The sequence below is a fragment of the Anoplopoma fimbria genome, chromosome 22, assembly GCF_027596085.1.
Source record: "Anoplopoma fimbria isolate UVic2021 breed Golden Eagle Sablefish chromosome 22, Afim_UVic_2022, whole genome shotgun sequence".
NCBI lineage: Eukaryota > Metazoa > Chordata > Actinopteri > Perciformes > Anoplopomatidae > Anoplopoma > Anoplopoma fimbria.
Window position 1 is genome coordinate 10,995,301 of NC_072470.1, and position 72,089 is coordinate 11,067,389.

General features: G+C 41.6%; 1 protein-coding gene across 1 annotated transcript; it reads right to left on the reverse strand.

Moving 5' to 3' along the window:
- Positions 1-11,307: 11,307 nt before the first annotated feature.
- LOC129111781 (E3 ubiquitin-protein ligase Midline-1-like) lies at positions 11,308-46,915 on the reverse strand. The gene is made up of 10 exons (XM_054623872.1): positions 46,827-46,915; positions 34,116-34,909; positions 25,021-25,116; positions 20,773-20,880; positions 19,050-19,198; positions 18,442-18,569; positions 17,234-17,377; positions 14,001-14,162; positions 13,593-13,800; positions 11,308-13,509 (listed from the first exon to the last, which is right to left on the reverse strand). The coding sequence occupies exons 2-10, from the start codon at positions 34,839-34,841 to the stop codon at positions 13,161-13,163; spliced, it is 2,070 nt and encodes a 689-aa protein (XP_054479847.1). The 5' UTR covers positions 34,842-34,909; positions 46,827-46,915; the 3' UTR covers positions 11,308-13,160.
- Between the last annotated feature and the right edge of the window lie 25,174 nt (positions 46,916-72,089).

The window sequence follows — 72,089 nt, forward strand, 5'->3', positions numbered from 1 at the left end:
GGATTGCATCATAAAGAATTGATTGTGTGCAAAGCTAACATCAACGGGTGGAAGGAAAAGTAGCCTGAGGGGGAAATAAAGTAGCCTAAACAAAGAGTTATGTCTTATCTGCTGTGTCATTTATTCCCAGCATAAATAACACACCTGCTAGTACTTAGAGTCAGAGCTACTGTAAGCTCAGTTAATTTTGGGGCTATTCAGTATTTCAATAACTGTCCAAACACAAACAATGGCCATTGTTTGGCTTTTGTGAGTTTTAATGGTACATGTAATAGCTCTTTTGTGTATATTTGTCAGGTGAGCGGAACCACTTTCAGCAGACAGACGTGACGAGGGTTTACTCTAACAGCCAGGTACACACTCGTACTCAAGTTTGTGTGGCTTTGAGCAAGGAGAAAGAAAAATTCTGGGCCACTCGACAACAACACAACAGCCATGAGACTACAAATAATCACAGCTATCTTCCAAGGGGGTTTTCGGCCTCCTGAATCCCATCTAATGATGTCCCAGACCTTGAGGGTTTCAGTATTGAGAGCTGAATGCAGACTTGTTCATGTTGACTGGTTGGAAAAGCCTCTCAGAGCAAGAAAAATGTCTCTCAAAACCGCCTGGATATGCTGCATGTAAACACAATTAGCACCAGAATGTTCCTGTAATAAGCCTGTCAACCACATTGAATTTAGCTGAGTCATAGATGATGGATTTGGGTGGAGTTTGTGTTGGTTGTGTGTCTGTGTACCCGCTCTCGGTGCATGTAATAAACAGCTGTGACGTCTTTGGAGTTACTTCTGTGCAAGTCAGCAAGATGAAGGAGACAGCATATCACCTTGGATCTGCACACACACACACAAAACACACACACAAAGGTACACATACAAGGATACGCGCACATTAGGCAAAGCGAAATCAGGCAAAGCGAAATCAAACTCTCGCTCAGACCGGATATGAACATGATTCAAGGAGTCACCCGGGAGTGTCATTTCTAAGTATCGCCAGTGGGACTCGCCTCAGGTAATCCATAAGCAATTATTCTGGGGAGACAACAGACAGGCCTGTCATATCCGCTCTCCTCTGTGCAAATGCACTCAGGCAAGAACAAACGCCGCCACAAGCGCGCGCACACACACACACACACACACACACACACACACCCACACCCACACGTACACATTTGCACATCCATCTACAAATACGCATCTTTCCTCTCACCTTTCCGGCCTCCCTCCTCTCCACCTCACACACACAGCTACACCTAATCTCACACATACGCTCTTTGCTCTTCTTCCTCGCACAAACTCACCAAATTCGTGTTTTCTCTCTTCTCACATTTGGTCCCTTCCGCTCGTCCTCAACCTTCTCTGATTCACACATACACTCACATGCTGTAGGAGTTGTGTTTCAGTCCTATTCAGGTCTGTCTACTCACCACATTCATTCATTCTTCTTAAACTTAAAGGGGCAATCCACCTATTTTACCCGTGAGGTTTTTATACAATCCGGAAGTCGCCTTTAATATTCCCATTAATGGTGGGCAGACTTGTGGACTCAGGTCGCATGACTTGGAATCAACTCAGACTCAAGTCACAACTTTGTTGACTTTAGACTATAATCAAAGAAGAATACATTTTGACTCGATTTGGGACTTGACTTGAGACTTCCCTGTCCTGATTTCTGAATTGACTTTTTCTAGCATTGATGTTTGACTTGAATTGGGACTTGTCAGGCTTGATTTGCGTCTTGACTTTGAACTTGTCGGTCTTGTCTTGGTACTTGCCTGTCTTGATTTTGGGACTTGACTTGGGACTTGTTAGTCTCAACTTTGGACTTGATTTAGGAGATGATTGCAAAGACTTGAGACTATCTCGTGGCTTACATAAAAATGCCTCAGCCCCACATCTACTGGGGTTGTTTTCTGCTTCTCCCTTTTAATTTTAGTAGTGGAGAAGTATGTGGAAGCTTATCAGATAGTCTTCTTGTTTAAAAGTGTTTTACACATGCAAAGTAAAACCTAAAACACCTTTCATTGGCATGCATTTGTTCTTGTCAGGCTAAGATATTCAGATACAGATTACAGCATAATACCACGTGTAAATGGAGTCAATATTTTTTGTATGAGGTCAAACGTCTAATTATCATATTTGAGGAAGATTTTGCACTGATTGGATGATTAGCAATTAGTCAGTCCCATGGCCTAAAGATAAACCTACTACAAAACAAATATATTTTTTATGCTAGTTAACTGTAATCTGAAATATTACTCCTACACTGAAGACCAAACTAAATCTGCTCACGTCTCATAAATGCTATCACTCGAAAGGTCTAAAACTCAATTTGTTTCCCACAAGTACAAAAGTGCAAGAACACACAAACGCATACACACAAAGACCTACAGACATGTTTGTTCTTCAACCTTGTCGGGTCAGAGATTCTCTGTTGTACTTTACTCATAAAAATGAAAAGCGATGTGTTGCTGAATACAAGCGACGGCGCTCCCCCTGAATTCTTAAAACGGAGATGAAACAAGTCCTTAAATGACCTGCGTTGCACACTGCCCCACGAGCACACCTTTAGAAAAAACGTCCTACTCTTAGTTTGGACTTAACCAAGGGGGAAATGAGCAGAAGTGGCTCAAACACCTAGCTAACACCCTGCCCGTGTCCGCTACCTTTTAATTCATGCCTTTATCGTTTCTCGTCGCTTGGTTGCTCCCCTCTCTTGTCTCCCTTATATATATATTTTTTTCCAATTACTTGAGTGCACAAAAGCCCTTGCCCATTTGGAGTGCAATGAATTATCGTCTCTTAATTAGGCGGCGAGGCAGTAAAAGCATGTCCGTCCAAGTTTGTTTCAACCCGACTGAAGATTTTATGATTGAGAGGTGCAAACTAATTGGATTCCTGACTGGCTGTCTGGATAAAATTGCTTGACTATCAAAGAGGGATGGAGCGAGTGATTGAGAAGGTCGGGTGGAGAAAAATGCAGAGTGGGAGTGAGTTTTAAGAGGAGAAAAGCAGGAACGGGACAAGTGCTGAGAAATACAGAAAGAGGGAGATGGAAGTCAAGAGAGATACAGGTACACATGACAATACATCCTAGCTGAACTTTCCAAAAACCCCATCATTAGTAAAGTGATCTTTCATGCCTTTGGGTTTTAATTGCACCCCGGGCCTCTTCTGATCAATACTCTAAATTGTTCATCACAAAAGCCTCTGGTGCCTCGTCTGGTGCAACAGATTAGAAAAGGCTGGAGCATACATAACAAGTGTCTGATTAACATCAAATGCAATAAAGGAGAAATGAGTGGTCTCATTCCCCCCCCCCAAAAAAAACAACAACAATGCTATCTGAAGTTTCTAAATAGGTTTTGGCAAGAAGAGGGTATGGTTCAGCGTTATTTGGGAGGTAGCGAGAGTCCTGATAAGAAGCAGCGCCAGACCTCATTCTCATTAACAAGCCCATATCTGTCTGCTCTCCTTTCAGGGGATGGTGAGCTCAGCTTGTGTGGGAGAAAGGATAAGCCACGGTTGTTTTTTTACGCTATGGCGTTGCTATGAAGTCACGAGCTTCATACCTGAGAGAGAGAGAGAGAGAGATGAATTTTGTTGAATTGCTTTTATCAGTAGCGAGGCTTACTTGTGCTGGGAGCCAGGATGATTGTGCAACAATGGAATACCTGCTTCCTCCAAATCCCCCAGCAGCTAGCCTGCGATTAGCACCGACTGTGTGAGGGCTAATTGCAGGCTAAAGCAGTGGGCTACTCTCTTTTTAGCTCTCTAACCCAACACCCTGAGAATAAAGCCAGGCAGCAAGCCCTGGAGGACTTTTCCTGAGTTCAGCAGTAGGTATGACTGTCCAGACAGCCTTTGGACCTCTGTGGCCACTCCACCTCCTCACAGGGGAAGGCCCCAACTAGCAGCCATACAGCTCGAAGCAGCCTCCCAGATTTACTTATAAGCCAAGCGAAGAGGGCCACTTGGGATCGAGACCGTGCCCTGAAGCGCCAGCAACCTGGCCTCCACGGATGTCATCCAAGATCCTGGATTCTTTCTGGCAGCGAGGCTCCGCTGCTGTGGTGGTCATCATCAAGACGCTCGAGTATATGGTTTTAACAGTTGGGCAATAACATACGAGTTTGACAGCAAACAGAAGACCATAACGTCGTCCTTTAACTGTGAGACGCTGCAGCCGCTCTATTCCACCTCTCTGCTCCTCATTGACCTGAAACCCTTTAGCCACATTAGCTAATAACTTTCCTATAATTATGGTAATTTCTTTCTCTCAAACTAGCAATTATCTTGTCCAAGTGGGAGTTAGATTTATCAAATAGCGCCCATAAAGTATGCGATGTTTAATATTACTATGATTGTGATAAATGTTGCCCTTTGGATAAGAGACAGAGAACGGTATCTCTGTATGGGGGTATGGATTCAGTGCCTTGCTCATGAACACCTCAGTAGGGCAGAATGCTTGGATTTTGTATAATGCACAAATGTGTATGCTACATATGCTTGCAGTTTGTACCAGAAGTACACGCTGCATTCTTAGAAAACTACCCTTTAGGAATAAAAATAAATAAATACACCCAAAACCTGATTGCATATTGATCTTTTCAAAACACTCATGAAACATTATGGCTGCAGTCGATCCTCGAGACTTATTCTGGCACATTTTTTCTTGGCCCATACTAAAATGGACACAACTACGGCCTCTATAACTGCAATGGCTTGTGACTAACGGTCTCCCAACCAAATTGAGGATTTAATAGATAGTGACTTAAAGGAGTCAGAGAATGATTGATGGAAGTTCAAATGAGAGCCTGACACTTGCGCATAATGACTGCCCGCATTTCATTCATGGAATTTTCCCATTTCAGTGTAATAAAGTGGAAATCTGTTGACGAGGTATAAGGTATGTGATAAATGGAGATGATTTTTTGTTTTCTAAAGGCAGACTAGAGGCCTCAGCAATATTGAAATACATGAATAGCATGGATAACAATGGATAACAATCAATGGATTTGTCTCCTTGGAAATGCCTTGTTTCTTTGAAACAAGCACACACACGCCAGCTCCATGCAGAGAGAAGTTCAATAGTCATTCTATTGCCAATTACTGTCCATTATTCAATGACATTTCTATGGGGCGCTTGTGTGCTTTTTTTTTTTTTCCTGAATCCAAACAGTGACATCTGCTGGACATTTAGAGGACTGATTTCTAGACTAGACAGACAAGTTTTTGCATAATCCACCACAAATATGCATGGAGAGTTGGGGAGAAAGGAACTTGTTTTGACTTAAAATAAGTTGTATGATAATGAATTGTTTTAATTTTGCCACCAAATAATCACATTACCCATTACTTCTTTACAATGTGGCTTGAATGTGGTGTTTTAATGGTCAGGAGTGGAAGTAATTGATTCGATGAACTGTCTTTACTGGTACAAACCCCTTTTTTTTGTGTGATTTTTTTTTTCACATACATTGGAGGCTATTTAATTCGCTATATAAGTTAAAGATTTAAAAAAAATAAATGCTGAAATAACTGTGAGAATTGAACCTTTAAAAAAAAAAAAAAAAAAAAGCTCCCCACGGCTCCACACAGGCAACAGGTGAGGTTGCACCTTAATCAACGATTTGCTGCAACACCTGGTGAACCGCAGCCTGACGTCGCGCGTGACAACAGACTCACGCAGTGTTGACGCGTAATACCAATAAACGTTGACCTGCAGCGAGGTGTTTGTGGGGGCCTTTTCTGCTGTTTGAGACCGTCATTCTCCGTCTGCAGGGGCCTCGTTCAGATCCAAATGTTTGGGGACCTTGAGGAGCGCAGCGCGGACAGAGGAGGCCGAAAGGACCGGGTTGGGTTGGGCTGTGGATTGAGGATGGACGCTCCGGGATGCTGAGCGGACTGTGGAGGACCTTCAGACCGGTGAGTGGCCTCACTAACTTATTGTTTTAACCTCCGGGTACATAAGAGAGCGTGGGCAACCGCTGTGTTGCATCATAACAATGTAGAATGTTTTGTGCTGTCTGCTCTGATGACGTTTTATTCTCATATGACAGCTGTCATATTTCATTTATGGGGATTAATGCTGACACACTCACCACCTTCAAGAGCAGGCTTAAGACCTTCCTTTTTGATAGCGCTTATAGTTAGGGCTGGTTCAGGTTCGCCTTGGTCCAGCCCCTAGATATGCTGCTATGTGCCTAGACAGCCGGGGGACTACCTAGGATACGCTGAGCTCCTCTCTCCTCTTCTCTCCCTCCTTCTTTATGTATTAATCTCCTATTTATGCACATTACTGATTTTGCTTCTTCCCCGGAGTTCTTGTGCTTTCTCGCCTCGCAGGTTCCCAGGAATCGGGGTTATATTTGGACTGTCATCGTGCCACCTACTGAGGCCCTGCTGACACCCACTACTACTACCACTATCATTATTAGTCACATTACTATTATTATTGCCTGTACTATTACGCTTATTGACTTGCTTGTACCCTGGAGTCTTTGTGCTTTCTCGCTTCGCAGGCTTCTATAAATCGTGGCTGTACCTGGACCGTGGACGTGCATCCTGCTACGGCCCTGCTGACACCGACTGCTACCACCATTATTATTATTATTACTAGTCACATTACTATTACTATTACCTGTACCATTAAGCATTTTAGCTTTACTTCCACCCTGAAGCCCTTTTGCTTTCTCGTTCTGCAGGTTTCCATGAATCGTTGTGGTACCTGGACCGTAGTCGTGCCTCCTGCTGTGAGCCGACTGACACCCACTGCTACTTCGATTATTATTATTAGTCACATTACTATCCCTATTTTCATGGCTATAATTCTACTGTAATAATTGCTGCTGTTATTATAAGTAGTCTTATTATATGAATCATTTATGTCATATACATTGAATGTGTTGTATCTAAGAACTGTTATGCTGCTCATTCTGTACACATGACATCTATTGCATTCTGTCCATCCTGGGAGAAGGATCCCTCCTCTGTTAAAGGGGTTTTTTAGGGGAGTTTTTCCTGTGCCGATGTGAGGGAAGGACAGAGGATGTCGCATGTGCACAGATTGTAAAGCCCTCTGAGGCAAATTTGTAATTTGTGATTCTGGGCTATACAAAATAAACTGAATTGAATTGAAACTGAATTGTTTGCACTCGCCATGGTGTCCATATTCTCAATCATTGTTTGTTATATTTCTTTAATTGTCTGGTTTTGTCTCTTTTCTAGTTGATTCTAAAGGAAGGTGATTGTGTGTGTGTATATATATATATATTGATGATCAGTTGTATACACAAGCTGCCAGTGTTTGTCTACGGAAAAGGAATACTGTTGTCTGCTCTGCTGATGTGTTATTCTTTGTGGATTAATGCTGTTTGCACCCGCCGTGGTGTCCATATTGTTATTCATTGTTGGTCATATTTCTTTGATTGTCTTGTTTTGTCTCTTTTCTGGTTAATCCTAGAGAAATGTGATTGTAGATAATCGGCTGTATACACAGGCCGCCTATGTTTGTCTATAGAGAAGGAATCTGTTGTTGGTTTTGCCCACAAGGCTCTGTGCTGTGATGTTGTTCCCCTAGCGCATGTATGGGCTTATGTTGCCGTTTGATTAAAATGTATGTTGTAATTTAAGGTGAAATATGTGTGTAGCAGTATGTTCTCTTTAGAATATTATTCTAATGTTCTTTCCAGCCCTGCAGGTAAGCACAATAACAAACTCACTGTACATATGAGAGCGTTCAAAGCCACATTGTGTAGCAAACTGTGCATTTTCCCCCTTTTCTTATATGTGTTTGCGAGCTGCAGTCACTGTGGAGTCCATTATACTGCACATCTGCTTTGCTGATATTTTTATTCTGCTGTTGATTCCATAACAAGTGTCATATTTAATTCATGGTGCCTAATGAGGCTTGTTGCACCCGCCATGGTGTCTATTGCTCTTTTTTTATTTATTGTCAGTCAGTTTTGTTTATCACTTGTATGCGCTGGCTGCAAATATCTGTCTATAGAGGAGGGATTTCATTGTTGGTCTGGACATCAGTGTCCTGTGGTGTGATGTTGTTCCTCTAGTGGATGTGCCAGAATTTTCTCAATTAATTATTGAAAAAACTGAGTTTGATTGCCAAAAAAAAGATGCAATTGGTTTGTCCTTTTTAAAAAATGAATTGATGGTATAGTCTTAAAGGACTCGTGGGTACAACAAGACTAAGAAAAACGTCCTACCTTTTGTTTTTAGAGGACTTGATTATTGTAGTGGTGTCTTTACAGGTCTCTGTAATAAAAACAAAAAAATCAATCGGCAACTGCAGCTTATTCAGAACACTGCTTACAGGATGCATCAAATCATTTATTTCAAACCTTATTATTGGCCTACAGAGAACTGAATGGTTTGCATATTTAATTGTACATCAGTTAAATCCAACCCTCCCCTCTTTTTTCCACATTGACCCGGAGTACATATAAACTGACCTACTTAATACTTTTATTTAAGTGGTTTTGCTTGAGTATTACATTCTTGTTCTCTTTCCATTCCTGGTAATGGATGAAAATAAATTGATATGCAAAATGGACGAGTTAGACCCAGTAACTCGATATGTTGGACGTTGCTTTATTTAGTCTGTGTTGGCCCTGTGCTTCTGTACCAAAAGTCTGTCCCATTTTCCAGATCCACTCCTGAGGGAGTTTCTATTATTGCTCCTCTGCTCATGCTGCCATTGCCAATTTGCCTGATATGCCACATTGTCACCAGTTAGCTACAGATACATGCACGAGTTTATTTACCACACACACATGTGCTGTACATCAGGACTTAAGGGTCTATAGAATACATGCACAGCTCCCCCAGAAGCACAGAGGCTGTGTCTTTTGGAGTCTGTCTCTCTCTCTCTCTCTCTCTCTCTCTCTCTCTCTCTATCTCTCTCTCTGTGTTGTGGCTTGGCTGTAAAAATCCTCTGGGGACGGCAGAGCCTCCAGACTGCCCATTCAAGTGTGGTTGCAGTGGTAGCAGCGAAAACAGCAATGTACAAAAGTAGGACAATGCTTGCCTAAAGGGGAGTGAAGTGATCTTGTGAAGGAAGGTCAGTGGCTCAAATTCCAAGACCCATGGGTACAAGTTGAACGTCTAGCAGTTTCCACCTCTTGTGAAAGTATATTCAAGGTGCCCATGGCAAAATATAAGGCCTAAGCTCTCCAAGCTGCTGGACCTTCACAGTTCTCTGTGTGAATATAGTAGTGGTACATCACTACGTGAACCGAAGTTGTGTAGAAAAAAAAAACCCAACAACAACAACACACAAGCTCAGCATATCCTTTCCCAGACAAAGGTTAATGTAATAGTTGGTCCTCAACCCATTGGGGTACATTTCAGCCGAGTATCAAAATCCCGAGACGTATTAAATTACTGTATTGATTGTTTGAAATGTCACACAAAGTCTTGGATGTGGGTCAGTACGCGCATTTAACTGCTGCTGAACTTGGCTAAAAATGGATTAAGTTGGTGGAAAAAGTTATCATTTAGGGCCAGGGATTTTCTTAATTTATTTAAATACATGCAGTTGTTTGACAACCTGCAGGCATACCTCCCTTATAGCAGGCCAACAAGGGATTCATTATTTCATGTTTATGGAACGTTGTCTCAGAGGAAAGTGTTCAGAAGATAATTGCTCTCTGTGGACATCTTCATATTAAAATATGACACATTTAATGCTCGGCTTACCTTTTGGAGAACAGATGGCCTTATATTGTGACTCAGGATTTTAGACATTTCATATGCAATGAGTGTAATTGTGACGTGGATGTAACACTGTGCAACTGGTTCTCATGACACATTCTAGCAATGATAGTCAGTCAGTCAGTCAGTAGCCAATGTTGTTGTTTTATGCCTCTAAGTTTGTATGTACAATGTAGTATTATTTCAGAAGACATATTAGTGAAGGATAGTTATTCGTAAGCAGCCAATAGTAAATACATATTGTCTCATACAGCAGAAGCTCTACAGAGCAGCACTGATGACTGTTATCAGTCCTTGTGACTACAGAGAGACACCTGCACATATTATCTCCACCATAGCTTCTGTATTACAGACTAGCACCTCCATTATTTGCAGATGGTGACCTGTACTTTGCAATATGTCCTTTTTATTGTTTGCTCAGTGGAGTTAACTGATTTTGCCCACTCGCGCCACTGAACCGAGCAAACGACACACACACAAAGCTTCAGCTAATGCTCGGTGTTCAGTGTCAAACCCCCCACTGATGCCTGGCGTCTAAGAACAATTGCTCCTGGAAAAATCAGGAAGAGCACCCGATGTCCGCGGGAAGTTTATGTGATAGCCTCAATCACCTCCCCTTCCTCAGGAAATACATAATGTCAAATGACCTACACAAGTTGAGGTCTGAACTTAGAATGACACAAGCGTCTTCCTGGATGGTCTAGATGCTGTCGGGTGCTTTGATGCCTTCTGAAGAATCCGTTTATATGGCAATTCAAGTGTGATAATGTGCTAAAAAAAATTACATTATAGGTGGCAGATCAATTGGAAAATCCTGAGCAATGACGAGATAAAAATGTATCGATAAACTACAGAAAAGCCAATAGACAATAAAACATAATGCAAGACATTTACAGCACAAAATATCATAATTTCTGCATCTGTAAAAAGATAGCCCATCAAAATGCGGCTTAAATTAACTGGTTAGTTAGCGGTTAATAAGTGTCTGGCTATCAGAAGCAAAATAAACAGAAACTAACATTCCTCGTCACAAAGATTACACAACACTTGGCCAGATAAATCAAAATAGACCTCTCCACCGCAGCTCCATTGTTGAACACCAAAGGGAGGTGGTTTCCAACCTAGGGGTCAATCCCAGAGTTGCGTGATGATTACGGAGCGGCCCCTTTCACATGTCATGCAATACATTTTTAATGTAAGATTATGGATTATAGAGGCTTTAAATGTCGGGTGACTGACATAGAGTCCGACCTGAATTTAGACTCTATAACTGGGAAGTAAATTGAGAAGAAGAGCATGTTCCCGCTGAAAGCAATGAGTGCAGAGTCTTCTTGAGGGGCACCAGTACCTTTACACTGAACAATTACTGAATTTGCAACTGCTTGAATATCCTCAATATCAGATCTTTGTTTGTTCGCCCCCAGAGAAACAAAACCAGACATGGCTCCTGGCATTTCACCCCGTCCTGCTTTTATGAGATCAACTCTTGACATTCTCACACCGCTGTTTTGCTGCACTGGATAAAGAATCGCACACTTTAATGTCAAAAGGAACAAACGTTTATTTTTGACCTTTTCATAAACTTCTCAGACGACAGTGATGCAAGCGCACATATCCTGTTTTCCATAAAAATGTCCACAGAGACGGAACAAATAACACCATGGTCATAAAATTCGAATGGAAACATTAAATTAAGCACTACATATTTGTATCGGATACAATGAAAACATACAGTTCAATTAATTGTCAAGGAAACACAGAATTAAAGAATAGATTTGTCATCATACTTTGTAAGTGTACCAGGTATTGAGACAAAACAACATTATACAACCAAATCTTTGTATTTACACTGAGGAGGGCCTTTTTGCCACTGGTAAACAATATTAGATATAGAACAATATTGAATTATAAGGATATATATTTACGCTATCCATTTGGGAGGTTTTGTTGCAAAGGTTTTGACGTTTGAGTATCAATAGCTGTATCTCATTTAAGCCGTTTTGTCCCTTTTTTAAATAGCAAGCCAATGTTTGAAGAGTGATGTGCGCCCTACTGACATCATCAATGTGCAACATGTCTGCAAGAAAGTGATGCTGCATGTAGATTTGATTTTCACAAGACCCTCAGTGTAAACATGACGTGTAAAATTTAATATTTTGGAAATGGGAAGACACTCTTTGTTAAAAGTAATTTAATTAAGTATTGGCACACCAGCACAAATATGTCCCACTAGATAGCTTGTTGTATAGAAAAGTGAGAGAAAAAAATCACACTCTAATGTGCATTTTATCTCCTAGCTCCAATAATAACCAGGGGCTACAACTGTAACGCAACTCACATATAATGCATCACATGAACTCCTAATGGCTGCCAAAAAAAGTGAATTTAACACAACAAGTCAAACAGAACACAGCACTTTCCCAATACCAATGCATGTTAATTGCACCAAATACATTTTAGGCTACAAAAGCATGAATAAAGTATGAGCAATGTACAAAAACAAGGTGTACATTTAAGGGAATCCTGCATTTAATATTAGCATAATTATATATCCTCTCATCACTTTTTTTTAAAAATAATTCAGCATTTATTAACTTATGTAAAATGTATGGAAAGACATCTGAACAGACAGCAAATGCTACTTTGGTTCCATTTCAATGAACGAGGGGAAGATAAGGGGAGGTATGCGATGAATTTGCAAAATATACATCTATAATCCTGCTCCTTCCAGAAGCAGTGATTGATTAAAGTTGGGGGTGCTGTGTGTGCGTGTATGTGTGTACTTTCAGGGATTTTCAAAGTGCTATATCTGATAAGGGTGGTGTAAAAGAGAAAAGAAAATTAGAAATTGATTTGTGGCTTGTTTCCAAGTTGCCATGGTACAAATGCACCCGTCGTGGCCCAAAGTGCCTTAGAGTATGAATTTGTAGCTCAGATCTGTCCATTCGTTCTGGTTTCTTCTGGATTGACTCCAGCTTTCTGTCATCCATTTCGAAAAAGGTTTTGACCAGGAGTCAAAGACGATATGAACCAGCGCCATATCCGCTTTAAAAATCATAGTAAACAACGCAAAATCACTCGATGAGAAAACACACCAGACGTCTTTTTTCGCATATAAAAAAGCTGCACTAGGTAATTTTGCACAAATGGTAGCGAGTATTAATATCAGACATGTGGGAGTTCAGGATTTTTTCGGAGAGAGCTGCTAGCTGCTGTGGAGGAGACAGTTCATATTTCACTCTTAGTGCCAAAGGGCACATGACCAGAATCTAATTTAGGTAAAAACAAAAGATTTGTTTGAATTAATAAGTGGGGTGCACTCTATTTATCTCTATCAAATGATGATCACTTTCACAAACCTTGCCCAGTGCAGCTTTAAGATAATTAAGACACAGTTCATGCTGATTTATTCCCGTCTGTCTGTAGTCTTCAGTCGTCGGGCTCCAGCACCTCTAGATGGTCGGGGATGGGCAGACCGGTCAGAATCGTCAGACACTTGTTCCACACGTTGAACACGGGACACACGGGCTGGACGAAGGAGACTTGGAATGTGTGCAGGTGCTGGGAGCCCACGGCGTCGTAGAAGGTCACGAAGCCGGCGTCGTAGTCCAGCAGGACCCCGACGCGCCGCAGGTGGGGCGAGGGCTCGATGGCCAGCTCTTTGCTGTTGTGGCGAACCACCCAGGAGTTGTTGCAGCGGCAGAGCACCCAGGAGGCCGAGTTTTTGCCGATCCACTCGTGCTTGGGGGCCGATTTGTAGGCTATACCCACAGCGTACCTGAGGAGGAGCGGAGACTTCGGTCAACCTCGAACCTTTACCTCAAACAGACTCCCGACTAGACATTTTTCAGTTAAACTCACCATGTGCTCCCTCCAATCAAAGCCTCCCAGTAGTGACGGCCACTGTCGATGTAGACATTCCCCACCACGCCGTAGCTGCTCTGGCTGGTGAAGCGCTCCTGGCTGTGGCCCTTCTTGGACGTGGTTTCGTCCCGCTCCACCGTCAGATTGTCGTGGGACACCTTCAGCTTCTTGTGGGCAGATTTAGGGTCCAGCTTGAACGGCTGGCCTGGTGAGGAGAAAGATTTTGAAATGTATTCAGACCTATAACAGGCAACGATATTAACAGAACAGCTCATTTATTCATTTTTCATAATTGCCGACTTATAAAACCAATGAGCTACTTTTGTGTGAGTGTTTTTTAAAGATACATTTTCAGCAAAGGTTGATCCGATAGGGGTTGTTGGTTTTCAGTCGTTATGTGCTTACTGTTGGTCTTCAGAGTCCCCGGTTCACTGCTCCTGCTTCCCGCTTGGTTAATGGCCTTGACAACAAAGATATACTTGGTGCCGCTCTGCAGACCGTGCACCGTGTAGTGGTTCTGCTTGATGTTGGGAACAATCATCCAACTCTCCAATGAGTTACACAGACCTGGAGGAAGAGAGGAGAAAGGGCCACAAGATAAGGAGAAAGAGGGGGAAAATGATAGTGTTCAGTCAGTTGATTCAATGAGAAATGATATTCAAGTTTTTACTGGTTAAAGGTTCCTAAAAAAATGCATTTATAGCAAATAGCATGCGTTTTATTCATCCGAAAAACGACTGAGAAGACATAAATGTTTAACTGCAGACACTTTCAGCCAAAACAACACCCAAATAGGAAAAAAAACATGTTTACTTCAAAGTTTCCTGGGGAGTAATGAAGTCCAGTAAAGTGCTGTGAAGGATAGTGTACTCAATGATTGGTTGTGTATGAGCCTGTGGCAGTGGGAACAGGTGAGAGGGTGTGAAAAGGCACTAGAGGAAACTATTCACACCTCAGCAGCTTCACAGCTACACTATGCTCTATCTGCTGTGTGTGTGTGTGTGTGTGTGTGTGTGTGTGTGTGTGTGTGTGTGTGTGTGTGTGTGTGTGTGTGGTGTGTGTGTGTGTGTGTGTGTGTGTGTGTGTGTTTATTCAATGGCACTACAGTACTGCAGCACCTCCTCACGAGTCGTGCATGTGTGTACTTTCCTTTCATGGCATGGGTTAGTCCGCCAGAGGAACTTAACACAGGAAGGTACCACTGTAGCTGCTTTTTTTGTTGGCCACCCAGAGGTGAAAATAATCTCCCATAATGATCGCCTCGAGGTCTCCTTTGAATGTTTCAGTGTCACATAAAGTTGTGGTCACCACCTTGTCCAGAAAGCTTAAATAATGCCTTTTGTTGGTAGATACGGCAGTTTGTCTTAGTATCTAGTGAATCCTGAGCAGTATCTGCATTGTTTATGGCAATGATTTTTTGGGGTAGTAAAGTACCAGCCTAAAAAAGGAATAGAAATGACTGTACCACAATCTCTTTAATCGAGCTTAGTGAAAACATTAAACATCCCTGCATACAAACATGCATTCTCCAGTATGCGTAGCTGCCCAATTTGAAATGAAAGTAGCTGTGAACACACCGAGCACACTCTGTGAAGTCATGGCGACGTGTCCATTTCTGTCATGTACAGTCTGAACATAATGTGTGATCTATAATTACATATTCAGCATAGGGCCTGCTACTCCGGACAGCAAAACCCCTATTGGATAATTAATGGCGTCTATGCAATTTTCACACCTCCAAATCATTCCAGTCTTGGAAGCTGGTCTTGTCCTTCAGGCCACATGTGAAACACTCCTGAATAGTATTGATAGTGTGAGAAGTGGGGATTAATGAACATATTTTAATATGCATTTCATTTTATATAATCTATACGTGTGGTTATTATGACTAATGACGAAATTATAATAAGAGGATCACACTGGGGACGTGCTATTATTCCTGTATACACTTCAAGACTTAAAGTAAATCCATTCAAATCCAACACATAGTAGCAGACTAAGTCTCTCTCTCTCTTTACTATTATCTTAGCACTCATTTCCCAAAGGAAATCTAATTCAAAAGGCTACCCTGAAAATGTGTGCTTAGATTAAGCATGTTTTTTTTGGTGTGTGTGTGTGTGTCTTTTATTAAATCAACATCGTTAGACTTTCACGTCTTGATTCATCCGAATTGCTCCGGGGGGAATCTTTTGGCGTGTGACTCGGATGCCAACAGCAACACCTCTGACATTATCGGATGTGAAAACAGGAGGTGAGAAAAAATCCCCAGCGTCTCGGTGAACAGGAGCAGACAGGGATGTGAAAGAAAGAGGGGAAATAAATGTCACATTAGCTTGATGGCTGTCGGTTCTAAACATGCTTTGAACGGTAAAGTAATTTCAAAGGTGTAACCTCGGGAAGATGGGAAGAAAGATAGAAGAGAAGCAGGAATCTCTCAGCATACGGACTCCATCGTTGCTACTAGACGTAAGAACTATGTACATCCACTGAAGTCTCCTCTTTTACTGAGTGGATTCTCTGCTGCACTATTGTAAAATCTCGTTCTCCTTTCATCCGTCACAAGCTACAGTCAGTTGATGTGTGACAACATCTGAGGGTGATAGTAGCATAAAGGCCAGAGGCTTCGCTTCAGGAGGTTCCACTTCCACCGCTATCTCGGCTTTTAGAATAGCACTTCAACTCCCAGCTGCCTTAGGGAAGCCAGTGGCCACCAGTAGAGCAGCATGATGGCACTCAAGCAGGTCTTATTATTTATTATAAGTTAGTAAGTTCTCAAAATGGCTCTCCAAAACATCTTTAAAAAGTAGTTTGTCCCTGTAGCCATAAAATATCTTAATTAGTAAGGACAGCTACTCTCTGAAGCCAGGTTGTTACCTCAGCACACATCATATTATATCATTTTTTTTAAACAGTATTTCATTCCTCACAATCGAGTACTTGGTGCTCCTTTCTGATGTAGTTTCTATTGTTTAAGATGTATTTTAATGCGTCCTGTCTGGATGTAATGTGTTCCGTTTTAATTTACCCTTTTAATAGCTGATTTCGTCCATGCAAACCAATGACAAAATCTGCCTTTTGCTAGCAAAAAGTAGTCAAAGTATTTTATTTTCTATTTCTATTCTATTCAAAGCCTTCTCCAGTTGCCTGAATTGCCATTTTACTGTCACTTCACGTTCCCCTTTTCCTATCTGGGAGGGCTTGTTATTCTGTCAGTAGCGACTAGACATATCCATCCAGTCTACATCAGTTACAGTCCACAGGAAAGCTGCAGTAGTGCTTTCTGGGGGCTAATGTGTTCCACATTGATGGAGGAAATATGCTGATTTCAGTTATTTCTCGTCAATCTCATGCAGGCTGGAGGCCATTCATTCATAGTTATTTTTTTCTGTCATCATTTTTCTGGTTTTGGCACAAGAACACAAAATCACCGTTCCCAATTTTGCCCTCAAAACGCTTATTGGCTTGGTTGTTTGTTTTTGCGACAAAGAAAAGAGGAAAGACATATGGACCACACTCCTCCCACCAGGCTGCTAAAAACACAAGATGAGGGGGAAAAAAAAGATACTGCTCCAAAAACCTGAAACTACATTAATGCCCTATCTGATTTCAAGCATTCCTTTTCAGCCCCTCATACTTACTGGCAATGTTAGACTGCCCAGTGAAGATGGCGTACTGGAGCTCATAGGACACTACTGTGAACTCGTCATCAGACGTCCAGTGGACAGAGATGGTGTCGTACGAAGCCGTGCACAACTCCTCCCTTATGCAGGGAGCACTCGGAGCTGCAGAGGGCATAAAAAAAGGAAAAGTCACCCTACAGGATCTAATGCAGATAATACCAACTTAATATAATTGCAAATGTTCCAAAAATGATAACACACTGGTCATTTGTTATAGCAAACAGGAGCCCCAATTAACCCCGTACTAGTTAATTTGGCTCCATTCATGAGTGTAAAGGCTTCATTACACACAGGACTGAAGATGTTCTTTCCACTAGAGTGGTGTGTTGAGCATTAAAAGCAATGCGGAAGCGAAATAATCAAGTATTCACATGAAAAGCAGCTCACATTGACACAGCGGGTAGAGTAAATAACCCAATCCTTTTAGCTGTGACAAATGTGAGTCGTTATATAACCAGATACGCTAGATTGGCCTCTACACTCATGCATTCGTGTGATATAGTGATATAGTCTTTATGATATATTTCTCCTTTTTTTGAATTCGCAGAGCCTTTAGTTGGAAGAGAATGGACTGAGGTAAGAAACAAAGATACAAAGTCACAGCTTAAATTGATTGTACAGCCACTTCCCATCTCTTTCTGTGTCTGTCACTCTCTCCCAAGCATTCTGCCATGAGTGGCTGAACATAGTGGAGTGATTCAGACTGATTCACTTAGTGAAAAAGGCCCTCGAGCGAGGCCCTCATGCATCGCAGAGAATAAATATGAGCCAGCCATTTTCACAGACCTTCAAATCCACTAGACATGATGCCTTGTTTTTTGGTCCCCGGCGTGCTAAAAACTCACTCAGTGACATTAAGATGGGTCCCTCCAAATGGGACATCAGAAATGAATGTTGAAAATTAGTTTTGGGGTTAATGTACTGGGGACTGCTCCTTCAAATGCAGTGCTAGAGAACAGCAGTTAAAAAGGATAACAAAAATTCAAAGCTTCAATAGAATTGTATTTGAAGGCAATGTTTTTTTTATGGTCAGTGAGGAACTAAATTAAAAGGCTAGTCTGCTGTTACTGATTTTGACATATATTAGTGCTTTTAAATTTTAAAGTGGGTAAAAAGGGGCAAAAATCCATAGCTGTCCCTCTTGAGGGCAAAACAAGAGGGATTACCTGTCAGGTAATCCAGATTCTCCAACAGCTTCTTCTCTCTGGTGAAGTCCAGGGCAACAGTGTCAAAGGTGTCCGTTAGGTGTATCTCAGGGATCAGCACTTGGGTTGATGCAGTCGCCATGGAAACCCTAGATCCATCACCAATCAAAATAGAACAGGCTTTCTTACTTCATTCTTCAAGTGTTTATATTAGAACAAAGGAGCTTTATCGTCATTTATAAGCTACTCCGAGATGCTGAAACAAGGATTTTTGCCACACTAGGCTGATGGAGTAAGATAAATTATGCAGAATAAACTAACTGCTCAAGAGTTGCTAAATTAAATTAAAAATACTCAATCTGAATAGAATCAGACCCCTCCCGAGGATGCACATATTGGACACCAGGTTTTGCTCTAGATTGCCAAAGCAGTTAGTCAGAAAGCTTGAGTAAGGAGTCGAATGCAATTTGGCTAAATAAAGGATGGATTCCCTGTCTACTTGTCTGCTGTTGGGGAATTCTGAGTTCCCATCTATGTGTGCAGTCTTTGCCCCTCTCCCTAAAGCTAGACCTTGGTTTGTCAAACTGAATAATTCCAACATGTGAGACAAGTGTGTGGGGCTTTCAGACCTCTCGTTGATGCTCTTGGCGGTCTGCAGGAAGCGAGCGTGGTCGGTTTCCTTAAGCGTCTGATCGGCCTGCGTGATGAGGGCGGAGGACCTCTCGATGCACTGCTTGCAGTTGGAGATCTGTTGGGCGAGCTTCCGAATCCTTTGTGCCTAGGGAGGACGGCAAAGAGAAGTCTGAGAACAGGCTGGATCAAATGACCAAACCGAGGATGAAAATACCTTCATCCAGGTTAAGATGTTGCAGATTATTAGGCATTAGAACATAATCAGAGTTGACAGGAAATTACCCCAAAATATATGTTTTTGGGGCGTTGGATGTTAACTTTTCAAAGTCACTCATACGTGAAAAGGTCAAATCCAGTGCCGACTGATGCACATAGTCATGTATTTATTCATGTTTTCTTAATTAGTTTGAGCAACCAGGACTGTGAGCTATAGCAAAGGGCTTGAGCGTGTCCATCCTGTTTAGGTTTCAGGGACGGGAAGCTGATTTGTTTTGGCCTCCCTCCTCGTTTCATGTCTTATGAGGTTTTGTTTAGACGCCTTGGAATTCTTATAACTGTGAAGATGAATGAACCAGACACTTCAAGGTTAACTCTCTCTCTCTGTGTTGTAGAGAAACTATGGGTGTCATTCTGCAACTAAATTTCCTACGGAAATATATTCATTTGAAAAAGAACCTGAAAAAACGACTGCCAATACTACATTCTTCAGGGGTTTCAGTGATTCCACTGCACGCAAATCTGGGATTTGATTTCCCCTCGTTTGCCCCCCAGTTTCATTCCCTCTCTCTGCAGTATGATCAAATATGTTAAGAGACAGATTGAGGTCAGTGGCTGGATTGAGGTTAAAGGACATTTCATCAGCAGTTCGGCTTGTAAAGATCTAAAAAAAATCAAATCTCAGTCCAAAATCCATTTAAAGTTGCAAAGTACTCATTGTGTTAAAAAATAAGGACAACAAGGAACTTGTCTCAGAAAAGCCTGAAATAAAAAGAAACATCTCTTTTTCATCTCTCTGTCCTCTCTGATGCAATCCTCAAAGCTAAAAGCACACATTACATGGTGAAAAAAAAAGAAATCCCTGGTGGGATCCAAGTCTCATTAGAGGACAGCTTTTTAAAAAATCATCCGGATTTGGAGTACAAATACACGCCGCTCCCATATGTTCTGGGATCTACTTTTGGGCAGTCAGAGTGTTTTTCCCGTCTGTTCGGAATGTGTTGAAGGGGTTTTCATTTGAGCCAGCTGAATCGTTTACCGTCTGTTCGCAATATAAGGTCAAGTGGCTGTAACGAAGTATTGCATTTGACACAAAAATAGCTTGGAGTGTTCTCAATGTTTTTAATAGAGATGGAAAAAGGTAATGGCATTAGCAGTCTGTTGGAATCAAAACCTTTGGACTTGTTACATATATGTAAGAATATGTAGGTTTTTTGTTTTTTGCAGGAATAAAGGAGTTTTTTATTTCATGCATATGACTGTGGCATATGAGAAAATGAATAGCATCAAGCTGCAATACAGAGAGTACATTATGCTGTATGTGGTGGAAAAACAAAATGACAAGGTGGGGTCGTGGCCGCTTTAAAACAGGCTACACATTTTCCTTTATTCACCGTTTGCCAGTGAGAGGATGGAAGGTGAAAGATTGGTACAAAAAATGGCAAAATAAAATAAACGGTTTCTGGTGTCACCCTCCTCGCCCCCGCTGAGCGTTCGCCTCACCTTCCCCTCCTTGATCTTGCTGCCGATGATCTGCCTCCTCTGCTGAATAATGTCAATCAGGAGATCGCACTCCTCCAGGAGCTTGCCCTCTTGGCGGGACGCGTTCACCTGACAACCAATTCACAGAGAGCATTCCATAAACAAAGCGTGATAGATGGTGGGTGTATATATATATATATATATATATATATAGAGAGAGAGAGAGAGAGAGAGATACAAGTTTAGTGGCTCTGCATCATGTCAGCCGAGGGACAGGATGTCATTTTCATCCATCAGCAGGCCCTCCCGGCTGAAGCAAACACTTTGGGAAGATGAAGCATATTCAGCCATTTTGCTCAGTGACAAGTAAAATAAGCAGCGAGCTCTGTGGCTGTTAGAGAGCAGACATGACACTCGGCAGTATGCTGAAGAACCAGACTGTGTCTTAAATCAGGACTGTGTGAAATGTAATGCTCCAGAAAATTCCTACAGTAGAATTCAATGGGTTGATTTTTATAGGAATGAAAATGACGGTTTTGAGACTCTACTGTTGTCACTGTGTTGTCCCAAAATGGCAATGATTGATGATATGTGTTGGAGATCTTAATCTACTGAGGGAGAGTAGACTACAGAGTGTCCATTGTAAAGGGAATAGTGAATGTGTGAAAAAGTAAACAACTTTCCATGGTAGCCATTTTGAAGTCAGGAAATATTACTCTTTGGAAAGATGAGACTCAGCCATTTGGCATTTTTACACAATCCCCAATAAAAAGGTGGGTGGCTGTTGGCTCAAATTTTTGAGATTTTCATCACGCTGTAGAAGGTAGAGAACTAGTTAACCTACATATAGATAAAGGCCAGTGCTCAACTAGCTTTATGTGAGCCATATAGAGTTTTCTGCTGGGCTCAAAACCAAACACTGATGGCAATGAAACTTAAGAAACATGATTGAATTTAGTTGGAAGGTGTTTTTGGAGAAAGTGCCGTTGACGCCGAGAAGCAAAATGGCAGCCAGCTGAGGTGTTTGATTCACTTGGAGCCTTTACAGCCTATAAAAGTTGTTCAGCTCCAATTATGAGACTGCAGGTCCCGACATAATGTGTGCTCTCTCATTGTGGTCGTTTCCTCGTGCTCCTTTCAGCACCTTGTAAAGTGTTGTGTTGCCGCTGCGAAGCGATAGCACAGGGAGCAATGAAAGGGAAGTCTGCTGCTAGTGTTGCCAAGCCAACCAGCTAGTGCACAGTTATTCAAACACACACACATTAGCCTTTCTGTAAAAGGTCTTCCTGTTTATCCTCAACGTGGCCGACTACACAGCATCCATGTGCTTCTCTGGACCCGTGTTGCTGACAGAAATCATTTTATAATAACACCTGGATTACATCTCACAGTGTGCGAGACATGCTAAGCTGAACGCCTTAAAGCAACGCCGGTGCGTCTGCCTTTTCGACACTACTAATTGGTCCCTTCGACATCACCGTGACAGCTTCGGGGGAACTTGATGTAAAACTGCTTACTCTGTGAAAAGCTTTTATATATGTTATCTCTTTGTGTCACTTTGTGCACCAATTAGTATACTTAAACAGATCTAAATATAATGGGGATCTTGGGGGTTGAAAATTCACTGAATTAGACCACAAAGACACACATTGAAGTTTATCTCTTTTTTTGGAAGTCAGCTCTTTTTGGTCTCCCACAGATTCTGCTTATTTTGCTGGGGTTTTTTTAAAAGCACCATCGGGTTATGAATAGTTTCCAAGAGCTGCTTAACAACGTTAAAGTAGAACTGGCCGACCTTTCACAAGCGTTAATCTCAACAACTCGATGTGAATGAAGACGACGTCCTCCGATATTGCTCATCTGAGTGGGATGACCGCCCACAAGGCTGCCTGGACACACACAAGTCATCATACGCGTACCCACACACTGTGGTGGCTCTGCCTCCAAATATAAGCATTCCAGTAAGAAAACGTACACACACACACACACACACACACACACACACACACACACACACACACACACACACACACACACACACACACACACACACACACACACACACACACACACACACACACACACAGTTTGTGACCAGAGTACATCATGCTGCATGTAAAGATGAGGAGCATCTAATGACTGTGGGCAGAGCCCTCTGGAGCGTATGAGCAGTATGACAGATTGCTCCCTGGCAGGGACATTAAGTGATTCATTAGCCACACACACACACACACACACACACACACACACACACACACACACACACACACACACACACACACACACACACACACACACACACACACACACACACACACACACACACACACACACACACACACACACACACACAAAAAACGACTCAGACCTCGAGGATATCCAAACTTTCGGAAAGGCACACGTACCAAACTTTCTGCAGAGGGAGGTTAATCTAAACACAAATCTCAGAGGAATTTATCCCTCTGTTGCTTTTGCTACAGGATAAGCATTAGTTTTCCCTCACTCAGAATTTGTTCCTTTATTGCATTTCTGTAAACAAACCGATTAACTCCCTCAAATTTTTCCTCTTTGACTATTTGTGATTATATGATTAATTGGATTATATATTTTTGCAAAAGGCAATAGAACTGCGCAAATACTGGGTGGCTTTAGTTTCCAGCAATTACGGCATCTTGATTCTATTAGTTGACATCTGTGTTGCTAACTGAAAAAGAATGCTGGTATTTGAGGTAATGTGCTGCAGGGGAATTGAATTGTGGGGAAGGTTATTTTTTCATATTTCAGATTTTTTTAGGAGACCATCCATGCCTCTAAGTATGCATATATATATATACGAACACTTTACAGTTTTAAGTCATCATTTAGTCCCGGAGATGACAGAGACTCTCAGCAGCCATCTCCTGAGAAGCTGTTAAATAGATTCATCTGATGTGAAATATTCAGAAAAGCCCACTCATACATCACACTACTGCATCTGCATGTCAAACAGCTTCATTTATTGAGTTTATATTACTTCACGCATTTATTTTTTTAGCTCACGATCATCAGCTCCATCTTCTACTTGGGCAATATTGCTGTTCTCACCTAAAAACAACGTGTTATCACTGCACACTCCACAAGCTATTTTAGGGCTTCAGCGTGAGTTTCAAAACCTTTAACTTTAATGCCCCATTTATATATTCAGCATTTATTGATTTCTGAGGTTTTAATTTTTTTATTTATTTAAATGATCAAAATTCTTCAGCTTAACTAACAGAAAAAACATCCCTGGTGAAAAACAAAATATGCACACAGCACTTAAGCAAATAGAAAAATGAAATCTCCTTAATAAATCACAATCCTCTTTCCTTGCAGAATGTAAAGGCCTTTGCCAGGCAGAGAGGCTGTCCTGCATCATTTCCAAGCCAACATGTCACTGCCTTTCAACCCTGTGGCATCGCTTTATTTAAAGCTTCTTAGTGGGCCAGCGTAACGTGAACAGGCAGGCTTAGCACAGAAATGCCCTCAGTAAATACACACAGCCATGCACACACTTTATCATCCTAATAGTAAACGTATTTGACAAAACCAGACATTCTATACAAATATAGGTGGGCGTTTGCAAAATACGCGTTGTTTTAAAGACAGCATGAACAGATTCTAAAGTCCATATTTTCACATATAAGAGTAGTGCAAATTGAATTAAAAACACATGCACAGTGACTTGTAATGAGTCCTTTCTTGGCATTAGCTTTGCATGTGGAATTAATTGCAACTGTAAAGCTTAAGTTGCACCTCCATGCTCATACCTGGAAAGTTGGTTAAAGGAATACAGCAGGGCTGCAACTAACAATTTTCATATATATAAGATCATTTTCCCATTTCCGCTTGATTCATGACTAAAATGACTAATAATCACAAATGTCACCAGTTAATTTTCTGCCAATGGACTAATTGATTAATTGACACATCCTTTCAGCTCTAAAACACATTGTAAATTAATTGTAATTAGCCACTGTTTTAGTTTAGCTTCTAACCTTAGCTACATGCTAAGCTAAAGGACACTGTTCCCAGTCATGAATCATGATACAAGTCACATAGGAGATGAGTCAGTAGCTCAGTCTTCATGGTTTAAATAAATGAAAATATAAAAAGAGATTTAGTGTACAAGTATTGAGACTGATATTAAAAAGTGTTCATGCACAAACATATCAACAGAAATAATATGATTCATTTAACATTGACTAGACTGAGACGATAAATAGGTCAACTGTGGCCACCGGGACTCACCTCTACATGTTGACAAGTCTGGATCAGTTTCCCCATAAGAGACTCCAGCTCGTTGTTCCTCTTGATCAGATTGGTCAGGTTGGAGTCCAGGGCTTGCTGTAGCAAACAGATTTAAAAAAAATAAAACAGAGAGTGAGACACAAAAAAGAAATGGATGGGACATAAATGCAGAGCAACCGAGGAGGGCAGAGCCGTAAATCAAAGGAGGAAACAAATGCTACAGCTTTTACTTTCTCCTCCGGTTTCTCTGCTTACACCAGCCAAAACAAAAAGTTGCAAAAGGACCTCAGACATTACATCACAAAACAAAACAAAAAGTTTTAAAGCAGCTACATTCTAGGAAAAGAGACAAAATGAGCAAAAATGTTTGATCCCCTCAGCTTCAAGAGCAGCAAAGAGAAGCAACGTTTCCCCCTCAACTCTTCTTCTTCACGTGCATCCCCACAAGTTGCACAGTTTCCTTCTCCCATCTCCCAAGCGATGCGTTCAGTGTCCATTGTACCTCTGAGTGCGGGTGATACCCCTCATCCCTGTACTGCCTCCTCATCCTGCCCCGTCCGAACCACCGCCAACAGAGGAGCCTACTCTACTAGAGGTTGTGACTGGGACAGCCACTCCACTGAGCGCCAAGCCAAGCGCAAACCCCGGCCGAGCGGCAAATTGGGCATCAAAAGCCTTCCCTATGAGAGCAGCAGCGCTCGCAGCTAACGAACCGGCAAAACAGGTGACAGCGCGTCAGCTCTGTCCCTTAATGCTCCTCCCTCTCTTTTCTCTTCCCTCCCACTTTTTTTTTTTTCTTCCTCTTTTGCTGCTTTTCATCCGCCCGGGCACAAGCTGTCTCCTTTACTTCAAGACCTTCATATTATTGCCAAGCGGAGTGTGCTTAAGCCGCTCTGATGCCACGTCTCCACTGTCCCGTTCAAAACTGTTTTCCTGAGGAATTTAAGCTCTGACTGGGCGAACGCTGAGATTTCCTGCATGTCATGAAAAGGGGCCGTCGGAGCAACAAGGCCAGAGATAGCTTCGCTGAAAACACAGGTTTCTTGAATTTAAACATTTTAAAATCCTTTGCTTCAGTTAAAACTGCACATTTCTTGACTTGGAAATGAAAAATTAGCTCAATATGCTACATTCCAATTTCCCCCAACCACTTTTAAGCAGCAGTGTAGACACAGCCAGGTTCTGATGTTAGGTCGAGGATTAAAAAGGAGTTACCCCAGAGGGAATATTGAATAAACAACAACAGTAAACATGGGGACGGTGGGATTTATGTATGTGTGTGTGCTGGAGTGGCACTATAGGGGCTTAATGGGTGGCCTTAATACGCCGATGACACACAAAAGCATGAAGGTCTCCTCAGAGAGGAATATGGCGCTGTCGTCCCCATTAACATCCATGAAGATAAAAATAAACTAAACCTCTTATGTGACGATGAGCAGGACAAGAATCACAACAATAAGTCAGCAGCTGCGTCACGTGCCGGTCGCTGTGTGCAGAAAAATGCATACATGCATACCTAAATGCAAAGAAGAAAACATATTTACAATTCTGTCTACATACCAGATATTGTAAGCACATGTTCAAAAGCAGACTCTACATGTTCAGTACTCAAAATACGCAGAGACGTATACACAAGGGGACAAGGTTTTTAAAAAAATTAAACCTGCTGTCAGTGTGTGTGTGTGTGTGTGTGTGTGTGTGTGTGTGTGTGTGTGTGTGTGTGTGTGTGTGTGTGTGTGTGGTGACTGTTTGATTACATTTACAAATGCACAAGTAAATACACATTTACTCTTTGTGTGTTTGTAGTCAGATTCAGACATGAAGGGGTTAACCCGTCTCCACAGCGTCCACAATCACCAACTAGTATTAATCTCTTGCAGTTGAACTGTTCGCCTGCCCACTCAGAGTCTGATCGCCTGACAATCATCCTGCTTGTATAACCTCTGTATATCTTTCCATCTCTGTCTGCATATCCTCCTTTTTCTGCTGCCAGTCTGAGCCGGATTTGTACTCCAAAAAAAAAAAAACGGTGTCATTGTAAAGTTAATCTCCGCTCTGAACCAACTAGGCCCTTTTGATTTGATGAGGTTTTTAGATATACATTAAGCTACTGGATTCAGATTAATTTAAGTGTTAAGCTGTATGGATGCAGAATCATTTCACACACCAAAACAGAACAGGCAACCCTGCTGGTCAGTAAAAAGAATGCAAGGCACTTCAACATTGGCCTCACTTCTCAGACCCGGGGGTTGCTGCCTGGTTCCGTTTAAAACACAGGACAAGAACTTCACTGTGTGGATAAGAGACCAACCACCTGGCAGGGTACTCCATCTATGAGAAATACATTTTTCTGTAAATGTTTCACAAGTCATATTTTGCATAGGATCCTGTAGGATCCAATACTTAGAAATAAAAAATAAGTGTACTCCAGAGAATGTCAGTAGAATGTGACAGCAGTCTTGGTTGTGGTATCCTTTAAATAAACATATACATAAAAATGTCTCTTTCAAAAATGTATACTAAAGTGGTCTGTCTCTACTCCACACATTGACGTTCATGGTCACTTAGCAGCCGACAAAACTCCTGTGCTTAAACTGTTGGAGACGAGACGTGTAGTGAAATCGCTTGAAATGTAAGTATACGTCTAAAAATACGATTTATTTATTTAAGTGTGGTCAGCGGACAGAGGCAGAGCCAGTTCTGTGTTTTTTCAAAGGGAAGCTGGTTCCTTCCACAACATCTGCTCTTAATCACTGGGAAGCAGCTCACTCAGATCAGCCTCTTCTTATATCATCCAACAAGAATCCACTCTTTGAAACCGACGCAAAGCTTTGCATATGTTTCATCACCGGGGCGTCTCCCTGTTGGCTTAAAAATAAAAAAAAAGTTCTGTGGCTCTTGGTGTTGCTTACCATTAGTGTTCATGTGTGCAAGAGCAGATTCATGCTATGAGTGAGCTAAATCACCCTGAAGCTGTGCTGATAAGCTAAGAAGGTATGCAGGGGGATAACACACACACACACACACACACACACACACACACACACTCAACCTGAGATCGAGACAGGTAGACAAGTGAACTGAAAACTTCAGAGGAGCTACATCTTTTCGAGATTTACTGTGACACTGAGCAGGATTGTGTTCTTCGGAATCCTTCCCAAACTGCCAGAATTTCCCCTCATTCTTTTCCTTGTTGCTCGTGTATGTGCGTGTGTGTAAAAGAGAGATCAGAGAAACCTTAGTCACACAGATGGAGACAGAAACAGTGAGGCAGAAAGAACAAAGGTGGACAGTTAAAGAGCGAGGCAGAGAGGAAACGCAGACCAAATGATTCATCGTTTCTTTCTTCACTGACGTTCTTTGAAGTGATGTCCATCCATCTTTACACACATCTACGCTATCTCTTGTTGCTAAGTCATCAGGTGTTCTGTAGTTCATAGAGGCCACCGGTGTGTTTGCTCGACACCCACTTTTCTTCCACTGAGCTCCTCTTTTAAATTGGAAAAAATACATTTGTATCAGTCCTGGGGAGACAGAGATGACTCCGGCAAAAAAAAGAAATCAGCCCTGACTCGAAAGCAAAGCACAACAGAAAGAGAAAAAAAAAAAGACAACACAGCATTGTGCTGCGATAAATTGAGAAAGGATTCTGTGTGTGTGTGTGTTTGTTTGAGACTAGAAGACCCTGCGTGAAAGGAACATTCTGTGCAGACTGAGGACAGTGAGGGCTGACTCAAATAATAGGTTCAGTTGAAGAGAGAACCTGGGCTTTTTTTTGAGACAATACAACTAATGCATACTAACACTAGTTGTTTATATCCTGCAGATGGTTTCTTTGTCATTTGTCCTGTTCGAGTAATTCATTACCAGTTATTCCTGACCTCCTAAACACAGATATTTGGTAAATATAACGTTTTTCCTCACTGTAGAAGTTGGCTAAGATTGCCTGAATGATCCCTGAACAACACGCATCAAACAACGTGTTTCAAAGGATGCATGTGCTCTACACTGGTTGTAAAGTTCAAATCCACGCAGGAGAAGGCTGTATTTAGCAGAAAGCAAGAGCCTTTGAAATCGGACAGGCCTTGTCAACCTGTCACGACGTCTAGATAAGCTGACTTGGCAGGATTCAGTTCTTAAATTAGCATCATTGAAGTGGGCTATGATCTATGTGTTTATAGTAACAATTAGCCACATTGTTAAAACCTTTACCAGGTGATAATATGTCAATGCTGTGTCCCCAGCTTGTTTCTGCTGCCCCCAAGTGGACAGAAAATGAGATAGCAAGTGTAAAGGACCTTAGCTTTAATAGGGCTTTTGTAATTAGATCATTTTTATTTTATTTTGAAGAGTTTGATCTGAAATAAACTACTTTTAACTGCCCCTTCTGATTGGAAAATAATTTGCACTACATCATGCACTCGTGAGTGTGATGTCAAGATGTACAGTGCACCGTAAGTACATTTCTACATCACTGCATCAAGTTGAGAAGGTACACCACTGGAGAAGATTTTGTAGCTGCTCTTTTTTCAAGGTTGGAGTTTAACATGGGGAAAAAAAAAACATAATAGCATGGACAATATTGAGGAAGTGTATTCATGATATAAAAGATGAATGAGGACATAAAGGTAAACATTGTGCTTAATAGGCTGTGAATCAATTGGTGCTTGTCGGTTTCTGTTTTATTGTGCATGTTGGCACTTGAAAAATCTGAAAATGATGTTTGAACACTGAAGGGCAGCTGATTACACCAAATGGATGACTATATAAACACAACAAACCTATGATTTGAAACCAAAGCTGACACACGCAGAAGGACCCATGTTTTATCCTCAAGGTTGTTTATCCTCAGACCCAGAGCCAAGGACTTTGAAAGCTATTTCTAGTCGCCATCTCGTCAATTTCCTGTGACGGGGGTAATTTTATCTCCCAAAAAGGATGGGTGTTCCCTCAATAACCTCCACGGCTCTTATCAGGCACACCGCCACTGCCGCTGAAAAAAGGAAACCATTCCAATCATCTGTTATTTACTTTTTTTGCCCGGTGCAGAGTGGGGATATCTCAAATTCCAGCAGATCAGTGTATAAAAAAAGGGATATGCATGAAATGGTCTGGAAAATATGACCAAAACAGTTTTGACTTCAGAGTCTAAAATGAAAGACCGGCACCAGATCTGAGTGAAAGAGAGGGGCAACGGGAACATCTTACGCATTTCATCCATTCAGGTTACCTGACGAACAGAGGCTTTCGTGCCTGTTCTGTGCCTCCTCTTTCAAGAAGTTCCCCCAAAGTTTTCAGTCCTTATGAATTAAATATCAAATGTGTTGTTCAGCATAAATATTGCATGGCGGTTGGGTTTCTCCTGTGGTAATTAGCTTAGATCAGGGGCCTCAATTTATTCCCTACCCTGTTTCTGTCGCGTGTTCAAAACCTCAAGCGTTCGCCAAAAAGCTTCGCCTCTTAAAAGCTTCAACTCAATTCAGCCTAGCTAGCAAACTATAAGAAGTAACGCTATAATTCCAATTAAACTGACACATTTTCCTCTGTCTGAGGGGTTTTAAAAAGACTGCATCAACATGACTTGTTACATAATCATAATCGAAGATGCGATTACTGTTTCTGTCGAGACGCGTTTGCTCGTGTAGTGAGTGTGTTTACTGCGTGTTTTTACTCCGTGTGTCACAAAGCTCGCACGTACAAAAAGTAGCCCTAGTGCTAATGCAATGAGTTGAGGTTAAATTAACTCGCATGTACAGAACTTAGCTTTCTGCTCTGAAACAGGATATAGCCTGAGGCTGAGATGTATATTTTAAGCCTTACTGTTTATCGAAGATGAAGCAAAACAAGTCAGTTATTTGAAGAAAGAGCCTTGATCCTTTTAGCACAGGGCCGACAGGGTCTTAACCCAAGGTTTACATCAAGCTCACGTCATGGGCCAGCTGGCTGGGCTTTGAGGGTCGACAGGTGGTCAAATCCCCTCTAACTTCTGCCAGGAAGGAACATTTGTTTTCTCAGTGAGAAAGGAGCTGCTGCCCATGTGTCTATGCAGATTGTTGTTAGGGTTAGGGGGCAGATAGGGGGTCTCTAGGGTATGTGTGCACGCAGACATGCCTGGGTGTGCGTGTGTGCTTGTGTGTGAGAGACGTAGAGAGCGTGCTGAGAAGTTAACGAAGCAGTCATACATATTTTGTTTCTCCATCTGCTCTCATTGTCCTCACAAGGTACAAATACTTTATTTATGATCGACTTATTTTGAGGATTATACAGCCTATGAAGTAGATAATAGTATCACTTATACAGCAAGTCCTACTAAAGGAAGAAAGGGGAAAGATCATGTTCAGAAACCAAAGCTGACTGGAGGAAGGAAACGGGATACAGCCATACAAAGGAGAGGAGGAGATTAGTGACGCTTTGAGGAAATAGTTTAGTTTTCTTGCCAGTTTTGGCTAATTTGTTTAATAAAAGTAAACTGTTAATATTGAAATCGATACGATAAATCAATCTACAATCGTGTGTTCAACCACCAAATCACATGGATTCCACCACCATCAATAGCTGAGATGCTGCTACTAATGCTATCTAATGAGCTCTAGCAAGAGTTTAACTGGGTGTTCTACTCTATCAAGATTCGATTTGACTGCCACCTCATTCTGATCTGGGAAAATACAAATTTAAGTCAATAAAAATGCATACTTTCCAATCAAAAATCAATGAGTAAGCTTAATTTAGCTTTAGCTTTAACAAAAGTCAGGTCACCTGGGAGTTTTAACTTGATGTAACTTATTATTAATCTGTCTAGTTGGCCCTCTCTGAGCAGTAAGTGCATCTCTAACTTTAGATATTGGAGGATAATAAACTGGACATTCTGTCGAAGCTGTTCATCCCAAAGTTGTTTGACTTCAAAGCTTGTTCTATGTTCAGCAGCTCAAAGGAGCTACCGGGAAAGAGTGTGTTCTCAGGCAATACATTTAAATTCACACGTATACAGCGAATCACACGTGGGCCCCTCATGCAACCTTTAATGCTGAAATGGATTCTGCTTCAAGTTTTTCTTCAGTGATGGTAAATCACATGTAGCTAATACAAATATACTACACAGCAGTTATTCACGGGAGGCTACGTCAAATGCATCTAAGAGGCATTATGGTCGTACGTCTTTGCATACAGGGGCAATATTATGCAACCTGTGAGCATGTCAGAGCGAGGAGCAATCTGCTATCGCTGTGCTTTTTGTGTTACAGCAGATAATTAGCCTGTATGATAACTGCTGTGCGCGCTGACCTGTGCTGAGCTACGTCCTCTCTCCAGATGAATGGAGGGAGCCTGATAATTAGATGACGCACTGACGACCTGTAGCTTTCCTGCTAATTATTCCTCTCTGCTTGAATGTGCTGAAAACACGCAGGATGAGAAGGTACGGATACACGTCATCCGTGATGACGGCACATGACACCCATTATTGAGGGCAGAAAGGCTTGGGGAAAGAAAAAACCACTAATGGGCCCATAAAAACAGATCAATGTGTGGGCTGTTGATTTTCTTTTTTTTTTACTCATTGTTTTGTCTTTTTCTAGAGGTAGAAGGAAAGTGCAGACGCTGAAAATTAATGGTTTTAGTCATTGATTTTGGTTGTTTAGTGCTTTTCTACTCTAAAGAAGGATGTTTAAAAAGGGCATTTTACAACTTAAGGACACACTTCACTGCGTGAACTAAGTTTTATTACGACGCTGAAATTCTATGGTTGCACAGTAATGTTTCAGTAATCACAGCCTCTTTCTTCTGTGGGTACCACATCTTGGAATCAGCTGCTGTGATTCAGTTTCTTCCATGCCTCCTCTCTGAGGACGTATTACAAACTACTTCACACTTGCACATGTGTTTCAAACCTCTGGTAAAAGGAAAAACCTGTTCCTCAAAGGAGTGACACCACAGCGTTTCATTTAAAGACGCTTTGAGAGGCTGAATAAACACTTTCAGAGTGCGCGTGCAGGAGGATACTGCTGAAAAAAACGCTCCCTGGGTAAATGACGCTTTGGAAAAGTTTAATGTATTTTCTTTTACTTGTTCTTGCGTGGGATAATGAGAATGGTGGACAAATGTTTATGTTGGACCAGTTAGCTGACGTTCTTACTGAATCTTAGGTAAAGTTCTGACTTTGTTTTCATGCGAATGGTCAAGTTTGTGCAACTGCTCTATTATAGGTGTGGCACCAAGAGATGCCAGTATAAATATAATGTCTAAAACATTTAGTAGATTAGGATAATAGTTGGCAAATCGTTTAGCCGAATAATTAATTGACTAAAATTATTAAAAGGTATTGTGTAACTCCAGCAATGTTATGCATCTAGGTCAGTTTGCTAGTGAGGGCTAGCACTTCTCAGCCTGTGAAAACTGTTGACAATAGCCCAAAGTCCATACACTATATGGGGGTGCACCACTAAATGGAAAAGGGCTTTAATATTCAAAGGCAGATTGTTAGATTAAGAGATTAAAAGCATCCTGTAGACATTCAGAGTCTCATTTCTTTCTGCATGAGCTCTGATCCAACAAACACACACATCTATGCACACACACACACACACACACACACACACACACACACACACACACACACACACATTGTGCGTCTGTGGCCATTACCAGCACACTCTAATAACCATGCTCAATTAAGCACACCTACACCCGGCATGCAATTGGCGCTCGTTAACCTGCAACCTCATTGAAGACACCATGCCTTCACAGTAATGACACTTCCCATATTCACTATATCTGCACGCCTCTGAATACCCTCCCGGCACGCTGGCAGGGAGTAGCGATTATGCTAATTGCTTAATTATTCGGCGGAGATAATAAGTCAGCATGAGATGATAAAATCTCACTTGATAATCGAGTTAGATACCTGGGTAAGTATAAAAGGAGATTTCTGCGGAGCAGCATGAAATTAGAGCTTTAAATTCATTATTTTTGTTAATGGAAGGAGGGAATCTATGACCTTTTTAAAATAGAATAGCTAGAAAAATTCTGTTTTTAAGGCAAAATCACATCATGAAAGTATTGTAAATGTAAAAACATTTGCAAACAACTTCTGTGCTCACCTTGAGTTTCTCATAGCGGTCGCTCAGTGCTGCCACCTGGTGGTCTCTGTGCCTCCCCACCAGTTTGCACAGCGAGCAGATCAGCTGATCATCAGTGACACAGTACATGTTCACCTTCTCCTCCTCGTGCTCCAGGCACTGGAGCCCTCTGAGGTGGGAGTCCGGCATGGGCTCGATGAGCCGGTGGCCGGTGAACGGCTTCTTGTTCGGGTGCGTCGCCCTGAGGCACTCCTCGCAGTACGACACCTCACACGTCACACACGTTTTGACGGCGTCCTGTGGCGGGTCCTGCTCGCAGAACTGGCACTGGACCGGTTCAGGAGGCATGACTGGGCTGGACATGGCGGCGCAGAATGGGACAAGCGCCAGCCGGTTGCTCCCTTCCTCGCAGGGAGAGTTTGGCCCGCTATGGGGAGCAGGCAACGCCAGCGGAAGAGGGACCCCAGCTGAAGATGAGGCCCGCTGAACTCTATCAATAATGTTCTGCAAGGTCACGTTTCTCTTAAGTCCTTCTAGTCCACGCTCCGGACTCAGGGAAATGACATATCTACAGGTCGGGCACTGGAAGGCGCCGATGCTCTGAACAGATTCGTTGGTGGCACAGTGGGAGATGAGGATGCGATGGGCGCAGCCGAAACACAGGCTGTGAGCGCAGGGGAGCAGCAGCGGGTCTTCAAAGAGCTCCAGGCAGATTGGGCAAGTCAGCTCTGACTCCAGAGTGTCCATCCTGCTCAGAGGAGGCCAGGCGGGACCAGGCGCAGCGTCAGCGAAATCCAGAAGAGCCGCTCAGCTGTCTGCAGGCCGGAGACAGAGAGATAGATGGTGGAAAGCAGAAACAGAGGGGGAAAAAAAGAAAAGAAAGCACAGGGATTTGTGATTAAATGGTGTGAAACGGCTTACTTCACACTGCTTTCTTGGGAGGACTTGTATCTCAATGGAGCAGACCACTGAGTGGACTTAAGGAATGGCAGAGTGTTAAATGTTGGATTTTCACAGTCTTTGTGAGAGGCGAAAATGAGGGACAATTGATATCTCCAAAGGCTAGACAGACGAATACTTTGAAAAGTTCAGTACATTTTTAGCTCTGATGCATATAATTGGGTATAGAATCCAAAAACTTGAAAAGAGAAAAACATCATAAAAACCAGTTTGGACTCACACAATCCGTAGTACCAAACGTAATATAATTAATCATTTACCAATCGTAACTAATCCATTTAAGAAGCAAAAGTCAATATCTTCATAACTATGGCCTCAACCCCTTTCTGTGGAATACACAAATATACATTAGCAAATAGATAATCCATACAATTTAGTGGATTATTTTAAGTAACAGGGTCATGGTTTCTGGAAAGAGACACGGCTGTTAAGTTCTCATAATGTAACTTTTTGGCGTTCTGAGCACAAATCACGATTAAGAGTGCACCAATGGATGTCCCTCTCCTCTAGCTATGGTCAGTTCTCGCTCCCAAAAAACAAGATGGCGACACCAGAATTCCAAACTCCAGGCTTCAAAAAGGTCCTCCACAAACCAATTTAACTGATATTTAGTTGGCACTGGTAGGGCCGTGGCATGTAGTTTTGATATTGGGTGCAGCAGTGGCAGCTGTGGGCACGGCTGTAGTCAATTGTTAATATGTGCATATAGCCATTTATTCCTCCTGCAGAAGAGCTGAGTCATCATTTCCATCTTACCCCTTTGTGCTGAAAGTCACCTATGTGCTGTAGAGTTGGTGGTTGCTGTATTGTGTGCAGTTGCTTTTTAATTAGAAAATGTGATTATGCCACTGAGGGAAACATGTGACAAAGGTCTAAGACTCAGGTCTACTTAAATCAATGCCCAGTAGTCCGTAGTATCTTATAACGTAGTTTTTAAAGCCATTGTGAGGTTAGAATATGTTAAAGGGAAGCTGGATGCTGTTGAGTTAAATGTGTATTTAATTAAAAACTGCCAGAAATATTACATTTAGTGTGATGAGTACAGCAGTAAGTCGATAAATAAGGCTGGGATCTTGATTGCTTCACTTCCAATCAGTCTTATCAGTCCAAAAAGTTTACTTTGAGTTAAAAGTTCCACTCTGCTTTCAAGTTCCGTTTTTTTCTCTCATTGATAACCGTAGCCAGAGGGTTGTTAATAACGACAGTTAGTTTGTGGCAGCAAATGGGGATTTCACAACTGCTGAAAACAATCTTTGAAAAACTTTTCAAGATTAGATGAAACCTATACACCCCCTTCAGGGAAATGGGATCGCTGCACGCTGAAGAAAATAGATCACTGCGATGTAGATAACACCAGAAAAATAAATGGAATCTATTGAAGATAATACAGCACAGTTAGATTATTATTTTATTTTTTTACAATTAGTTTTTCTCAAGTGAACATGCAAATTCAGGCAAATCAATGCTATGAACAATACTCAAACTGCTTATTCTAGTAGAAAAACCTCTAGAAATGAGTATAATGAAACTGATGATTTGCATGGATTTCTGCGGCAGGAAAGGCATCCAGTCTAACCATGCAGTGAGGTATGTTCAGCAGATGTCACTGTTTACTGAGCTTAAGGCTTGTGTGCATCAGAGTGGACTACCATCCTCCTAAATCCCTCCTATTCTCTCTCTCGTCATCTTTATGCATGGCTTCCTTTCATCCTCTGTGCTGCAGATAACCAAGTCGCCTGCCATATCTCAGGCCAGATAACAGTAATTTGCAGTGCAGATGAGCTGCAGGATCATAGAATGGATAGAATGAGAGAAAAACATTTTTAGATTTATGATTTTTTTTTTTAAACTGATGCGAGCCAAGCAACTTCAGCATGATTCAGCAATCACACGCTTGAAATGAAATAGTGTGTTTGGATGGACTGTGAACACAACAAATCCTTGGAGACACACTCTTGTCCATACACATCGATTCACACTCAAATTCCCACAAACACACAGCGGTTTCTCTAAAGCACCAAAGAGCCTCCCTCATGTGTTTGTCTTTCCAGATAGTTTGTCAGCGAGGACTGAAGCTTCATGGCGGTCCAGTAAAACTTGGACTGCTGTGATGAGTTGTTTAGGGAATAGTATATCATAATGTTCTTGGCCTTCTTGGTCAATTTGCCTGTTCAGATATAGACGCCAACATCTTCCCTGTGACACCTTTGGATGTTCCTAATGTCTATGATTTTTAAACAGAAGTTTACACTTAGACTACTCGTATAGTCTTAAAGTAAGGAAACACAAAATTAAGCACAATTTAATCACTACCAAGGGCCATTTTAATCTCTAATCACATTTTTCTTTTAAACAAAATTGTATTTTAATGTCACTGAAATCAATATTTTCTCATTGTCTGTAATACCATCATCATCTTAGCATGCAAGTTTGATATATTGAGCTTCATTGATTCTTATCACACTAGATCACTAGTTTTAGAGTGTAGCATACATGCTAGCCGGCCAGCTACCTAATAGGCCAGACCAATTTCCATACATGCTGGACCACACACCAGGATGGTTCAAGCACAAGGAGAGAGTGTCTTGGACTTAAATTTGTACTTTGCATCTGCTGGTTGTGTACCATAGGTGGTGTCAAGGTTGTTTTTACTGCCCCCAAGTGGCCACAAATCTGTTAATGCAGCTTTAAAGTGGCCCTATTATGCTTTTCCACTGTTTCCCTCTTCTTTAGTGTGTTATATATATTTTTGCAGATTTACAAGGTCCGTCGAGTATAAAACCTGAAGTCCACGCCTAAAAGGAGTTACCCTCCCCCTCAGAAACACTGCTCCTGAGCTGCCTGAAACGGCTCCATTGAATTCTCTCATTCACTTCCGTAACTTTATGAGGTCATAATGTTACGGAAGTGACGGCTAGTTTGGCCCGCCCTCAAACAACAAGAGAGAGACAGAGCTGAAGCTCTAGAGGAAGAGTTTTATGAAATGTGAAACGTTGACCAATCACAACAGAGCGGGCTAGCTGACCAATCAGAGCAGACTTTGCTTTCTTGAGGGAAGAGCAAGCGCTACAACGGAGCTTTTCAGAGAGGGTGAGAAGAGGTGCTGCAGGGCAGCCAGGATGAGAAAAAACAAGGAGGATTATGAGCATTAACGCATGTAAACATGTTGTTACTGTAATTTTAGATAAAAATATGCACCCGTAAAATAGCATAATAGGGCCTGCTTAAGTTTCATGCAGCAACATGCTAAAGATTCAAATTTTACGATTGCAAAGCTAGAGACAATTGATAGTGTTATCAACACTAAAGATGATATTACCTCGTTGGATGCCTAAAAAGAAAATACACCAGTACTGGTTCATTAAGTTGCACCCTCTCAGTATATCTGAGGACTGTTTAAAATGAGCAATAAGCTTAAGTTAATGTTGGAACACCTGAATTGAATTACAACAGGTTTAATTTCCCTTCTTACTCGTTATAACATATTTTAACTTCCTGCTCCACAGTACTGTTGTTGTATACACCCTGAACAGAATCTGCTCCTATCCCGGTGTTTGCACATAAGATCTTGTTTAAATCCATTTCTATAGGAAATAAATATATAAATCTCATGCAGTAATGTACGGGGTGTGTTCTGTAACTTAAGCATTGTACAGAGTGATCGGTTCTGTGGTAATGAAGCAGATTGGAGATTTCTGCAGTCCATCCCTGTGCACAGATGTCAGCCAGGTAACACAAACACAGCAGAAAAAAAAACGAGCCCCTGACAAAGCCGGCAAAGTTTGACACTGATGGAGCTCTGACAGGTTACTGTTGACAGCAGGTGGAAACCTGCAGGCACTAAAGGATAAAGAGAATAAATCAGCCTCATTCTGACAAAGACAAACACACATACACACAAACCTAGATTTGACATACATAGTCGCACAAATCCAAACTGGCGGGCGAGACGGGGTGAAATGCCTCTCAGCACACCATAGGTGACACTGTTGAACCATGCATTGAGGTGACAGCACCAAACGGAGGATATAGGAGGGTGAGCGTCACAGAGGGACAGGAGGAAAGAGGAGCATAGAAGACTACAGTCTGGGGGGGAAGGTCGGAACAGTAATGTGAGAAGGGCATTCAGACTGGAAGAGGAAATCCAGGCAAGGTTGTTTATTTTTCCCCCACCATCACTTTGTGCCTGATGACTGTCAGAGCTGTCACTGTGGCTGAAAAGCTCGTCTCCTGTGCCAGCACCACTGAAACGTCAGTACCGATACTCTTCAGTGGGGGGCGGGCAATACAAAGCTGAGTGAGCAGAGGAAGAAACCTCCACTGTCTTATTCCTCTTCCCTGCAATACATGAGGTGTCTTACCCAATGAAAAAAACAGACTTCATGTACTATACATTCTATTTATATACTTTTGCATTATGCTATACATGGCATAATTCTTCATGAAAGTGGCCATAATTATGTACGAGAAAGTACTAATATTTTGTTCCTTACATCCTTCAATTAGTCGAGATTTTGTTCTTTATACAGCATAACAGTGAAGCTTAACTTCAGTCTTTTAGCACCATATCATGTGTGTAGCCATCAAGTGTTGCATATAAGGGGCCTTTTACACTAGTCCTGCTTCAAAAAGAGACAGCTGGAGACTATTAATAGCCTATTTTGGTCAAATTGACTTTTAAAATGTAACGGCATGAAATTAAACCGATTGCCTGGAAGGAAATAAATAAAAAAAAAGTGAAATACACAAGTTATTTAGTCTAATTGGAAACTATTCCAGCACAGTGTCATCACTCAAACCACAAGAAGCATTGACACATTTTTTTCATCCACTTTGAACAGTACATTAACTTGTCAGTAAAACTCTGCTACTGTACTGTGAATCTCTGAACATGAACTGTTATCCCTGTTTTCCTTCCCCTATACAGATAACACAATCGGACAGCAAGGAAATACTTAGGTCTGCGTTAGAGGATCTGTGGAAGAGCTTCTCCTCACTTCAGAAAGAATCACATTCCTGTATCATCTTCTTCTCCTCTTTCTATTCCTGGCAGTTTTCCTTGCTCGGCCTCTCTCCTGTTACGTCATGTAACCTGAAGTCCAAAATGCTACATTTCTATTTCGAGAGGTACAAATGTCATTGCCCTGATGCTCCTCTCGGGTGCATGGTGTTTTATTTTGCAACTGAACCTCGTCTCCGATCCATAAATGTCAGCGAATAACCTTTCGCAACGAACATTTTTTTATCTCACTTTTGATATTTTGACAGATGTCCACTGGCTCCTTGGAGTGCAAATAAGCTCTAGAACAACTAGCGAAGTACAAATGAACCCTTTTTTTTAAGCTTTTCATCTCTCTTCCTGTTTATCTTTGGGCAGACTCCCCCATTAGTCTGCGCTCTACCTCTAAATCTTTCATTGCCGTGTGGGTCAAAGGAGGCTGCGGCGTTCCCCTCCACTCACAGTTTAAGCTGTTCAAATTTTCATAAGAGCTCTTTCTATCCATTTTCTAAAAACTAAATTCGACAAGAGCACGATGCAGACAAAAACAGAGTCTGTGTTTTGGAAAGTGGAAAGGAATGCGAGTGGTTCCTGTGGTTCTCCATAATACATGGAGCCGCTCATGATGTACTGTTAATAACTGTTAATAATTGCACTTCTTCCCGGAGTTTCTTTTTATTCAGTGTTTTAACAATAAAAGCTTCTGCCTTTTTATATTTTGTTCTCTTTAAACTCTCCCTGAAGCAAGATTTTATTTCACTTTGAGCTTTTTCAGCTCAATGAGTATTTCAACTATACCATCGCTTGACAAATTGAGCTGAAAAAGTAAGATTCCACCATGGCAGTGGGGAGTAAATCCATTTCCAGATCACTCCCAGTGAATGATACAAAATTGGTCAGAAAAACATGATTATAGTAAGCAGCCGAAAGCTATTTAACTCCCCCTCCAAATAAAGACATGTGGGTGGGCGGGAGCGTTTGGTGCGTTGACGTGAGCGGCTGTGGCAGTCCACGGCAAGGAACCGAGAAGTAGGTCATCGCCATTGACCTGCCTCACACAGTCATCATACTGTGTGTGTGTGTGTGTGTGTGTGTGTGTGTGTGTGTGTGTGTGTGTGTGTGTGTGTGTGTGTGTGTGTGTGTGTGTGTGTGTGTGTGTGTGTGTGTGTGTGTGTGTGTGTGACTGTTCCAATTCTCTCTTAACTCGCAGGAGGCAGAAAATTGCAAACACACACATGGCGAAATGTTGGAATCAAGCGAAAGAGGGCAAACCATGTGAAGCTGTGGGTAAACAAGATGATATCAGCCTCTACGATGCCACATTGTCAGACCAAAAAAAACTCTGATCTGAAATATGTTCACAATAGACCTAAAACTGAACCACGACTTAAAAAATGTAGTTTGGACATTTTACCACTACAGCTAATTTACAAATATGTGGTCATCTTGAATGACTGCCGTGAAACATCACTCACTTTCACAGTCGGGACACGCACAGAAAGAACCAGCGCTCAATTATTCAATTTTTTGTGAAACAAAAATGCATAAATTATTTACTCCTTTTGTGAATTATAAAACTCAACCACCCCCTGTTTTTTTCCTTTTTTTAAAAACTTCCCTTTATTCCCATATTGAACAACATCTAAATATCATGACACCTTGTTTACCTCCAATCTGACGAAGAATTTAAAGCACCCCCCTCCCCCTAACCGATTAAGGGATTTCAGATTGAGAAGAAAAAAAACAACACAATCTGCTTTCATAGCAGCAGGGGATAGCGCGTAACGAGAGAGAGATTAACCTCTGACCTCACAGGGTTGTTCGAGAACACATTGTTTTTTTCAGGGTCAAGCTTTCCGGGTCAAGGTTGAAGCAAATTTCCTTTTTATTTATTTTTTATGAATAAAAAAATATATTTCATCACCCTCCATAAACGCTGTATGGATGCAGCAATGCTGAAAGACTGCTGATATGCTCCCACTGCCGTGTGGAGCAGAGCAAAAATATTATTCTACAGCATTTCTTTGCAAAATATTTGTCTCAGGCACTGAAGTATGTGATAAATCTCGCAGCGCAAGTGTTGGACAAATTACTTTAATGTAGTCCACAGTAGACTGGCTTGCAGGTGTAGGTGCTGAAAGTCCAATTAGGACAGAGGAAGAGAACGTATACTTTGGTGATGTGAGAGCTAAGAGCTAAAGCTAAAGAAGTCCAAACTCCACGAGTGATGGAAAAAAAGCTTAGAGCTTTTTCAGATGTCAAACTCAAAGGAGAATTAGATTTCAGAATCTTTCTCATCTCTTCACATCCCTCCTTCTCAACTCCCCTCTCCTCTCCCCTGTTCTCTGGATTGTTAGCACGTTAACAACACTAACTGTTGCCGCACACACTCGCACTCTCTCACACACACACACACACACACACACACACACACACACACACACACACACACACACACACACACACATTACGTCTTTGTCTGATTCCAGACACCCTGCCATGTTGATCCCTAATCCGCTTCATACCACACTGGCTGTGACCAATCACGGCCTTTCATGTTCCGGAGCGGTCAGTCACACCTAACAGGATTGGCTGGTCGCGTAGTCCGGGATGCCGAGGCTATTAGTGATTATGATAAAGAGTGTGTGTGTGTGTGTGTGTGTGTGCATGTGTGTGTGTGTGTGTGTGTGTGTGTGTGTGTGTGTGTGTGTGTGTGTGTGGTGGGGTCTGTCTGGATTCTTGCTTGTTTGACCCAGATTGGGTACAGTGTCGCATTTTAAATGAGATGTCATGTTTGGGGGACAGAGATTACAGAGGACAAAAACAGGCCTGGTGCTGCTGTCAAGGACATATTTGATCATGGTGAATGATCTTCACACACACACACACACAAAGTGACGAGAATATTAGAGTGCTTGTTGTAGCTTGAATAAAGCAGCATGTTGGTGGAATTCAATGCACTACAACAGTCAAAAGTGCCAGTTATTGTGTCAGATACTGAAAACCCAACACGGTGCACTTCAATGTTACTTCTTTAGAGCTACATCCAATAGGTCTTCTTTTAATATTCCGTTAGCCGTGGCTGCCTGCGATGATGGAGTGTTAACCGATGAGCACACGTGTGCAATATTTCCTTTTAGGAAGCTACAAATTCAGTTAATGCCTTCCTCCATGTTGCCTCAAAAAATATGTGCTTAGAATCCCCTGGCGGAGATGAAAGTGATTAAATAGTGGTTATTCCCCAAAGTATTAAATTATCATCACAACTTTGATTGGATGATGAAATGTTTTCTGCATTAAAGCGGCCCCAGAGAGCTGGCAGATGAGGTAAGCTAGTTTATGCATGTATGGACAGAGCAGGAGGGAGATAAATGGAAAGCAAGAATGTATTAGTAGTCATGTGATAAATGCAGATTCTCTCATTTGCAGTGAAGTGTATGCTGCAATCATTAAAGTAATATATTCTTTAAACAAGTTAAACCTTCCAGAGTAGCATGAATATTTCAACTTGTTTCCAATAGTTTTTGTCAATATTGGCTGATTATCTCGTGTGTTTGAAGAAAATAAGGCTTTGGGTCTCATTTATAGACAGGAATTACTCGATAGAATAGGTGTTTGTTTATAGTGTGATCAAGGAATTATCTTGGAGGTCAAATTCCCCTTCAAGAAAACAGTTTCTTTGCATGTGACTTCAGTTTAACCTGCGCATACCTGTAACGACCCTGCTCCACAGATCACCTTGTATGTCCCACCACCAAACATTTGGACAGCTGCAGAATATGCTTACAATTACACAGCCTTTTGATCCGTGCATTTCTGGGGTATGAACGATGACTTTTCAGAGCAAAGTGCGATGACATGATCTGTGTTTACATTGAATCCGGAGGGAAGGAATGTCAAAAAAACCAAAAAAAAAAACAGATGATATTGAATTCGAGAGGCCCCCTTGAGTGGCAGATATTCCAAAACGTTGTGATCTGACTTTTTAACATCTGCCGTCCTCCAGCACATTAACCGAAACCATCCGTGCATACCAAGTGGCCACGCCATATCTTCAAACTCACAATCTGGAGGGGAAAATAACTAAAACCGAGTCGCGTCTGACACCTGTGAAAGGTTGTTTATCAGGCGGCGCGCTCAGAGAATCCGTGATTATTTTGCTCCTAAAGGATTAAACTGGAAAAGGTTGTGTTTTTATCAGAGATTTCAGAGGAAGTGAGCTTTGCTTTGATTGGTTTTGCCGAACAAATGCAAGAAAGTCCTGGGATTGCTGCATTACTGTGGTACAGTTTGAATTATGCACTTATGCACTCAAAAAAGATACAAAAAAAAATGAATTATTTGTATTGCAAATCATATCAGAAACCAGTGTTTGAGCATGCATTTAGTAAAGCAAAATCCGCCGCTTTACTGCCTTCATCTCTAAAATTAGCATGCGGTGCAAAATGGATGACATGTTAAAATATTTATAGTTCAAACGTTAACTTTAGGGCAATACCACACTTGAAATGTGTAAAGGAGCCCGCTGTAGAGGCTCCTGACAAAGTTTGAGGAACCACTTATCCTCTCCACAGGACTGCACAAGCTGCCAAGTCTCACTGAACCGGTCGCACTCATTGTCACAAGTTTCCATGGCAACACTGCAATTCATCTTATTCGGTTGGTGATTAAAGAATGCACTGGGGTGAATAAAATGAACTGAACTAGAGTGGAAATAAAGGGGAGGATGAGTGAAAAAAATTCCAGTCTGTCTTTGTCCTTTTTTTTTTTTTTTTTTTTTTTTTTTTTGAAGGATGTTTAGATAGCAATTAGCATTCTGCCCCTCAAGCGTCTGAAGTGGGAGGCTGCTGACGCTTTGAAGACTAAATTAACCAATTAGGTGAGAGATAAGAATCTCATGAGTTATACCTCCACATGGTATCATGTAAGCTACACGCTGGTGAGATAACAGGATGTTTAGGGGCCAACGTAGGTGGCTAACGCTATCAGCAACCAGCAATTTAGTTTCTTCCTTGTGACTTAAAGCAACAACGAGAGTCCACCTTTCCCCCCTACCAAGTCTAAACAAAGTGACCGATGTGCCCCACGCAGGAAAAAGAAATGACAATACAGCCTCTGCTATATTTGTCTACGTGGTTCCCACAGTCAATCTTCAGGTCTGGAAAAAAAACAAACCCCAGGATCTGAGAGCTGAGATGATTTTCTCAAGCCCCGCCCAGGCCGACAATGCCACTAAAAGGTGCCGGGGGAAACAGGAAAAGCAACAATGCTATATTGGTCGTCATCGTGACAACTGCAAACCAAACATCAGACAAGGCCCCTTTTTTACATCCTTTTCTCTATTTGTCTGAGCAAATGTGGGATATGGCAAACTGAAAACTAAACTACTTGCAGATAAATTAAACTTTTCCTTAAACAAAGCACTATACTCGATATGATCTACACAGTCACTGTAGGTTAAATGAGATTATTTTACAAAAATGGTGCATTATTTGGACTAAAATCAAAGAAAGCTGCCAGAAAAGTCGCACATGCTTCTATTTAATGCTTCTGTTTTGCTTCAGTCAAGCATTCCTTTAACTAGCATCACAAGCTGCAGTGACAGTACAGCGCATTGTCTCGCAGGTCGAACCCTGAACCTGGATTTCCTTGATCCCTGTGACCCGCAGCAGGTGAGAAGGATCAGTAGTAGCACTGAACCCGCGGCCAACCAGCTGTCACACACACGCTTCGGCGCCCACGAGACGCACACACACACACACACATGCACAGATACTGTACGTAGTGTACTAATCACGCCTCAGCACACAGGAGATGCTGAGCGGTCGAACACAACCGGGAGGCTCATTAAAACACACAATGGCAAGAGTTGCACACGAGGAATAATTATAAAGGTGCGTTACATTCACATACACACAGAAAATTTAGGAAAATAAGTGCCATCCAGCTAAATGTGTCATCTCCCCCCTTAGCTGTTTAAATTAACGCAGTCAGACGTCCTCCCTCTTAAGTGCTAAAAAGACCATTCGGGACCTTTTTGAAGCCCCTCACATAAACACAGCACTCAAGTACACGCACATTCTAAGCATCCCTCCAGGCACTGTCTCCTGTCCTTATGTATCTTGGGCTTCAAGCAAACCAACACAGAGGCTCTTTGAATTTGGGTCATACAAAACAGACTCTCACATGCAGCCAAACCCCACCCACACATACACACACACACACATTAAATTGAGTGTGTTTTTTGGGTCAATATTCAAAAGTGTCACAGTCAATTCTTGTGAAACCTCAGATTCAAGATCAAATTCTGCATTCAAAGTTGATGTCGGCACATTTTGGGTTGGCAAAAGAAGTCAAATTTATGTTTTTGTAAAGCTTAAGTTGCTCAGAACTCCAAGACTCGTGCATAATCGTATTTCACCACATGGTCGAGACAACTTCCTTGATATAAAGGTAAATGCAGCAAGTGTTTCTACAGAAGTTACTCCTCCACTGCGATACATATGGCTCCACAGAACTCATTGGCTGAATCCCGAAGCCACCGCTCTATCATTATCATTCCAGTAATGCTGGCATTCAACGCTTCCACTCCTCATTTCCACTGAAAACACAATCTGATCCGTGATGGATGATGAAAGCATGCGGGAATCCCCCAGGGTCTCACACACTTAAGTAAACTAAGAGGAACACAAACTCCCACAGGGACAGGCCCCCTTTTGTTTTATACAGTCTGCATAAGAAAACACAACAAGCCCCCCCACTCCTCCTCTTACCTTCCACATGATTAAAATCCCATCATCCACAAACAAAGTGAAAAAAAAGAGTGGAAGAGAGAGAGGTGGGCAGGGAATGGAGGCTCTATATTTCTTGTTCTCTCTCTCTCTCTCTCTCTCTCTCTCTCTCTCTCTCTCTCTCTCTCTCCTCTGTGGGACTCCGTAACAGCAGCAGGAGCAGAGGCAGCAGCGAGCTGCGAACTTGGGAGTCAGTGAGGATGTGGATATGTCTCCGTGGCTGTGTCATCACCTCTCATGACATGTTTCCCCCCCCTGCCTGTGTAAGCCTTTCCATCCTGACCCGGCACAGAGAGAGCGAGAGAGAGAGAGAGAGCAGGGACAAACTAGTGCGCCGCCCCCCTCTCTATCTCCCCTCCTCCTTCTCCGTCCATCCCTCCCTCTCTGTTCCCCTGTATTCAAATCTGCCAGTGGGCTGCCCTGCCTCTAAGTAGGCCAATCACTGAACCACTGGGGGTGGAGTCTGGGCCCGGCTCTGTGCATGTGTGAGTTTTGCTGTCCGATGCATCATGCAGACATTCCCTCTGTTTGCATGTCTGCTTGTCCTTGCTTATATTCTCACTTGCATGCAAACTCATGTGGACAAGTGTATGTACTTAAGCAGAAAGTACAAAGCCGAGATGTGTTTAGCTTCGAGTAACAAGGCGTGACTCTGATTTTTACCGGCGTTCAATTAATAGCCGAGTTGTGATGTCCCCTAGAAGTGCATTCACATCACATTACACTATCATCACGCTCCGTCTGCCATTCACTTCAAGAGAAGACTATCTGACTGACAAATTCAAGTCCCATTTCCTCTTTCGGTGCAATCTCCTATTGTTGAACTTTTCCCGGCTGTTGAATAGCATCACCCTTGCGAGCTGTTTTCAGTTTGTAACCTCTCTGCTCAGTATGCATTACCTACATTGGAACCATGACATCCATTTTCAGGGTCGAGAATGGGGAAAATTTAGTTGAACAGAAGGCTGGTGAACAAGAGGGCTTATGTGATGACAATTATTTTTATTTTTTTTAATGCGTAAAAAAAGAAAACGTTGAGGGGTTGAGATAACCTGCACTATAATAGGCTTACATGGTAAATTTGAATAATATATATACTTTATCAATACAAAAATGTCACGTAATAACCATCACTCTGATTTTTATAGCACATGTTTCACATTCAAAGCCTACAAAGACAGTGAGGCTTTTCTGACTTATTAAAAGTTTACACGCCAACATCCAATTTCTCAATTATGACATGAATGCAGCATCACATCAATCGGACAAAAATAAAAAAACACATCAATGTAGAACCGATTGCAATTAATGGAAAACATAATTTCTGTTAGCAAAACTCAAAGCAAAAGTGTGGTGACTTATAAATAATCGTACTGATGGATTTAGTGAATGTGAAAGTATTTATTATCCTGCATGTATCAAAACATCAGATTAAAATGGAGGAAGAGTTGCGTTAACATTAACAGCAATTAAAAATTTGAGCAAATTACAAACATCTCTATTATACGTCTCTCTCAAGTGAAGGCCCGTCTGCATTTGAGGTCTGCCTTTTGTGAATTTCCTGTAACTTTCCACTTTTGCATCCACGACACGTCCTCAGTAGCAATTCAACCTCCATCATTTCTAATGTCTGCCTGCCGCCTCTCCCCCTACCTTGAAACTTCAGCGGTTTTGGCCGCTACTCATGAAAACAACCCCCCCCCCCCCCTTTTTTTATATGCGTCCCGAAAGGAAAGCAGCTTAAATTAATCCGCAGTCGGTCATTTACCCTCCCACACAAAGCACTCTGCCCCGCCAAAACTGCAGTCTCCGATTAGAAATATTCAGCAGGCATCAGCTGTCTCGTTGTAAACTATACCTCCCAGTCATGTCTGACTCACTGTGGTCGGTGCTCTTAATCTTGCCAATTGCGCATTACAGAAAGGAGCATGAAGCCAAAAAAAACAACAAAAAACATAATCAGCCCTAACCATTATTGAGACATTTACAGTCCATGTGATGTGAAAGAGCTTTGTAATCTTGCTGCTCATTGGTTGCTACCGCCCAAATAATCCCTGACATTTTGCCCCCTGTTGTTGAAAGTATGATACGTGGTTCTTACTTTGCAGACGGCTAAGGGTTTAATTCCAACTTGTATCCTGGACCGCAGGGTGCTTGAGCCAGCAATGGCCCTTTGGACTAAAATGAACTTGTACGCTTCAAATGAAACTATTTGTTTGGGTCTGATGAGTTCCAGAAAGCGTGAATGTGCAACTGAAATGCCAAGCACTGACAGACTTCTCAAGTAGATGAAGTGTTTGTGAATCCCCGTAAGGTCAGTTTAAATGTGCTATCACCGTTTTGGCTGTAACAGCTCACATGGAGGTTGTTTAGTGAATTCAAAAACCTTTCTACCTTATGTGGTACCCTAAACAAAAATATATAATGTGTATGACCATTGTTGGGTGTTCATGGCATGTTTCATCAACAACACAGCTTCTTCACGGTGCTGGATGGATTTGTGTGTCTACTAATATGTCCATGTAGAGTACTGGGATGTGTGTACACGGTGGGAATTGTGGCTGATGGTTCTGGCGGTTGGAGTGGGATCAGTCGAGGTGAGGCTGCCGCCAAAGAATGTTCTTTTGGAAAGGAACAAGGAAAGAGTTTCCATCTCGGGTCAGTTCCCGGCAAGAGCAAGATCGCTAACTTTCTGAACACTCAACTAGTCCCCTAAGACGTGAAATGTTCCCTCAACACAGCTCGAAGGAAAATATAGGCACACACACACACACACACACACACACACACACACACACACACACACACACACACACACACACACACACACACACACACACACACACATTGTGCATTGACCTCAATGTAAAACTATATTTCTTTCTCTTTTTCAATTCATACTACTCAGAATTAATGAGTCGAGTTGTGAAATTATGTCTCAGTGCTACAGTATGTGAGTCTGAAGGTCACACTTTCAAGCAAAGTGACACTTGCAATTTTCAGACAAAGAGATAAGCAGTGAGACAGATTAATACAATTTACCCAGAAGCCCTCCATAGGTCAGTCACTTTCATGCCCGGTTAAATAATAGCTAACCGCTAGCGCATGGAGGTTGTATTGAGTAACATTATGATGCATTCAAGCTCTATTCAGTAAAAATTAGTAAAGGGCGAAGGTAAATTCTAAAGTAATTATGATGCGTTCATATGTAGTCTTGTAAAATAATTTTTGGGGCGAGAAACTGTATTACCGGATTTATGATTTATCCTCGAACGGATCATCTGGGATTAACCCTTACCCTGCTAATAATATGTTGAAGTACCAGGGATTCATTGTTTTTGAGCATGGTATGTTATTGGGTAAATAGAGTCACTGGTATTGACTACTGCATCTCTGGTATGGTGACATCCCTGCTTATAACCCTGCTTACTTTCTCCCCGCCACACAACTGACCGATTGCTGCATAAGGTGGGCGTAAATGTTGGCTTCTCAGTTTCAGAAAGTTAAAGAAACTGTTGAATGCCGTCCCTGTAACAAACTCTTATGTTGGTGCCTTAAGTCAGCTTTAAATGCAAATAGTATAGTGGCCCTGATAGCAATACATCAAGTAGAAAGCATGCAAATGGACAAAACATCATCTTAGTTGCAGTGTGTAGAGCATTATGTCCCCCTTTTAAAAAGTAATTTTAGTTTTGTAATCAAAGTCTTACCTGCACGGAGATAGATGTGGAGGGTACAGGCATTTCATTGATGCCATAATGTACATAGAGATACTACCCAGTCTCTCCATAAGATATGTTGAATTATTTTCCCTTTGGAGGTTATCCAACAACACTCTTCAGAATTAAAGCACACAGATACAAAGCCTCTTCCATCATTCAAGTCTCAACGCAGCAGACCCCGTAGCTGAACTTTTGTCAAGCATCCTCTACCTCAATACCGCAAAGTCGAGTTTTTCACCTTGAACTATATGTTCCCATCTTGCCCCTGGTGATATTTTGATTGTGCTCCAAATGACATTGTGCAAGTAGAGATGGAGGGTATTGAGTTCAGAAGCCTCATTTGCCAGGCACAATGGCCAATTTAATTTTGAAGATTTCTGTGCAAAGATATTGCCAAAAAAGACATGATGCTTCACATTCAGGAATATACAGAACTGTTGTTGTAGTGTACGTTGATAAAGTGAAGTCAGCAGATAACCCAGTAACTGGAATATGTTTTTTTGTACATTTAGAAAACTTGACATGAGTTAAAGGCTGTGGTTTTGTTTTGCTCTGAGGAAACTATCCTGTGAAGGTCTTTTGTATCTAATCAAGCAAAGAGAAGATGAAGGAGGCTGAGACATAAAAGCTCAGCTGTGAAAAGCAAATCTTTAAACTTTATTGATTATTTGCTTCCATTAGCTGCTCCATTCTTTGGCAGAAAAAATAGAGAAGAAAGCTCCTCTCTTTAATTTCCAACCTTTCAATGAAAAGTGTCTGAATTTAGAAAAGCTGGTCTCCACTGAGTTTAGAGAGGTCTTATTTTTAACAACCAGGAATGAGTGGAATGCGGTGGGGTCCTGTCTCCTCTCTCGGGGTGAGACCATTACAGGGATAAAGCACGACAGGGTTACGACCAGGACCTTTGCAGAGGGCACCAACGCTGTGGGTAGTCTGGGATTTAACTCACACAGATGGACACGTGACCGCAACACTCTGATCTTCTAAATGGCTCTTAGCCAGGTAAAATGAATGCAAATGGACACATAGTCAGCATCCTTTTCATCTGTACACCCACATGTGTTGCTCACATCCATGAGCTACATCAGTTTATTATCATCCAGAGGCATCTTTATGACTTGAGATATAGCGTGTCATAAAACCTCCCCAGTCCCTGATCACTATCTTGGACTGTACATTAGATTTGCATTCAAATTGCATGACTCATGGGAAGCTGTGGAGATATTCTGTGGAGAGCTGCTCTTACAGACATTTGCTGCCGAGCGTGGTCGTGTCTTGCTTTCCTCCCACTCCATAAAATAAGTATTAGTGACCTTTTTGAAGGCATTCTGGTAGTCACAGCTAAGGCTAAACACATTTCCCCTCAAACTGACCTCTGGCCTTCTAAGTGAGTTCACATGCGGGCAGTAAAGCGCTGGCTTCAATCAGCGAGGGGGGTAGATGCACAGCTGGTACCAGCCGAGCAGAGACACGATGGCAGTTTTGGGATTAGTGCGAATTTTAGGGTTTTGTTGAGGATATTTTGTTGTCTGTGAGCTTTCTGTCTCTGTCAAATGATCTCATAGAATAAACTGATTTAATCAGAGAGAAACTAATACATAGTACAGATTTTTTTAGAGAGGAGGAGTGAAGGACGAGGAGCGATACAGACAGATTAAGAGATATGGAAGGATGGGGAGTCCAGGAGATAAGGAAGTCTGGGTGATAAACATTAAAGGTAGCTGCACTATTTCCTCTCAGATAGATATTTTTGGTATGCACTATATTGCTATAGAAATAACTATTTGTCCTTGTAGTTAGGTGAACTGGCCCTTCCCACTGAGAGACCACTGATTATGACCAACATTCACATGTTTATCAGGTGAATCAACAGACCATCTGTGTATGTGAACTGTCAAACATAGTTAGTTGTGAACATCTTCAGCCTGCTGGCTCCTTCCGACCCTGAAAACAAAGTGGATGCGATAAAAACATCATCCGGGATGATGAAGAGAGAAAGAAAGGCCACTCTTTGTCAGATTCCAGATATAGTCGAGGGCATCCAGTAGCGATTTTGCACATTATGCATGCACACAAACAAACACACACTTATATATCTATTTCCCGAATCTGACACTTTCACCAGCAGCAACGGCTCAAGGTCATTCTCTGTCACGCTGAAGAAATCTACTGCAACATCACCAAGGCGAATGCAAATAGACCCAAACACAGTCGAACACATAAAATGCCCAAAAGCGCACACAAAAATGGACACGAACAAGGACACAAGGATAAACAAAAACAGAAACACACAGATGGACAAACACGCACACACACACAAGTAACAGGCGCATATGTATGAGTGTCAGGCCGCATCATCATTAGCTGTCAGCGGGCCCAATGTGTCCTCAAACTGTACTGTCCTCGCTGCTCGCCCTCAACCCAAAGCAACACCAGCTGGCACACCATGACATTATATAGTCCCAAAGCAAATAGACTCGAAATCCTGAAAAAATCGAGCAGAAATAAATCTAAAACAAGTGCAAGTGCCAGGAGAGCTAGAGATACAATTATTATAATTACGTCTTGGATTGAAGGTGAGTCATCAGCGAATGGAACTGACTAAAGTGTAATTTGTTTTGAGCGTTAGTCACATGCTAACAAGTGGTTGTAGAAAAAAGTTTAACTCCAAAGATGAGGCGTTACAAAGCTCTGCCACTGGTTTGAAATGGTCAACACTTCCTGTCTGCAAACTTGCCGTGGTCATGGCGTATTCGGTCATGATCTGTGCACACGGTCATCACTCCTATTGGAGTTAACAGACTCAGTGTGCGAGTCCCCTAAAGGGGCGGGGCAGCAGCAAAATCCTCGTGACACAGATGCAGGAAACAACTCTTAGTGCGCCGTCTCCTTTTTGAACTGCCTCTAAGTAACATATCGTATTATATAAGAATCATTTCGTTTGGGTGCCATTACTACAGTACAGTATCAGCAGTATATTTCAAACAATATAAGTGTATTCTACTGACCAGTCTAAAGTTTATTTTACTCCAACCAATGCTCAAGCTCCTTATCAAGGCCAACAAAGATTGAAAATTCGTGACCAGATTGCTACACGCACTGAAGCGTCATAATGACACCATCTTAATGAATCACTCAGGATGTTAGTGACTCAAAAAAAATATACATATTCTTATTAAAGCTAATTTAAAAGTAAAGTGACAATCATTTGACCTGCTATTCCATTACAAATCCCAAATAATCAATATCAAGGCTTATTTCTTGGAGGTTTTAACACGAGACCATTGCACATCCACTGCATATGATAGGTCACTGAATATCATGCACAGCGTGGGGAGCATCAGCCGGCTCTCAGGCGGTCACTGGCACACACAGCTGAGTTTGTCTCCAAGCTAATGTGCTATTTCAGGCGCCGCTACATTATCTATTAACATTCTCACACGGAGTAAAGTGCAGTATAGCTGCCTTGATGTATTGAGTGAAATACGGGTGTGATGAGGCATAGAAAATCGCCTTCACTTCTCTTCCTATTGAGCCCAGGGTAAAAGCCAATCTAATTTGAATATAGATGTGGATTTCATGGGAGAAAGGAAGACCATTATGTTGTTCTCATATTCTGCTGCAAAGTACAGTGACATTCAAGCTAAATTCCTAATTATGTCCAACTTGAAATCCTCCAATTAGTGCATGAATGTATCTCTCCACAATGCTCCGCTTGTATTTTGCACTGAATCACCTCACCATTTGTCCCTGGAAAGTTGTATAACTCCTCATTCCATATTAACTGGAGGTCAGCACAAGTTCAGTTCATAAAGGACAAGAATCTTCATTGGCTAGTGAACAAGCAATGCATTTCAGTACAACTACAGTCCTAATATTAAACATCAGAGCTTTACTCTTAACTGGATCTCACGTTGAATTAAAGTCTGTGATTCTAATCCGATACACATTTGTTGAATTCAACGAACATCTCCTCACGGTCCGCTAGCCGTCCGTTCTGTGTGTGTGTGTTCTGAAGAAAAAAAAAAATCCATTGTTAATACGCAGCACTGGCTCTGTTCATGGGAAACAATGCAGCTGTGCAGAAATACTGTGTTTAATCAGAACCAATAGATTAGCAAAATGAAAATAAAAGATGTCCAGCATTCTTTTGGATTAGAATTAGAATGTCAACGTTATGTTTGAAGCTTTGAACTATTCGAAACAGCACCTACACACATTATTCCATCCAGGTTAGATGTATAGAGAGAAAGGGCAGTGGAAATCTGGCACATGCTAACATTCTAAAGTGTATTTGTTTGGGTGTTTCGTTAAAATATCAACAATCACTCTCCAGAATTGCCCACTCCACCTTTTTAATGTCGTAATTTACAAGGCCATGTAATAACCTAATGGGCAGACTGGAAGTTGCATGACATATCAGCAGCACTTGTGACCTTCCATGATTACGCTCTCCAATCCAGTGCCAATGATTCAATCAGCCGAGCCTGAAACTGCTCCAGCTGGGACACAGATTTCCCACTGTGAGCACAAAAGGGCATTGATAATACCGGAGCACTCTTTGGGTAGTGCCACTCTGTCATTTGGAGCCCTGGAGGAGGTAATAGGTAATAGGAAATACTATGCCAGGAAGTTAGTTTAAAGTCATATACTGCTGTTTTAGATGAGCCTCCCTGTGGTGAAAGAAATTGACTTTTTCCCAGGTGTGCCGAATGACGGTGTGAAGCATGAATAAGTTATAAATGAAAGTCAGGCTCTCCGACCTCCCCTGCTCTCGTCCCTGTAGTGTAGTGCAGCTCTCTGTGTGTACACTGTGTGTGTGTGTGTGTGTGTGCTTAATGTAATGCAATGATGTACTCTAGTCCACCTGGCAGTGAGAAAATATTCAGATATATGAGCCTGTCAGCACCTGTGGCAGGGAGAATGCACATACACAAACATATGGTAGTAAGTAAAACATCCTCCACGGCCATGAAATGAATCAGAGACGTTAGCCAGGGATGCAAATGACTGTGACAGGAAGCACAAAGTCAGTGAGAGGAATCGGAAGCAAGAACATTAATCAGAGGACATGCATTTTGTATGAAGGGGGGGGGGGGGGGTTGCGTACAGTGTGACTACAGTATAAGACAGCCATAAATTATAAATGGAATAAATGATGGTCTCAGTTGGATCATTAATTGTGTGAATTATTATTCAACTAAATCATCTCCTTTTAGCAGGTTCAGGGCTTCTGAGATCCAGGTGTAAGTAAAGGTGACTGTCTCACCTTTTTGAAAATCAAAACCCAAGACTGGAACCTGCGCTCACGCTGCCATTGATTTATTGGTTGGCAAGTTAGCTAGTGCAAAGAACTCTATGAGCCTCAAGCCCTTTTAATATGGTTGTTTAAATGCCAGGCACCCTGCAACCTTTTGAAGAATAGTGAATGATGTCATAAGCAAGGCTAAAAAGAGAGTCTTCACATCCAAATGTATATGTGAGCGTGCACATGGGACACGTATAAAGGTTGCAGCTTGGATTTTTTTTCCCACTCGTAACATGTTAACAGTTGCATTTCTTTCCCACACAAAGCGTAGGATGGTGTCACGGTTCAAGAGGCAGACTCAAACGTGTATCTCACTTCTAACGCAGTATTGAGACAGACAGGCACACAGACGGGTAGATGTGCCGGCCCTCTCTACACGTCCTGTTCCTCTATCGAGCTCGAGCTGTCCCCTCAGGCCGAGCCAACACCTCGTATCTATTCTTCTAACATCAGCACAGATAAATACTGCCAGCCGGAGACACACAGGGCCAGTCACACACACATAAACACACACACACGCACACACACACACACACACACACATTGACCTCAGAGGTTCAATCAATAAACCACCCGCAGCACTTTTCCAAAGCTTGGAAAGAGACATTGTGGGACTGTTTGTGTGTGTGTTTGTGTTAAGTTACTGCTCTCACAAACAAACAAGGCAATCTAACAGACCATTAGTGATATTGCACCACTCTCCCTTGGAACACACAGCTTTATATAGCTCAGCACAAGTTATCTGTTTTCACAAAGGCAATGTGGTTAAATAGAGAGTGTCTGACCCGCATAACCTTCTATTTAACACACGACAAGTTGTAGATCGTGAAGAACAATTTGTCTTTTTTAGCAAGTTGCATCCCAAATGGTCGATGCAGCATAGTTGGCGTTGCTTTCACAGCTCAAATGGATCTTAAATAGTTGATTATCCTCAAAGATACTTAGCTAAGCTTCCCCTTTGGCACTGCATTTGGGTACAATTTTCCAAAACAGTGTGGTTTCCAAGTGACTGTGATCCAGTTGACTTGACACATTCCTTCTGTGGTTTTCCCTCAAGACTATCGTGGACCAAAAGTGATCAAACCTCCAGTTAACAGATGTTTGGACCACTGAGTGAGCTGACCGCTTTGCTTTGTTCAGACAGCACGCAAATCCAATTCTTTTTAATTGGTCATAAAGGCTGGCTTGTCCACTTTTGGATTTCACAAGCCTCCACATTGGATTTGTGTTTGGACAATATAATCTTTTTGCTGTCATTACTATATTGGTTGTCTTGGTAGCAATACATTTGTACATGCTGACTGAATTTGTGTTTTCTGATTGGATGGGCCACATTGTTTGGATGTGTTGGTGATTTTATTGGTGACAGTGCTGCTGTGAAAGTTGGCATGAAACATCTTAGCTTTGTCTCCATTTCTTTGCTTGCTGGTCTTCACTTTTGTTGTCTTTATTTTTCCTTCAGTTAAGCAGTACAAGTTGGAGCACATCTTGAATTTTTGTTGTCACCCCAAAATATATAGTTGTAAAAGATGAAAGCAAACCGGTATTCTTTGAGGTTTTGGTTACAAATCATCACGCTGCACCTGGAAAAACCTGTCCCACATATAATTAGGGAGCATCTTTTCCTGGAATCACATGGCGGGGCATGATCTAATATCATGATACTGGGATAAAAGTGCTCATTTGTGCATTTGCAGTGTTGAACATGACACTCTCAGCTTTGGAAGCGGCTCTCCTGACTTTTTTCTCTGAGTTTATGAATTCTCCACCAGGACACATCGATCCACCTCTGCTTAAAGGCCAGACTCTGAGCCTCAGCTAATCAAAGAGCCAATTAAAGTAGGCACCGGTATGTGCGCCGAGCTGCAGCGTTAATCAATAGAATACTAAACTGCACAGGCACTGACTTTGTGAACTAGATGAGACAAATGGTGTCGGCTATTATGTCGTTGAGAAGGATTTGACTTTGTTCAATTACCTTCTGCTGGTCTCTTTTGTTGTATGCTCCTCTGTTGATAATCACAGATCAGGTTTTGTTGACTCCAACAGCTATGGCCATACTCCAGACATTATTGGTCATTCACTAGGTCATTGTCCTTATCTTATTCAGGGTCTTATCGGGCAGCGTATTATTGCATGACCAACAAATGTGCAAATAATTAGGGGATGTTTAAAAGGTTTGCCAAACACAGCACTCTGACAGAACTTGAAAAGTAAGGATTGTTCAAGGCCACAGTTTCACTATGAGCTTTCTGGTTTCGGGTATAGATGAAATTAAATAAATTAATCAATAAATGCAGTTTTTTTCTTGTACACTCCCCATGAAGTCTTCTTGAGTCCAGTACATTTCTGTAATCTATCATGGGATTCATTTCAGTTATTTGTCACATAAATGGATTGCGTCAGTAACATTTTGGTGAGCTGGCCTCTTGCGTCTTGTGTGAATTAACTGATAAGCAGTGTTCGTATAGACAACAGCACTGCGTGAAAATAAAAGACACTCGTCACTTCCACAAAGAAATGCAATAAAGTTCAACTTTCCCCTAATGCAATGCAGCATTTAACACAATACGTACAGGTGCACACTCCTGGTTGAATACTTTGCGACATGAACACTGTATTTCTAGACTACTTGGCCACTGTGATAACTTTCCAGAGTGTATTATCCTGTCACATAGTATTACAGTCTAGTTCAACTAAACTAATAAACTCTTCAGTACTCATCAGGAGAGAAACTCCTGAAATATTATATTGTATTACATCCTATGTAGGATTGTAATCCTGTGTGAGCTCTAAAGGCGGTAGTGCTATGTGTTTAAGGTTCCCAGCACATTCAACAATAGTAAGACTGAACCATTGTCCTGTAGTGGCTAGCACAAGCATACAGCGTATTGAGAGAAGTTGGATCGCCCACACAGCCAAAGCTGCAGTGGAGCCAAAGCTGTGTATTTAGCAGAGACCGAACAGAGCAGGGCACTTGACTAGTTCACGGTCCATCTCATCACCAAGTGTCTTTGGCTCTCTCAAGGTTTGTCATTGTGCAGATAAACATTCAAGTGCCATGTTTGGTCACCCGGAGGACAAACCAGTCCATTCATACAGTCCAATACCCAGAGGGCGGATTAAACGGGGTCATTGCAAATATAATGCCACTACGTGCATTTAAAACTCTCCCTACTTCTCTCTCCAAAACCCCCTCCCCTCCCCGTCCTTTCTCTCTATTCAAACTTATTTTCTTGAGCTTTGGTATAAGACAAGGAGATGGCTAGGAGCCAGAGTTCTGCTGCTGAGGAGTTGAAACGTGAATGCCAAGCTCTCGAGTCCTCAGCAGAGCGATGGGATTTTAAATCTGGAATGCGGGGGGCTTTGGCTAGGCATGAAAAAGATTGGACACATTGGCAGACGCTGATGCCAAGGCCTCCTAGCTGGAGACGCTGCTTGTCTCCAAATATGGCAAAGAGGGTGTTAAAACTGGAAATAATCTGAGCAAACTGCAGATAGTTAAGACTTCAAAAGGGATTTTTGAACATGTAATGAGATATTCCAATATTCAAATCAACTGTCCATTTCAAAATCAAAAAGCGATTGAATCTATAGTTTTGTTAATTCTGTAAAAAAAATACAACAAACAGTGTTAGGAATAAAGAGGCAGAGAACCGAGTAGCAAGCAGGAATACTGTTACCTCCAGAAACTCAGACTACAACTCGGATCAATGCCACAGCACTGGGCACAGTTTGGAACCTCGAATCCTAGAATCTTCAAGACGATTGCCTTGAATGGTGCAAATACTTGTGCTTTTAATTCACTATCTAGCCGCCTTTGGCTTTCTCCAACACCTTCACTCCTCACTGTGACAAACCAGGAACTCTCATCCACGCTCCGGGTCTCTAAAACCGTCCTCCATACACCATTTCACTTCTATTTAGCTCAGCGCCTGTAGCTTCAGGTACGCAACTGTCACATCCTGCTGCATTCAGCAGCACCTCCCTCTCCACATGTCGGCACTGATAAGGGAGTGAAGTGTGTGGAATCCATAATGGGGAATGGAGGGACCGGGGATGTTGTGAACTACGAACACGTCCAGGATCGCTGCAGTAAAAGGAGTGAATAATGAATAATTTCATTTCTCTTAAAGCAAAAGGTCAATGCACACTAGGACTCCTGAAAACCTAATCTAGTCATGAAAAGCCTCAGAAGTACGGTGATAAAAGCATTTTTTTTCAAGCATTTTAAAATGAAAGACGCATAAATTGCCTCATTCTAAAATATAAGGTTGTATTTCTGAGATTTTGATAAAATGCAGTCTTTAGTCCCCATCAAGGATATGTTTAATTTATCTTGCACTTTAGTAAGTTGTAGATTCATGCTGCTCAATCAGCCATACATAAATCCCACTGACTGCACCAGCAGCTTATGCATTTCACATCATTATTCAATATTTAGAGTTGTGTGTGTTTGTGTGCCGGCCTTTAACAAACCAAAGAGAGGACCGCTACAGTCTGAAAATAAGTCCACAGTGACGCTTAAAGCATGCCATCACAAATATAGTATAGATAAACACGCATGTTCACCATAAACCTCCATGTTCAGCATGCAGCTTAGAGAAGTTGTCTATAATTGATAACTGAGTGTATACAGAATCTGTATTATTCAGTGGCCATGTCAGTTACAATTCACTTCAGACACATTGCTTTGCAGTGAAGCATGGCAGGGTGTTTAATGCTGGACCCTCACAGAAATTCATGCAGGCCTGAAGGAAATTCAACTACTTATAATATGAAGTTGTACTGTTCTTTTTTTTTTTTTTTTTTTTTTTTTTTAATCTTTGCAGAGTTTGGGAACATATTTGCATTAAAACCCAGCGGTACAAAGCAACTGGAGAACTTTAATGAAGAGTTTTCAGTTTGGAAGCTGAGTAACTAATTATTGGAGAGTATAATGAACCTACCTAGCCCTCTGTCAATCAAAGTTGTTGCTTCTACAGAGGATATGAATGTGCTTGTGCTTTCAAATCATTGCTAACTTATTTAGCATCGGCAACTTTTAAAAGCTTATAGAACATAGCTTGTAGACCCCTAAAAGTCTCTGTCCTTATCGATATTTCCAGACATGAAGACTTAAATAAAGTACATGTATTTTCAGTTTACTTTTGACTAAAACATAAGATGCATGCTTGTCATTTAAATGTATTCTGAGCTCGTCACAGAGACTAACAAAGCAACAAACGAGGCCTATTATACTGACAAGGGAAAGATTTAGCTTTATGATTTATCCGGTACAAATGTGGAACATTGGCTTCCGTAATACGTTCATGAGTCCAAACAAGCAATTTGCCTACTGGCTCATGTAAACGGAGAACATTGGATAATACGTTGGCATAAAGAAGCAATGGTGCATGCAGGGTACAGCTAACAAGCTAGTGGTAAAACATAAACATGGCATTCTTCAATTTCAACGCACAGAACAGATGGATTTCAGTTTGCTGAAATATGTTTTAAACAGTCGTAAAGTATTTAAACACACCTGGATTATGCAATAGGTAATTAGATATGACCCAATAACTACTACACAGGTACATGTAATGCATCCAATTAATGTGCAGCAACTTTATGTAGACAAATAGTTGTATTTTAGTAATACAAATTTTGCATTGTTAAATTAAAGTAATAAAATAAAAAAAAGGCCATCATTTAAAGTTATTAAATTATATTTACAAAACAAGCCATTGCATTTTATTGTTTTTCATGTAAAAAATGTTGGGTTTTTTTGTGCTTGTCTACTCATTTATTCCCAATTAAATTTAGAATCTTGCAGACCTATAATTAATCACTTGGAGTTCATGGCTACCAAATACAAAGCCAACCAAAAGTCAAAGAACAACACATGCAGCATATCAAGTTTAATAGACAAAAGACTAAAGACAAAGCTGTGCAAGAGCTGCGCTGAGACAATGACAGCAGCAGACACGTGCGTCCAACTCCCACGCTTAAACCACATGGAGCAATCAAGCCCCCGAAAACACCCTTCTCCCCACCCCCGTCCCGACCCACTCCACCCCTCCGATGCATGACATCCCATTGTGCATGTGCTACGAGGAAGAAGAAGAAGAAGGGGAAAAAAAGGACCCGAAACCTATTGCCTCTAAAGGAATGGTCCCAATGAAAGTGAATTAAGCAACAAAGGAGGCACTTACATTCAAGAGCCTCACATGGTCCTCCGACAGAAAAGAAGAGAAGCGTGCGGTGACTCCAGTCTGAGGAAACAATAGTGAATAACCTTGAAGAGAGAGAGAGGTGGAGAAAGTGAGGGGAAAAAGGGGGAGAGTTACAGAGATGGGAAAAGAAAGGTGAGAGAGGACGCAGATTCATGCATCCACACACCCAGCTTACTTCCAAATCAAAACACTTAGGATGTTTTCTTGCATCTCCCCTCCTCCTCCCTTTTCAGCCTCCCCCCCCCCCCAACCCGTGCCTTCGGGTTTTACTTGTCATGTGTTCAGGCTTAGTCAAGCGTGAAGCGAGCTGAGGAAACCAGCGCTGCAAGTCCAGCGGTTGGAAGGCTCAAGCTTATATTACGTGGAACATTGAGCTTTCTTGGACCCTTCTGTGAGTTTGATCCAGAGCAGATGGATGGCGAGGCAGGAGACGGTATCCAGCATATTGGCTTGTCCATCACACCTTTCTGGGATCCCATCCTAAAAATAATAATAAAAAAAATAGCATGTCTCCTATGGAAAATGTGGATACATCTCCTTCAGAGGCTTGTGTGCAGTTCCCAAAAACTGTTGGCTACAACTTTACATCTCAGTTAAGTCAGTCTGAACAAGGATGGTGAAAGTCCCAAACTGCAGACACATTCACATTGCCTCAATTCAATTAAATTAAGGGCTTTTGCTGTGTGACCATTTGCTGATTGCACAACATGTTACCCTCCATATATCTATTTTTTCGTTCGCTGAAAGAGCTGATGCAAAATGCCTCCGCTTTTAGTAATGTTTGCAATTTTTTCCAGCTTTGAGTTGCTTTTAACTTTTAGTGGTTGTCACCCAAGGGAACAGAAGCACAGAGCAGCAGGATCAGCAGACGTTTTCACATTCAAAGCTAAACTTTGAGCATTTCAGGCTGAAACTGTGTATTTAAAAAAACAATATATTATTTTATTAACCAAGACCTGGTGCTTACATCTGATAATTCAGAATCAAATAAAACAATTGTGAATCCTCAATTACGTTAATGAAAAGTCTTGGAATTAAAATGAAGACCATCATGGAACACTGAAGCTCAACATTTCAAAGCAGACGGTTGAAAATATTTCAAGTTTTTTTCTGGAAAAGAGACTCCTTATGTAGTTGAGGACAAAATCATTTTAGAATAATTTATGATGAAAAAACACTTTATTAGGTCTCTAATCTTATTTTAATGATATTATATGTGTTTAAGACTAAGCTAATCTCTCTACGTTTGCCGATGATATCATTATGTACACACATAATTCCATGGCAATCCATCCAGTAGTTTTTGAGATATTTCAGTCGGATCCAAAAACGTAAGATAGACCAATTGCCATTGCCATCACTAGAGCCACGTGGATAAAGGAAAAAGGAAAGATTCTGGCCATCCGTTTCCTAAGTTTGACTTCAATTGTTTTCAGACAAAAACTGTGAGTTTGGTCAGGATCGTTTTTCTTAGATATTTATTGTGTGTTAGCAATTAATGTAAAGGAAAAGCACACGTGAAGGAAAAAATTTTTGGGTGCGGCCCACAGAGGCAGGGGAGAGCAAAGTCCTCAAAGTTCTATTTAGATCATGGGGTAGTGTTGCACTTCAGCCTCTTGTGGTCGAAATTAGTATTACAACAACAAACACTTTTTTCCAACCTTGCTTCGAAAAATGAACCTGGCAAACCTTTTTCTTACCTGGCAGGTAGTCGTATACTGTATGGGTAGAGATTTTAACCCCTGACGTATATAAATGATTGTTTTCGGCGTCTGATGTCAACGCTCTCCTTGAACATTTGTGTTTACAGTCACCAACCTGTATTAGGTGAAAATATAATAACATATTATAAACAGATATAACTTCTTGTCAAACGAATGTATGGTTGGTGGTTTTCTTAAGTTAATAGCATAGCAAGGGTTAAATAGCACTGTGTGGGCATGTTTGCCTGAATGACAGGTGTCTCAGACTATCGCACTCAACTATGGCATTTACCCCACCTCAGCTTCACCCAGCATTCGGATCATTTTAGTAGCTCCAGCAAAGATGGCGAGAACAGATAAATCCAGGCTCAAGCTTCAAAACATTTAAACCTCAAAAATGTCAAAACTTCAAAACATTTCTCTCCAGTCTGTGGAATAAAATTTTATTTTTGGCTCACGCTGCTCACTGTGATGTTTCTGGCGACAAGACGGGTCAGTACACAGAAAACAGGCCTGTGACATGAAGCAAAACTCAAATGCATGAATGACGATCCTTTTCTTTTTGGTTTGCATCATTTTACAATCTTTATACAACCAGCACAAATGTGTCCGGAAAAAGGATTTCATAATGCAGATTAACCCATTTACCCACTGTTTGCGTAAGGAAAGCAATCCCCCCCCTGCTGACAGTGGCTAGGATTTGGATGACCTAAACTGTTCCAACAGCTCCTAACAACATGATCAGCAGCTCAGTAAAGCTCCACCAGGGAACATGAGACCTGCTGGTGAGGGCTGGCGCATGCCTAATCATCTGCTTCAGTGCAAGTGGGGGGGAAACTGATTAAAGGGAATATTGAATGTGCAATGCTTTTAAGAGACGACTGTAGATTACGGAGGATGTAAAGCTGATATTGATGTCTGTATCTTCTCTCCCTCATGCCTATGGACATGTGGGGAGATAATCTTGAGTTGTGCTGGCTTGTTGGGGAAATGGTGGGATAATCTTACAAGCCACCCAGGAGAAGGTGTTTGGTTTTCCATGTGTATCATCTTGGTCGGGTTATGCATGTGCATCCATTTTTGTACTTCTGCTGACAGGATAACCAAGAAATGGCCCTCTTGTTGCACGTTGCTTTGATAACGACAGTTCTTGTGTACTTTAAACAATGCTAAAAGAGCATGAGTGATCATTGAGGGGGGGATTGGACAATGTACAGTGTAGGTTCCATGAGACATTCAAAGACATTTCAAAGCTGTATTGCCTTTATGCTTGTGTGGGTTGCAGCTGTCTCTATTTTCTCCCTAAAAGTTCAAAGATCAGTCCTAATATGTTCCACGCCAACCTCTGGCACTTTTTAAATGGTTTTCATGCTTTCTCTGCTGCAGCGGAACAAATCACAAAAGACCTGTTGTGTCTTACATTACTTCTACCTAGAGGTGAGTGGGGCAGTTAACCAGCTGTGTTGGGCTGTTCTTGTTTAAACTTTTGTCACACATCCAGCTCTGGGTAAAGATGGAAATACTGAGAAAAATACCTACGGCAAATGTGCATATGAAAATCAACAATTGGTTTAAATCCAGTTGTCCTTTTAAATATAGCTCCAATCCATTATATCAAGATTCACTGGTTTAATTTACATGTTTACATTAATTTCTAAGTGTGACATTCTCTTAAACGAGGGAAAAGAGGGGTCCACACTATGCCAGCCAAATAGAAAAATGGTCTAAAATGGAAGTACATCTGTTCTGTTGGATGCACAAGAGGCGATTGAAAGATGTCTGAAATCGGGCTTTACAGATTACAGCCTAACTCCTGCTGTTGTTTTCATTTCATTTGTATCCTTTTTCTATCTGAAGGCAGCAGAATAAGTGAAAAGTATTGGTTTGATCGTGGCTCATCATTGCAACCTTGGGGCTGCAGCTACAAGTGAGGACACTGAGGTCATGTGCTTTAGTTTGCATTCTACAATTAAAAAGCTACACATGATGGATATTTACTTTGATTCCAGTATTGTTAGATTGTATTCAAATTTGACTAAACTATTGGCCACATCTAATAAATAATTTCTGTTGTTTCAGGTGTTGCATTGGGCTTAAGTACACTCTGGAAAGTCTTTGAAAAGCCTTGTGTTTTAAGATTACACCATGTCAGTATGGACATGGTGTAAAGATCAAAATAATTAAAGTTGGAAGCTGCCACCAGTCACTCAGAAGAAACATAATGGAAACTGCAGTTTAATTACATTTTGTTAAATGACGTCTGGCTACTCAAGTGTTACAGCTGCCTCGAGGAGCTAACCTGTCCTCACACAGTACAGCAGGAGTTTGGCTTATAACCTCCAAACGTACTGTACATCAAAGAGAATAATGAATGGGATCAATATGTTCCAAAGTGGTTTATTTCAGGGCCGGGACACTGTGCACACAGATTCCAGCTGTACTGTGTACAGTTTGAAAGTGAAACAAACAGGTCAAGGCTGCTTTTAAGTGAGCGTCAGCAGCTTTATTTTCTCCCCGCTGAATCTCCACAGGCAGGAGGTCAGCTCTGTACCTGAAGGGAATCACTGACACACATCCACCGTCTGTTGACCCATTTAGCCCATCTGTACAGTAGGAAAAAGCACCAAAAAAACCAACATGTTGCTGGTATTTTGATGCGAAATAGACGGGTAATACTGTTATCAACATTATGTCCGAGTTAGTACTGCTAACTCTTCTAACTTTTATGACTGGATTTTCAAGGGTTTATGACAATGTTTATTATTCCAAATAATAAACATTAAAATAAAAGCAATCAATGCTTCACTGCAGACATATTTTCCTTTTACTGTCTTCAGGGCATGAGGAAAGTACATACTCATTTGTTATTGTCATATACATTAAAATATGGAAGGATAGCATGACGCCATTGCCCCTTGCATTGAGTCATTGCATAAATATTTCACATACTGTATCAGCTGAACCAGTAACAACAAACAGTCTGCAGTGTTCTGGCTCCGAGCGTCATGGCTACCGGGCTTCTGCAAGCAACAAAGGAAGTCCAAAAGGAAATTAAATGTTTGTTTATCCATTTTTTCTGAAGAATTGTGGGAACAAAGAAGAAGATGTTTTGCATAATATGTTTTAACAAAGACAGACGTACCGTGATCAACAACTCGGACAAACGACTTCTCCGTTTCCTCACTCTCCTTAAATAACTCCGCAGCAGTCACAGGCCACGGTAGCTGAGGGATGACTCAAAGCACAGAAGTCGCAACGTCCTCAGGGAGTCATCATCATAATAAGTACATTATCATAGCAAAGGGCAAATGAGACGAACTCCCAGATATTTAAATGGCTGCGTTGCCTGTAGTCCATGTAACAATGCATGGGTGACCGATTTGCTCTTATTAGAGCAATCTGTCCAAGTTTTATTGTATAACGTTGAAAACCCTATGAATCCAGTGACACAATATTTTGTAATAACACGAAAGCCTGGAGGTTTTCACAGGAGATCATTGAGTTCAAAGCCATATATTTTGACATATAAATTCCCATTAAACTCCACTACCAAAACCAGTCAGAAAATAATACAGATGTTGGACAAACCACCAGGTTAGCTTAACAATTTTGTACAACGTTTTTATATCATTTCATTTCAGAGCAGCTTGTTCAAGTTCTAGTGTATTATATACAATGCATCTGCCCTGGCTCTTCAAAGTATATGCAAATAAATAAAAGACAGGCCTTACTGTTTGTTAACATTTATCATATTTGCCTTAAGTAATTAACTACAGGTCGTGTGCTTATTCAAAGAGAGCCTGTGTTATGTCCCGACCTCCTCGCGTCCTGGTTATTGGGCACCGTTGCTCTCTTCTCATGTTCCACTGCTTTCTTCTTCCCCGGCACTGCAATGCAGCACCATAACAGGAGCTGGCATTTGCACTCTGCCTGTCCATGCCCGGTCTTCTGTGGCTCTACCACACGCCACATTACCCTGCATGCATCTGCCTCCTCCCTAAGCCTGCAGGACTGCGGGCAATGCCTTGGGGCTACGTCACATGTGTAGGGGGAAGGGCAAACATGTCATGACCGCTTACTCCTCTGTGCCAGCTCCTCGTGCCCGACTCCGTCAACCCATGGGCCGTCTTTAATCATCCTATATGTGCTGAGCTAACAGCAGGCTGTGAGACTCAGCTGTGAGAAGCAAACAAGCGAGCTGACCTGGAAAAAGAATGCCTTTGCTCCGAAAGGCCCGGAGGGTTTAAAAGGGCACTATATAGCAGGCCGGCTGGCAGGGCTGTAAGGATCAGCAATATCGTTGTTTGTTCACCATGCACTGCCGCTTTATGTCCGACGTGCAGGGACAGAGACGCCTTCACATATAAGACGATAGCTGTGCTGCGATTTTGCAAAAGACTCTGCTTTCCTCTAGACTAAATCCAGATATTACAATAGTAAGTGAAGGACTCAGAGGACACTTAAAGACCTATGAGCGTCCCCGTGGCTCTCATTCTCATTAGATAAGGAAGTGAACGCTTGCTCTGTTTTAAAGGGCTATATCCTACTGCTTCCTCACGCCGAGCGTGCGTGGTAATTTAATTAAGTCCACTGGCTTTTCTAAAGGCCAACTGCTAGAACCAACACAATTAATAAAATGGGTGACTCCTCTGCTCTTTGTTGCTCTTTGTTCCGCTTTCCTCATTTGAGTGGCTCAGCACAATCCCCTCACGGCCCCCTGACTTAATTTGCATTTAGAAAAGTCAAATCTGGCTTCTCTCCTGTAATTATTCATGAACTTAAAGTACAAAGTAAACAGAACAAGGAGAACGTGGAGTTCTGACAAAACAGCCTTTTAGGAATTTAGTGCAAGAACAATTTGTATGAAAGAGGCGGCACATCTTTTTTTACAACACATGCAACACAAATCATTATTTGCTCATTTGTGTGGCTCTACAGCATGAACTACATTTTTTGGTTCAATGACAAACGATGGTGTAAATGCTGCTGTGTCGGATTGTGGCTCCAACACAGCCACGCTCCTCTGGGAGTCTACTTATCCTTCTCAAATGTCAGCGTTTAACTGATGAAGTCGCTTCCAAAATGGTCGCTCCTCTTTGGGATTTCGCTCTAAAACTGAGGGTTATTAGCAGACTGGCTGTGGATCATAGATGGCTCGGGGGTCCCATAGGACAGTTCAAAGTGTAACGAGGTTAATTAGCAAGAACACGACCTAGACTAAAGAAAAACTGCTCATAATATACAGTATAACATGTGTGGGTAATTCATAACTTGTTAATTTAAGAACTAAATATAAGTCAAACAATATACTTTTATTCATCTAAAGAAGGGTTTGACTGAAATTGGTTTTCAAGGCCAGCGCTGACATATATTGGTGATTTACTTTGCTGAAAGCGATATTTTTTGTACTGTATCTTAAAATATAACCATATACAATTCAAAAATCATCAAAATGACAGATTGCAAGCCATTCTTTCTGACAAATGTGTAGTTTTTGATATAAATATGCATTTAGACTTATTGCACTTTGTACATTGGAACAAAATCCATGGGCAAAACAGTAAACCAACACATCATACTGGACACACACGTATGACATCAATAGTTAAGATATTGTGTGAATTTCTGTGTAGGCAGAACTTCTCTATTACTTTTTATTTAACCAAAGGAAATCTGTTATTATATCATATGAAATTCGTTTCATTATGAAAATGTGGAAAAATCCGAACTGGATCTCCATGAAAAAGCTAATCAGACAGATCAATCAGCAAGGGTATACAATCTGGGCTATTATACAACATAATCCTGCCAGAAATCGTTGCCTTTTGCATGCCACACACACACACACACACACACACACACACACACACACACACACACACACACACACACACACAAACAAACACAAGTCCATAAGGGTGTTTTGAGGATACATTGGTCATGCAGTCACCAGTAGAAGGTCAGCGTCTACAGGACTGTTCCCCATGGCGGTAGAGAGAGAAAGAGGTTCTAAGGTCAAACACAGAACAAGCAGCCAAACAGAGACAGGAACATAAAATAAGCTGTGTGGGTGGCTGGGTGGGTGGCTTGTATATTTGTAGTCGGTTATTAACACAAACACACATTATTTTATTTGTGGTCTCTTGGTTAGTTGCTGTACATTTCATCATCTTGCCTTTTCTGCCTGTGTGAGTTTATACGCTGCACATGTGTAGCACTGTTGACACACATGCTGAGAGGATTATTGGTCTCCCAACCTCGCAGTATACCAACATCTGTTTTCCATCGCATGTCTTTAATTTTGTATCTCCTCTCACCTAGCATGCAGTCAGTCGTAGCGCTTTGCAGGCATGTCCAGTACATATGGCTGCGCCTGTGTGTGTTCCTGTAGGTCGGTGAATTTTTTATGTCGTAGTTCATGAGGAGGTCACTTCATTTGAATTTCAATTCATTATTTAAAATGACAGCAGTTGTTTCTTTTCTTTAAGCTCGTTAATCAGTCTTTGAGAGGTTTATAAATCTGAGCTGCAGGATTAGTTCAGAGATTTCTTTTTAAAAATGAGCTGCCGCCTTCGCTTGGTGCCTGGCAGCAGCTTCTCTTCCTACGGCCAGGAGCAGAGTTTCGCCTTCCTGCTCCGACACAGACCACACGCTGCTGGAGGCCCAGGGTGGATTGCTGGACCTGTGGGTGGGGGGGAGGGTGGAGGCACTGGAGAACCAGAACCAACACTGCACAGAGTAGACTGTAAGACATTGCTTTAGTAAAGATATGAGGTCTTCTTAAGGGATTCTTGTGCTCGGAAACACTACCGCTTTTGTCCACAGGGACCGCCAAAGTCAACACAAAATGAAAGCTCCTATAGTAGTAGCTTTTATTTGTTTCAGATATAATCTTTTTATTGTAATTGCAACTTTTTGACTTCTTTTGATTGTGATTGATTATATAACGGCCATTATTTATCTCAGGATTTTTACTGCACCCGACATTCAACCCTTTGTTTCTGTAGTAAGTCAAAAAAACAAAAAGGTGTCCTCTTGCCACAGCATAAAATAGCATTTCTATATTTGCTTTATCGTCCCCCTCTAAATTCCCAATTGAGATCATGTTGAGAGCTTCTCAACTAAAAAGCCAACCACAGCATCCACTTCCCTTCATGTATATTTCATGTTCTCTGATTCTTGTACTGTATTTCTACATCTGTATAAGTCTATATTTTTACTTTTACCAAGCAGGTCCTCGGAACAATGCAGCCTCTGGCTCTTAGGAAGCATTAAGGTCTGTCAGATGAATCGGAAAAATCACTCTTGGAGAGAGATTGAAAAGCTCTCAAAAGCCACATGAAATCTTAAACACTTTTTCAGAGCTTGTTTTTTTTTCCTCTTTTCATTCGGCGAGAAGTGCTAGCATTGAACAAACTTGAAGGTCTCTCTCAGTGGGCATACAACACTTGAGTTCTGTTTATTGCTTGTTTGACTTCAAATCGGGTGAGAAACGTGGGGTGTCGCCCTGTTGACACTCAAAAGTGGGAACACTGTTAAGAAGTTAGTGTTGAATGAAGGTGTGGTTTTGTCGCTTAGAAAGTGTGAAACCAGTGAATGTGTGTGGTTTTATGAATAAGTTAGATATTGTAATTCACTTTTGTCACATTGATGCCTCAGAATTTTTTTTTTTTTCCTCCTTTTAGAAGGCACTTCAAGTAAATTAAGGTCTACTCAAGTCTACTCAAGTGAAAACCTTGCCTTAAAGAGATAAAAATCGAGCATCACTGTCACATTATTCTCTACCTAGATTTTCCACCTATCTTCACTCCTGTGCTTGAAAATATAAAGTTGGGTTGGAGGGTGTCTTACCTACTTTGTTCCGACTCAGTGAACTTTATGAGGTGGTTAATCTTCTTTGGTCCTGTGCTGCAATTCGGAATTTGGCCTGTTAAAGTTTGTGCTGGCCAATTTCGAGTAAACCACAACTTGTAAAAAGTAGCATGAGCACAGTTGGAAGACAAAGCAAGGTAGTTTACAATTGCTGATACTTAAAACAGTAGAACACATGAGAAACATCAAACTTTTTCTGCCCATAATCCTTTGTTTTGTTCTTTAAAGCTTCATAAACTGCAGGAGGTACATAATGAAACTGATCCAAACATTTCTGTTTTGAACCCAACCTTCACACCATCAGTTTTAAACTGTTGAATCCTAGATCCTTTGAAATACTGAGAATATCTTATGAACATGTCTGGCGGGTCATTCAAAGGGCAATTTATTCAAACCTGTCCTAAAATTAGTTCCACCACTAAGTT

Coding starts and splice junctions, on each gene's coding strand:
- LOC129111781 (XM_054623872.1), bottom strand. CDS start 34,841: ATGGACACTCTGGAGTCAGAGCTGACTTGCCCAATCTGCCTGGAGCTC. Junction 14,163..17,233: donor TGGGCAGTCTAACATTGCCA/GTAAGTATGAGG, acceptor CTCTTCCTCCAG/GTCTGTGTAACTCATTGGAG. Junction 13,801..14,000: donor GGGGACTCTGAAGACCAACA/GTAAGCACATAA, acceptor TCTCCTCACCAG/GCCAGCCGTTCAAGCTGGAC.